The following is a 70,964-nucleotide window of genomic DNA, read 5'->3' as shown; positions in this document are numbered from 1 at the left end:
CGGAGCACTGTGCGGGGACTTTGATTCCCGCACTTGTCCTGCTTTACGACGACTTTCAAAGAAGTCGTCGATCGCTTTTACTTGATCTCGCGGCAGTGGCCACTGCCGCGTGACACAGTACTTCGTGCCCGGCACGAGATCAATCTCGTGCTGAATGCCCTTATCCTGCGAAAGCTCCGCAGGAATCTCTTCCGGGAGTACGTCTTTGTACTCCCTCAACAATTCGTAATAGGGACTCGACTTCAGCGAGTCCCAACCTTGTTCCTCGAAGCGCTCTCGCTTCGTCTTCGCACTGAGAGTGCCTTCACTCTCAGTGGTACTCCCCATGAGGAGCTGCCTCAGCTCTTCGCTCTCGCTCTCCGTTCTTTCGCTGTCCGAAAGAACGCAGACTTGCTCGATGCGTCCATCGTGCAAGTCGCGCGTGAAGCGCTGCCAGCTCATGGCTGGAAGCGAAGTCAACTCCGACGCCGTCGTCGGAGGATTAGCGAGTTCCATCTCACGATACTGGAATCCAGTATCGGTGCGCGTCAAGACGCTTAACGTCTCGACGTCCGGCGTCACCGTCCCAGTCTGCCCAGCAGACTGTTCTTGTTGCGTCTCGGTCACGGACCGAGACTTGCGCAGCGTTCTCCGCTTGCGCCGTCTTCTTGTTGTGCGGAGCCCGGCTCCGCACAGTTGTTCTTCTGGTCCAGGCCCGGCCGTGGACAGTTGTTCGCCGGCGGACCCTGTCCGCGGGCGCGCGGTATCAAGCCCGGCTTGACCGCATTTTCCTTCGTGCAGCCCGGCTGCACGGTAACGTGTCTCTTCGCCGGCAGACCCTGTCTGCGGGCGCGCGATATCAAGCCCGGCTTGATCGCATGGCGCTTCGTCGTGCAGCCCGGCTGCACGACAGTATGCAAATTGCGTCAGTGCGGTACGTTTGCAACCGTCCGCACTGTTTGCAGCGTCAACTCCCGGAGTTGACACGCCTTGGTCACCTCGACGCCATTCATTGGCGGAGCCCCTCATGACCGAGGGTGCGTCGGCTCCCGGAGCCGACGCGTCGTTGTCGACCTGACCTCTTCGGGTCAGGGACTGTCCCTTACACGCTTGAATGTGGGTGTTGGTTCCCGGAACCAACACATCTTTTTCTTCCGACGTCGGCAGCATTGCCGACGTGGGTTTCACTTGTGCGCGCCCTCGCGCACTCCTTGGGCACTCCGGGACAGCAGCGTTAAGCGCTGTCTCGACTGGTGAGCCGCGCGCACCTGTTGGTGCGTGCGCTGCGGTAACAGGGCCATCGATCTCTGATCCGCTGTCGCGGCCGAAGCGTACGAGCGTGCGCTTCTTCCAGTCTATCCCCGCATCATGCCGTGCAAGCCACGGCATGCCCATTACCACGTCGAACTTATCGTCCAGGTCCAGGACGATAAAGTGTTCGACAAACACTCGTTGTTTGTACGAGAAGCGCACGTTCACGACGCGCTTCTCGGTCTTCACGATGGCACCTGTTGCCAGTCGTACCTCTAGAAGACTTCGAGGTGTATCTACCTCCTCGAAGTCAAGACTCGGCAGGCTTCGTAGTCGAACAAAGTTGTTCGACGCGCCTGAATCTACGAAAGCTCGAAGAGAGTCACTCGCTCTCTTCGAGTAAACCTTCAAGATGACTAGGTTTGGCCTGTCATCTTGTTTCTTGTAGTGAGAGCTGGTCTCACTGGGGGCTGCAGTCCTTAGTGTCGCGTGCCCGATGTCGGCACGCGCGACTGCATTACCAGTAGGGCGCCCCGCGTCTACTGGATGTTCGCGTTTCTTGTTGGTCCGCGGCGATGCCTAGCATCGCCACGACGGCCACCTCCAGGGGGCATGGGAGCTGTGCACTCCCGTGCAAAGTGACCGATCCTTCCGCAACGGAAGCATCGCACGTTGCCTCCCTGCTGCTGGTAACCAGCAGTTGTTGCGCTCGAGAGGTCCATTGGCTCCGGACCTCCCGTCCTCGCTACCGGGCGCGGTTGCGACCTCGGCACGTTCACATGGAGTTTAGCCTGCCGCAGGCTAAACTCTTCTTGCATGGCAAGAGTGATTGCAGCTTCGAGAGTACTCGGGTACTCTCGGAAGCGATAGGTCTTCACGGGCCCATTTCTAAGTCCCTTCATGAACGTGACGACCTTGGTCGCCTCGTCAATCGGGTTTGTCACGATATTTAATACCAAGTATCGTGCGCGCTGCGCGTAAGCATGGACGTTATGCCTACCCTGCTAAAGGTCGAGGAACTCCGCCCTCGACCGGAAATCGTTTTGCGGGGGCTCAAACGCTTGTTTGGGCTCCTCTTTGAACACCTCGTACGTGCTGAAGCACGTAGGATCGGAGAGTCGGCGTCCATACGCCCAACTCCTCGCTCGTCCGCCAAGGCAGGACATGGCGAACGCGACCTTCGACAGCGGGTCGACGATGCGCCGAGCCGCTATGGCTGTGTCGAGCTCGACAAACCATCGGAGGAGAGGCTCGCCCTCTCTCCCCACGTAATTGCTTACGCTCAACTTTAATGGTTGAGCGCGCGGTGTCGTCCCTGACGACGCCGTCACTGAGGAAGCAGCATCACGCTGCTCCTTCATGATGAATCCCAGAGCAACACCATGTTGCTCCGTCGGCGATAGCGTACGCAACAACATAGTAGCTATCGCCGCTTTTCCAATGACTGTTGACAGTCGTTGGAGGGCCTCCCACTCTGGGTCAGACAGGTGGGGGCAGTCAGCGCGTGCAACATGCGTTGCACGCGTGTTGGAGCTCTCGATGGGTACCTCCGTGCTCATGTGGTTCTCGGCTCCGCGTTCGTACACCGCGTACGAACGTCAAGCGGTCTGTCGTTGGACGGACTACAAAGTGCTACCAGGTGGAGTGGTTCTAACTTGACTCACTACTTTAGCTTACACGTAGCGCTACGTGTATGAGGAAGCGTAAGTACTTAGTAATTACTTCGGTTAATTATATTTGAATACACAAATATAATTTAAATCAGATAAGACTCCAAGTAGCTAGTTTAAGGTAAAATGAGAACTGTATTGTTTGTAAATTGATCTTCCTCTAAAATCTGCTAAAAATTGTTTATCATCTATGAAAGGGTTGACAGCGGCTGGCTGTCAGAGCCCCGCTAATATGCATGTCTCTGATTGGTAGAAAGATGCTGCTTTCTACCAATAGGATCTTTGGGTATGTGTGGACCACTCACTGTGGTGGCCCACTTCAATATATCCATTGGTGTGTCTTACACCAAGGTGAGGAAGTATCCAAAACTTTTAACAGATAACCTTATCTGTTAAATTCACAAGTGGCTTGCAGCCACTTGTACGTGTAACCCCGTTACACCATTTCCGTTGCCTCAGTCGTCATGCCATATATGGAAGCATGTATTTTGTCTTCCTTCGCGCACAACATTGCATATATATTTACTGTAGCATTAGGAGCAGCAGTATCGCAAAACTATCAGTTACACGGACCGTCAACATTTGAACAGGAAGCGGCACGTACCGACGATTCCCGATGGTGCATTCCGGGCAAAAGTACTTGGTATACTTTCTGGGGTTGACCTTGAAGAGCGCGCACACCTTGAACGAACGCTGACGTTGTTTGGCACCTTGCTGGTTGTCGACGGTGCCTGGATTCGCCTCCAGGCAATGCCCGCCTGTGGCAGCCGATTCAGGGCCAGAATTATCGTGACGTGAATCCGGGCGAGTTATGCTGCTGTTCGATCCCTTGCCAATGGCGCCTTCTGCAATCAAAATACAACATTAGTACTTCTTATGTTGGATGATCACGTTGTTCCCAATATGCTTGTGCTGACAGAGCAACAAACGGCATACCCCGATGTCGGTGAAGTTTCAGCAGCGTCGGCGCGCGGTCAGGCGTAGTAAGATTCTCAATGGTTTCCACTGAAGCCACCATGTCTGCACCAATTTCCTTCTGCTGCGCCCGGTTAATACGACGAGCGTGGCGGTCACTCAGCAGTGCCGCAACGCACATACGTCGCTCTTGCTCTGATAGCTGGTGCCGCGGGGCCTTTCCAGCTGGCGCAACCATGTTAGCCTTACATTGACTTTTGGAGAATGAGCTTTGGATGCTGTTGTGTCATTCGTTTATGGTGGGTGCAGTGTTCCCTCTCTGCCACATTCAACCGATCCCCCTCCCACAAAATCCTAAACCTGTGAATGTATTTCTTTTATGAAATAAAAACATATTAACTTGAGTATGTCATCAACTGTGATTTGTACAATACAAAAGCGAGTATAATCTTTGCTTATGTTGGAGGACCAACATACCAGAGATGTTGCGAACTAAGTGAATTAGGGTATACACCTCTTATGTTGTACCGTACAACATATGGGAACTAAGGGTTAACGCTGGCCTTCGACACCTGCTTCTCATACACAATGATATTCCGCGATTTTGAAATGACCCCAGCTCAGCGACTACTTACTCCTTTTGCTCGTGGTACAACGGATAGACATCTCCGTCCCTTCGTCTTCCACTCCAGCCCGTTTCCGACATTTTTTGATTCTCTAGAATTCGTTAGCGTCTGACTTCCTTTTTGTATGAAACCATTGCGCTTCTTGTGCGTTTCTGCGCACACGAATTCGATTTTACCCCTGGCGACATTTCGATACAACCACTGGTATACTGGGAGAACAGCTTTAGCTGGCTGAACAGCCTAACCTATATTATTTCATTGCCCCCCCCCCCCCAGCATTTAATTCGAGAATATCGCTTGAATCCATATGTCACAGATTGCAGCAACCGTAACACATACATACGTGTGCGTGTGGTGGCCGATGGTTTCCTGAATATTACCCGTCTGCACACTTCGAAATTGTCGACCAGCTGTTCGGAGCTCCACCGTCATGCTGTCAGGAAGGACTTATCAAGTAGCCTACGTTCTTCAAGCAGCAGGCCAAGAAGCGGCGGAATAGCCACATTTTAGAGAGAAAGGGCGACGCATCACCATACCTCATGTATCCGCTCCATAGGTGTAGTGTGCCAAGCCGCTTGAGTCCTACGAATCGAATTGAGAACTGATTGATTGAATGAAGTTACCCCTGGCATCGCCTAACAGCTAGACTACTCATACAGCGCCTTGAAGGCACGATGTGTGCCCACGGCGTGGGTTCTGTTGAACCCAGAACGAAACTTAAATGATGTTAACCCATGCGCCAGGGAGGACAGGCGCTGTTGTCGATAGGGTGCAGAAGGAGTTGTCATTATCCATCATGCCAGGATGTCAGTGATGTTAAATCAACACGGAAAGATGCGCCTGATGTTGACTCGGTACGCACTCGACCCAGTGTCGAGGAACACATTTTCATTGTCGTAGACTTGCTTTACGACGAAGGGGCCGTTTGAGACTGGGTTGGTTTTCTTTCGTTCTCGTGCAGGGGCCCGGAGCATGACATGATCACCAACACAAATAGAAGTGTTGTGGCCGCCAACTGGAACTTCTCGTCGGAGCAACGATTCATGGCGATCCTGCAGGAGAACGACCGTGAAAATATGCGGCGCTAAATGCAACTCCCGCGTGATCATGTCTTCACCAAACATTAATTGAGCTGGTGAGGCTCGAAGTGCAGAGTGATAGATGGCTCGAATCGCGTAGGCAGCGTAGTCGAGAGCGACTTCGAGCTGGTCATTTAAGTCGGGACGTACGCGGAGGATGTTCATAATCTCCAAGTGTACACGCTCACAGATAGCATTCGCCTGCGGGTTCTTTGCCGTGATAGGCTTGTCCTTAATCACCAACGAGGCCAATAGTAGCTGAAACGCATCGCCTGTGAACTCGGGTCCTTGGTCGTGGACGACAAATTTTCGGCAAGGATAACGACACAGCCACACACATTCGAAGCTGATTGCTGTTGTACTAGAGGTCTTACCACGCTGTATAATTACTTCGAGCCATCGAAATTGCTGTTCAATAACAGTCAGGTAGTAGAAGTCCCCAGCAAACGGCCCTAACCAATCCGTGTAAACAACATCAAATGGGCGATCTGTGTTTGAGGCAGGAGTTGGAGGAAGGTGGCCGTGCTGCTGTTTTCCGCCATGAAGCTTTGCTTTCTTGCACTCCACACATGCGTTGGCGTACTTGGCCACCTCTACTTGCATTCCAGGCCACCAGAACGTGCTCATCGACTGGCACGGCCTGACAGCCCCTGGGTGCAGCAAATAATCGTGGAACAGCTCCACGAGACTGTGGCGCAGCGACTCTGGCACCACAACACGTTTCCGACGGTGCAACAATACAACGCCGAATGCTGGGCGGAGACTGTAGTCAGCACCCGCTTGATTTTTCTCCAGTCTGGAAATAATGTACATACAGGTAGTGTCTTGTCGTTGATGCTTCTTCATGACAGCACCATCAATTGCAATTTTTTCTTCTTCTACTGCGAAAAGTTCCTCTTCGGCGATCTGCTTGACAAAATCATAGCGAAGGCGAGAAAATGCATTAGCTCCAACATTTTGATGACCAGGAACATACTCCACTTGCAAACGGTATTCTTCAAGTAGCAGCTTCCAGCGCCTGCCACGCAGCGAATTCTCGCGAGGGAAAAGTAGATTCTTGTGATTTGTGTGCACGATCACAGGAAATCCCAGCGGTATGGTGCGGTATTCCTTAAAAATTTCTACGAGTGATAGCAACTCCCACTCCTTCGTGGAGTACTTCCGTTGGGCGTCCGTCATTGATCGCGAGAAGCAGGCGATAATTCGTTTTCCCTGGAGGATGACACCTCCGACCTGTCGACCGCTAGAGTCCGCGAATACGTGAAAGGGACGGTTGTAATCAGGAAATGCTAACCAAACATTGCGAGCGAGTGCAGACTTGATCTCGCGGAACGCCGCACCATCCTCGGGTGTCCACGTGAAAATAATATTTGTCGCCGTTAGGCGTTTGAGTCTGGCTGTCATTGCGGATTTATTATGGACCATATCTCTGTAATAAACTATCATTCCCAAGAAGCAGCGGAGCTCCTTCTTGTTGCGGGGCTCTGCTATCTGTTGAATGACGTCCACTTTCTTCATTTGAGGCTGAATGCCATTGGCGGTCAGGGTGAAGCCCAGGTAATCAACGTGGTCGCGAAGGATGTTGCACTTCCTTGCGATTAGAGTCACATCGTACTGCCGAAGACGGTCAAACACGATTCGTAAATGATCCAAGTGAACTTCTGCATTCTCGGAAAAGCTGATAATATCATCTAGGTAAATGATAGCGAAAGGAAGGTCACCTAGTATGCGCTCCATGCACGCTTGATATTCATCCGGGGCGGTCGAAATGCCCATAGGGAGCCGCTTGAACTGAAATTTTCCAAATGGCAGACAAAATGCCGTGGTTGGGCGGCTCTGTCTCGCCAGGCGTCTAGCCAAGTAACCCGTGTTTGCATCCAAAGTGCTCACGCACTTGGCGTTACCCAGCCTGAGCAGTATTTCGCGGATTTTTGGCACATTGTAAGGAGACCTGCGCAGGAACTTGTTCAGTTGGTGAAAGTCGACTGACAAACGAAGAGATCCGCCATGTTTCATCATAAAGAACGCTGGCGCAGAAGCCTCCGCGCCGTAGATTTGTTCGATCACATCAAGCTCAATTAGCCGCTGGGTTTCACGGCGGGCAGCATCTACTTGGCTGTGGGGCACACTGTAAGGCCGTGCGTGTTCTGGCGTGTCGTCCGCTCGCAATGGGAGTACGTAGTCGTTCAGGCGAATACGCCCAAGGCATCCGCTGTACAAGTCGGCGAATTGTTCAAGTACTTTCAGGTAGCAGTGCTGTAAAGCTTCATCCAAGTGATACGGCAGTAAATCTAAAGGGGAGGCGCTCCCGACTTCGCTCGCGAAATGCTCCAAGGCTTCATCTAGAGTTAGTTCAGTGTCAGAGCTGATTGGTTGATCGAGCTTCTTGCCAGTAGTGTTGACTACTAGTTCGCTACCATCCCATTGGACAACACATTTCTTGAAGTCGATCACTAAGCCAAGAGCCGTCATTAAGTCACGCCCAATAGCCATATCATCGTACAAAGAATACAATACCTCGACGTGGTAAATGGTTATCGAATTGCGCTTCAGCTGTGGAATTCGAAAGCGCACCTCCATTGTACTATCACTTTGTGCAGTTCCTTTGACAAATTCAAACGTCGTTGCTGAGTTCTGCAGCTGAGTCCCGTTCTTCCTCAGGGTGTTCATGTATAGAGTATAGATCTAGCCGCTCGCATCGTACTTGTGCTGCCACTCATACGGGAGACTGCGCTTGTAGAGACGACAGAGTGCATCTTCTCATATCGACGAGTTCTCGTTCAGCAACGCGAGAGTATGCTCTATGCGCACCAAGACCCGAAAGCGCTTGCTGTACTCTTAGAGTGTCTCGTTGCGGGATTTCTCGATCTCCCACAGCTCTTCTTGCAACTTCTCGCTGTAGTCTGTCGGCAGCACGACGACCGATGCCTTGCGCAGCGCGCGTGTGAACTCCTCGTCCATGCGCACGTCATCGTCGGTAACTGACGCGTCGTCAAAGGCCTCGTGGAGGTCGCCCTCGTTGTGTTGAGGAATTTGTCGTCTGCATTCCAGTGTTTTAACATCGCCAGCTGGTTGAAGTGGTATGTCCACTCGAGGAAGTCTTTGGGGCCGCCGTCTATGAACTTGGCCATCTTCTTGGTCACGACTTCCTCCTCGATGCCCTTCTCTTTGTTGGCAGCACGCCCTGTAATTGAGTACGTGCTATAGCGCTCCTTGTGATCCTTCTTAGCGGAGCCGCTCATGGTTGATCGATTGGCCGACGGGTGAATCAGGTCGCTCTTATTTGAAACGTTTCAAAATACCAAGCCACTTGAGTCCTACGAGTCGAATTGAGAACTGATTGATTGAATGAAGTTACCCCTGGCATCATCTAGCAACTAGACTACTCATACAACGCCTTGAAGGCACGATGTGTACCCACGGCGTGGGTTCTGCTGAACCCAGAACGAAACTTAGATGATGTTAACCCATGCGCCAGGGAGGACAGGCGCTGTTGTCGATAGGGTGCAGAAGGAGTTGTCAAGTGCATACCACGAATACTACTACAAGGAAACCAGACACATCCTATTTTCAGAAATTACACTACACACAATCCTCCCAGACTAAAAGTTCCCTCTAGTTCTGAGCGATCTTCCAGAGTTCTCGCGAAGTTGTTGGCGACAGATAGTGATCGTAATACATGAAACTCAATACCACCACGTATTACAGACGCAGCACAAGCGATGCGGGCGCGAGCACTGCTCTGATGCTGCTCGTCATCAGATTAAGCGCTACTGAATTGAGTAAGTCGTGCTCGTTGCGGAAGGTAATCAAGGACGGACATCGACATCCTTGGGCATGGCCACCGGGATAACCCCAACGAGGTTAAGGCGTCGACAATCCGCGCTGATAGAAATGCATATACGGCGTGTTACACAACCACCGAGGAAAATGGTCTCGACAGGTAAGCCGAATTCAATTCATGAATACCGGTCTACATATTGAGCAAAGCTGTTGCTAAACTATGGGTCGCGACTTGATCTGCGACGATGTTGACGGATTTCATTCAGGGCACTAGACCATTTGAGCTGATCCTTGCGCACTTGACGTTTTTTTTGTGTGACATCGCTGATCGGAAGCTCTGCCATCACACCCTGAAGCATCTCGCGCGCCTGTTGACCGCTAGGTGTTGCTATCCAGGAACTTCTAAGTGTTTTGGCTTGTACTCCAAGCATTATACAGCTCTAGTTTGATAAAGGTTTTCGCCTACTGATGGTGAGGTCCTGCCATTGCAAAACGCAGTAGCACCAGTGCTCCCAAGTGCACATCAAAGACATGCTAAGAATATCAAATTTGGACCGTGTCCGTGTAAATCTTGCGTTGACTAGAGATAGATTTGTTGTAACAGTGTGACATCCATCGCTAAATTCACTGACGGGTCGGTCGTGAGATTCATCAGGTTCTACACTGCGTTCTAACTGACAGGGTAGATGGTTTCGAACGGTCAGCAAGCTCGAACATTCCGCAATCCGAAAGCTCCCGCGATACATTTGCGTTGAGCTCTCGGGTTGACAGAGTTTTGACCTGCTCCACCTCCGTTTCGGTTCTTTTAAGTGACAGCAAGAATTACTTGAAGCCGTCGGTGTGATGTAGATCATAATTAAGAGGGCATAGATCATGGCGCTAAGCCATGATGCGAGCAGTGCTGTCATGCTTTAGCGACACAATACCAGAGTCGTCATTCTCCAAATCATCAGCGTGCAAAGCACAAATAACCCATCGCACAGGACACTTATCTGGTTCTCGTAAAGCCACGCCACGTAGCGACATACGGCGTTGAGTAGCAAAATGGTTTAGCAAATTCGTGTTGCCGGACTTCTTTTCGATTGTTTGACGAAGGTGTTGCAGGCGTTCGGCCGGTGGTGCAGGGTTCCCTAAACACGAGGGAAACAACAACCTTCGACTCCAACTTTGTGTTGGGAGCCCGGTGCCAAGGTCGGATTTCGATACGGGGCAGTGGAACCAAGAAAGCTGACGCTTGACGTGGATGATTCCGAAATGGAACGGCGACATGCAACGCCGTCTCGCATTCGGACCAACCTGGAGAGCTCTCCCGTGAAATGGCCATTTCTACCAGAGGCACGGAATAAGACCGCGAAGACTACTTCAACGTATATTAGACCTGCGTATTGCAATTGATTGAACCAGGCATAGGTATTGCTACAATATTGATTGTACAGCCCACAATCCATATTCAATATATATTGGGAGATCCCTGCTGGCTGAGCATGTGCATCGGTTTCCACGCTACGTCCTGTGCCATTTCGCGATGGAAAACCTCTAGCTCTTGGAGCTGTGTCTGCAAGAACTGCACGGCGTGTGCGTGACGCAGCTGGCGCCTTTTCTCCTCTTCATTGATCTTTTCTTCCAAACACTACAAAAAAGCAAGAACGTTGTTAAGAAGACTACTTGCTGTCGTACTACATAGTATCACAAACAACCATCGTACTTTACACTCTTACCATGATATTTTGATCAGGCTGCTTCTTTTTGGCCTCAAGTGGATCTCGCTCGGCTTGAAGTCGAGAGATTTGATTATCCAGCTCCCCAACGCCGGCCTCTGCTTGCACGGCCTTTTGCCTTCCGTAAGCTATGCTGTTGTGATAGAGTGTCTGGTGTGCCTCAATCGTTAGTCGGAGCTCATCTCGCACTCGTAAGAGCATCAAGCCTCGCTCTGGGCACTCGCATTCCACTTCTCGTATCAGTTCTTCTGCATGAACAACAACAATTGTCTCCGTGAGCTGTCATCCCGTCAAGACCATCCAAGTGTACCGACGCACCAAACACCTGCAAGAAAAACTTTTCGCGCACGGGGCAGATCGCATGCACTCGAGCTTGATACTGCTCTAAAAGCTGGTCAAAGGTTTCTTGGAGCTTTTCAGTATCCGTTCGCGTGGCAGGCATGATACTCACCATGCGCTGCCATTTTCCTTGAGTATCCTGCCATGTTCTGAAGCAACAATTAGCGACAAACTTCAAAAGCCCTACAGTACTTCACGTCCATACTTCGGTGGCAATACAGCATCCATTATCTCCCGGCTCAAAGCTCGCAAGTCTGCCACCAGTACGAAAGTCGAGGCCGTTTGACCACTACACTAAAGCTGATTGCCTCATAATGAGCTTGAAATCTGGACGTCGATTCGGGCGAGTCGAAAGTTACCGCATCACTTATCTTGCTAGAGGGATCGTGTTCGGAGGACCGATTGGACAAAGTATCGTTCAGTGTCCTAAAGTATTATTTCTCTAAAAAGTATCGGCCAAACGCTCAGTCAGTTTAGAGCTAGGTGGGCTTCGTATGTATTATAGTTCCCACCATAATCCGCTTGGACGCCATTATCTTATGTCATCAACAAAGCGAGGGTAGTACGGTGGGAATACCATTCTGTCGTCGTAACCCAGCTTGCCACAAGTTTCAACAGCTCTCGAATCCACAGTAGATACTGGGTGTGACAACGGTAACTCGCAGATCCATCTCGCAGTACTGCTCCACCCAGACGAGGTATAACTAGCTGCAAATGGCAGCGACGTGGAGCTGCTAGTGCATTTTGTTGTTGCAATCCGCTTCTGCCGATCGACGCTGCGTACATTTAAAGTGGAATTCGCGGAGAACTTCGACTTGGTCGACTTTCGCTTCACGGTGGCGGTAGACAAGAACTGTCTTCCGTGTGTTCTGCAGTAACTTTGCGCCTGGACGAATTTCTTGCAGCCGGGAACTTTGCACCGGCAACCACCTCCGTGTGCGCTACAGAACCCAGCACACTGCCCAAGCTTGAAGCAACCGTCGAACGCGCAGCGACGTCCGCCTCCATGTGCAACACACAAACCTTTGGTTTGGGCAGATTTGTGGCAAAGCGGATAGGAGCAACGCCTGCCACCACCATGCGCCTTGCAGGCGTTGCCTTGGAGGGCCAGCTTCTTGCACTCCGGCACGCTGCAAAGGGCTGTCTTGTGGGTTCTCGACATGTTAGCGATGCGGTGGCGACTTGGTGTCTCTCAGGTTGATCCGGAAATGATAATGCACAGGGCGAAAGCTTTGTCCCATCTATATATTGGTAATCACAAAGCACGGCGTAATCCCAATGTCTAACGTTGACATACCGCATCGCCTCTGTCGTAAGCGACGTTTTGTCCTGAGCGAATTTTTATTTTAGCCAATGAAAACAATGCATTGACACCGCATATCTGTAGTTAAAATTCCATGTTGACCACCAGCTAATTATAGGCTGCCACCAGCCATTCGGTCTCAGTGTTCAAAGTCCTATGGGTAGACCACGCACCACAGGAACCGGCAAAAAGCCAAAGCGCTACACCTGCATTGCAGTCGACTATACGCACAAGCACCTCCTTCTCGAATTCCTGGCTGCTGGCTATTCTGTAAACAAAGATATTCCACACTTCTACCCAAATTGCAGCGAGTCCGATACTCTGCGGAAACAGAAGCAGATTTCAAAATGGAAAAAGCAACAGGGTCACATTGTAGCGGTCTGTGATGAAGGAAAGGGTCACCACAAGAATCTACGCTACAGTGGACAGGGCACCGTCCTCTCTAGTGACGCTGAAGGTGATATTGTTCTGTGGATCAACTCTATCCGTAAGGATGGCTGTCCTGTTTCGTGTCAGATGCTTAAATACAAGGCGCTGGAAGTTGCAGCCGACGAAGAACTTTCCCTCGCAATTTTCAAGGCGTCTCATTCATGGCGCTGTCGGTTCATGCGCAGACACAAGCTGTCTATTCGAGCACCGCAATTTTATGCGGGTTCAATTCCCGCCGTGTCCATACTTTTTGATTGGCCCAAAATACCAATAATTATTCTAACTTTTACTTTCTATCATTTAATTCTGAGACTTGGCAACAGATGGACCGTAAACTGTATACATTGCAGTTCGCTTAGGACAGGGGCGATGCGGTACACAGCACAAAAAGCTTCGCCTTTGTATGCCATTTGCTTTGAAGTATTTTATGTGAGTTTACATAAGTTTTATATATGAAATTGCATAGGTTTTTTAAACCATTGGCGTGTTTTACTGTATGCCATTTATCTGCCGTGATTGCTTGCTCTTTTATTAGGAGGATGGCATTCATGATGCCGGCTTTGTGTGTCGCTGCCTGTATCTCCAGGTGACGCATAATGTAATGGATTACACGTCCCCGAAAAAGGAGCATAACTTCGAAAGTATTGGTTGTCCTTATTTGTGTCATCGACAAAATGAAAGAGAGGTCGTGGTATACCAATAGATTGCATTCACACGTCCATTTCTATTGTAGTTTGGAAATTATGACTGATTAAAGTCGGGGCTCGATCGAGAGTCACTGCATACCGTCGAAATCAGCCCAAAACGAAATACGGCACCATTGTAGAGCGATTCCCGCAGCATTTATTCCAGACCTAACTACCCAGAAAGTGCGGGAATAAAATTTGGCGATTTCCACAGCGTTTTGAACACATCAAATCCCAAATTTGGTTAGAAATCGCCAGAAAAGAATCATCCATCGGATTGGTAGTAATATCAATTTCACCTCTTAAGTAATACCAATAGTTCGGGAGACGATTTTGCTTTACTAACCGTATTACTATTATTAATTTGGTGCGTAAATATATGTAATATTACTAAAATTTGTTTCTAATAGAAAAATCAAGCTACTAAAACGGCCTTACCACAGATTCTGCTCGCATTTCCTCATCCGCTCTTCGTCGTTGTGATGAAGAACTAGCTGGAGCTGGACTTGTTTATTGCTCGTACGTGTGCGGAGTGGGCTCATTACAAACGAACCATCTAAAAGACTATCCCTTGACAAGCTGTGAGGAACAACGGTCGTCTCAATCTCAGGAGGGTTTGGAATCCCAACACTAGGTTTACGACTTGCTGTCGCTTGCGTACAGTTGGCAGATTCCGCGAGAACAGCTTCATCCACCTCCGTAGCCAGACTCGACACAGATATTCCTTGACTGCTTGCTGGGGAGGGCTCTGTTGAAACTGGCAAAGCAGAAGCCAGCCGGTCTCGCAGAAACAGCCGCCAGAAGCCTGCCGTGTTGATGAGACGCGCGGTGAGGAGATGATTAGACGCCACTCGACGACGGAATCGCGTGGCGTCGACACTGGATCGATGCCAAGATAAGTGATGACTGACAGTAGGAGAAAACTGTGACGTAGAGCAACTCGCGTGTGTGTCGGTGATCGCCAGCTGAGCAAGCGAACGAAGCGAACAAGATCAAGGAGCTGGGCGGCATCCGCGGAACGAAGCTCGACTGCATGAAGCTACATGGAACGGTTACGACCTGGGGGAGTGCTGGTCGTGTCGGCACTGGATGTGTGGTGACGTCGTTGAGAAGGCTAACTCGTAAGTGCAGTGTGAGAGCGAGAGCTGTAGGACTAGTGAGCGAATTCGACGGAGCTAACTTTTTCAATTTCACTTTCGGATTTACCATCTGACCAACAAACGGGTCTTCAACAAGGCGGCGAACTCCCCTGCGGCTCCCGGAAGTGCAACAAGTCATAGAGCCCAAGTCGCATTCTACCATCAGAAGGTCGCGCCGATGTCGGTCACCGGGCGCCTCAACTTCACGGACTTGGACAGTCCTCACGCCATGCCGCCTGCCGCGAGGGTAGAGCGGGCCCACCGCGCGGCTCTACGCAGTGTCCACGGCAAACTACGGAGCCACCCCTACGTCTACGTGACCCCCGAGCGACGACCACGACGTGCGACATTTGAGAGCGACCTCGGGCCGATTTCCCCTGATGTGTGTACGAGATCGAGTCCATTAACCCACAGCACGCGCTTGTCTGATGAGGACATAATCGCGGTGCGGAAGGCCTGGCTGGAAGACGCCATGGAGCTGATCGAGATCCAGCAGAAGCTGATCCGAGAGGGCAAGGTCTCCGCCGCGATCAAGGAAGTTCGGGGACGTCGTCGCGACGAGATGCGTCGCTCCATGGACGAGGAGGAATAAATCAAACACGAAGATGATGGCGCGGAACCGCCGCGGGGGGCTGCCGACGGCGTCGTGCAGGCGGACCGCGCCCTCAGCGAGCCCGTGACGCACAGCGAGCCGCAAGTCGCTGCTGGTACACACGGACAACTCGCGGACTCGGGACAGGCAGATCCGATTCCAACCCCCGCAGGCACGGAAAAGCTGGTCGCGGAGCCAGTCGCCGCTGGCCAACACACACTTCCCTTCAGTCCTGTAAAACCGGCTAAGCCACTCCAGCCATCTGGTGATGAGGAGAAGCTGCAGACGGCAGTGCAAGAGGCGGTGACGTCCACAGTAAAGAACACGCCCAAGCTTAAGGACATCCAGTGCCGTCGGTTCGATGGGATGGAAGTGTACCCGGGTCTAGGCGGCGGTGCTGAAGACTTCTTGAACGGGTTTGAGAGCTCCGTCCGCATGGAGAGACTTCTGAACAACTCGCCCTGGTCGACGGAGCTTAAGGCTTCCATGTTTGGCACCTTCTTGGAAGGGCAAGCAAGCCGAGCGTACCACGACTTCACTGGCAACCGAGACATCAGCTATGAAGAGCGGACCGCTCACCTGAAGAAGGCGTTTGGCTGTAACTTTAGCCAGTGTGGGCTAGGTAAGCGGTTCGACATGCACAAGCGCGCTGGTAACACCTGTAAGCAGTACGTGACGTATAGAGCGTCTAGTGGTTGTGGACCGCTCGTAGCTACTGCTAGAAATTGTCTGCAACAACGCATGCCCGGAGCTCAAGTAAACCCTCCTCAGCATGGTCAATGACGCGAGCACAAACTACATGACGGAGCTGGACAGGGTGATCGGTTTCCTAATTCGCTCCCAAGGTGATGGTCGACGAGTCGGTCAGTGGAAGCAGGGTGGCCGAGGACACCCCGGTCAAGCTGTCCAGCAGCGAGGTTAGCAGACAAACCGCAGCAACGGCAACAAGAAGCAGATGGGTCATTCACAAAGTGACAGTCAACACAAGCCGAAGAAGAACCAGCAGAACATTAACGGTCTTCGTCTGAATCAGCAGTGGAATAGCAACGCACAAGCCCACGCAACCGAGACGACGATAACTTGCTGGAACTGCGATGGTACGGGGCACAAGCAAGCGCAGTGCGGTAAGCCCAAGAAGGTCCCGCAGCAAGCCTCTGCAAACCAAGCGCAACAGCAGAATCAAACCGCTGTATCAGAATCTGAGGACGAAACCTCGGAGCTGTGGATGGCCACGAGTCAATTCAAGGGACAACCACCAAAGACAACAGCCTGGCTCATCGACTAGGGAGCCTCGCACCACTTGTGCTCTGACGGCACCATACTCTTCGGTACTTCCCCCTCCAGTCTGGTCGTCAGGTGGCGAATGGGGGACTGCTTCAAGCGAGCATCACGGGTAGTTGCATGCTTCTGGTGGAGAACGGCACTACGACCAAGACGGTTCTTCTACACGAAGTGCGCCACGTTCCGGGTCTGAGCAGAAACCTGTTGTCTGTGGCGGAGCTGAGTTAACACGGTATCAGCACGACATTTGCGCGAGGGAGTGTAGTTTGAAGAACTAACGTGGGGACGTAGTCGCTGTCGCGGAGCGGCAATGCAAGATGTGGGTCTTACGGTGGTGAAACCGCGGACGCTAATGCCGATGCTGCGGCCATGTTCGTGCAGATGCCCAAGGCCACATTACACCACTGGCACGAACGCCTAGGGCATGTCAATTCCCAGGACTTGTTAAGGATGTACTCTAAGAGACTGGTGGACGGCATGGAAGTCGTTGCGAAGCGGCTCCGCTTCTGTCTGCCGTGCGCTGAAGCCAAACAGACCAAGTCCAAGCAGCCAACAGTAGATACGTCAGACCCGGCATCGACAGACGAAATTGGCGCTGTGCTCGGAGTCGACCTGAAGACCGACATAAAACCTCCAGACAGGAACGGACACAAGCACTTACTTGCCATCGCAGATCATGGTTCCTGCTTCATCAGAGTGTATCTGTTGCAGAAGAAGGACGAAGCTGCAAGACGAATCTTGGAGTTCCTGCCCGAGTTCGAGCGCCAGTACAGCGTGGCCGTGCAAGCGATCCGGTCGGACGGCAGGGCGGGTTTCTAGGCCGCGACTTCAAGGCCTATTGCAAGCGTCACGGCATCCACCACCAGGCGTCCCTACCCGACAATTCTGCCTCGAACGGCAAGGCAGAGCGCATGCATCGCACGCTGATGAACTCGTGTCGTGCTATGCTCTGGGCGTCAGGTCTACCCGAGCGGTACTGGGGCGAGTCTGTCAAGTATGCATCGTACATCCGAAACCGGTAGCCTACGCGAACGAACGCAGACAACAAGTCCCCGCTGGAAGTAGGCGGGTCATATCCTGAGGTTCGGATTTACGTGCACCACGCACATCGCTCACAAGAAAGCTGCGTCAGTGAAGCGTCGGGCAGAGAAAGCTGTTATCATCGGAATCAACGAGGCCCAGAAGGGCTACCGCTTGTTGCTTCCCGGACGAGGAAGATCGTGACAAGTGCGGACGTGCCGAACGTTGACAAGCTCGACGTTCACGAGAAGGAGACGCAGGACGCGTTGAACGAGCTGCTTGGCGAGAACAAGCTGCCGCACACTGGACCAGAACAGGGGCAACAAGCCTCGAATGTCGAGCAGGTGGGTGACGAATCGGCAGTGTAGGTGACTTGCTACATCAGCCTGCATATGTAGCCCAGCGGCACTCAAGTGTAGGCGGAACCAAAAAGCGCACCCGAGTGGTCGGCTGCCCTGACAGTTCAAGCGAGAACGGCGAAGACGAGTACGCAGGGAACCCTATCAGTGCTGGTACACTCCGCCGTGTGTTTGGATCACGCAAGAAGACCAAGCGGCAGAGCGACTTCTCGTTGTCGCAAGCCTTGATGGAGGAGGTTGTCGGCTCTGCATTTCTCATCATGTCCGAGGTGATGGCTGCTATCATAACCCCGCGCAACATCGACGAAGCCCAGCAAACCCCCGAGTGGTCCCAGTGGAAAGCTGCTATCGAGAAAGAAATGCGGGATCTGAAAGCTAACGGAACGTTGGAGGTGGTGACAGTGCCGACTGGAGCGAACATGGTGTCGTCCAAGTGGGTGTTCAAGATGAAGTTCATTTCACGTGGAGAACTCGAGCGATTCGAGGCTCGGTTGGTGGCTCGCGCCTTCTCGCAGCGGTAAGGTGTTGACTACGAGGTTACGTGCTCGCCCGTGCTGAAAACAACAAGCGTACGTTTCCTGGTAGCGTTGGCCGCACAGTGGAGACGTCGGCTCCGCCAAGGCGATGTGCCCAACGCCTACGTGGAGGCAAGTCTCGATCGTCCTATCCTGATGAAGCCTCCGAAGGGAACCCCGTGCTCGGACGAGACAGCGTGGCTGCTGGAAAAGGCGCTATATGGACTGAAGCAAAGCGGTCTGCTCTGGAACAAGGAAATAAATGCTTTCCTGCTGTCCCTGGAGTTCAGCAGAAGCAAGTTGGATCCATGCCTATATACCCGCCGCCGCGACGGCCGCCTCACCATGGTCGGTCTGTATGTCGACGATGTGGTTATCGTCAGCGAGGACGACGTTGTTAGCGACTGGTTGATCCATCAGCTGCAAGAAAGGTTCAAAATCAAGGCCATGGGCGATGCAGCCAAGGTGCTGGGGATTTGCATCGAGCACACGGACGATAGCTACATCCTCCACCAGCGAGACACCATCGAAGAACGATTGATCGACATGGACATGGCAACATGCAGGCCCGCCAGTACGCCAATTGATTCCTGGACTTTCGGTGACGACGTACTGATGGAGCAAACTGGTCTCATGCGAAAATCAATCGGCTCGCTGATGTGGCTTTCGAACTGTACCCGTCCCGATATTACAGCAGCTGTGAATTACCTGGCGAGATTTGTAGCGCGTCCACGCGAAAGTCACTGGTGTGGTGTCAAGCGTTTCCTGCGCTACCTCCGTGGTACCTCGTGGTGCGGGCGCCTGTTTAAGCACGGCCAAGGTGTTGGTTGCAAGTGGTATGCTACGATCTACACGGATATGGATTGGGCTGGAGACACTGCCGACGCCAAGTGCGTATCTGGTGCTGTACTGATGTTGAACGACATTGTCATAGCCGGAGCCTCCAAGAAGCAGACGTTGGTCGCATTGTCTACCATGGAAGGCGAGTATGTAGTCGCAGCGATGGCCGTCAAGGATGCAGTTTGGATAAAACAGCTACTGGTCGAAATTAGTCTGTGGTCTAAGGGCCAGGCGATCAAGCTGCAGGTCGACAACCAATCTGCAATCAAGTCTATGCATAACCACATGACGAGCACACACAGCAAACCCATCAAAGTGCGCTATCACTTCATCCGTGACGTGATTCAGCGCGGGGACGTGACCGTTCACTACTGTCCCACTCAGAAACAGCTAGCGGACATCTTCACCAAGCCGCTTCAGCGTGTGGTGTTCGAACGGCTACGTGAGCGACTCCGCGTTGCCCGGCTAGGCTATGCTTTGAGGGAGGCTGTTGGAACTGGCAAAGCAGAAGCCAGCCGGTCTCGCAGAAACAGCCGCCAGATGCCTGCCGTGTTGATGAGACGCGCGGTGAGGAGATGATTAGACGCCACTCGACGACGGAATCGCGTGGCGTCGACACTGGATCGATGCCAAGATAAGTGATGACTGACAGTAGGAGAAAACTGTGACGTAGAGCAACTCGCGTGTGTGTCGGTGATCGCCAGCTGAGCAAGCGAACGAAGCGAACAAGATCAAGGAGCTGGGCGGCATCCGCGGAACGAAGCTCGACTGCATGAAGCTACATGGAACGGTTACGACCTGGGGGAGTGCTGGTCGTGTCGGCACTGGATGTGTGGTGACGTCGTTGAGAAGGCTAACTCGTAAGTGCAGTGTGAGAGCGAGAGCTGTAGGACTAGTGAGCGAATTCGACGGAGCTAACTTTTTCAATTTCACTTTCGGATTTACCATCTGACCAACAAACGGGTCTTCAACAAGGCGGCGAACTCCCCTGCGGCTCCCGGAAGTGCAACAAGTCATAGAGCCCAAGTCGCATTCTACCATCAGAAGGTCGCGCCGATGTCGGTCACCGGGCGCCTCAACTTCACGGACTTGGACAGTCCTCACGCCATGCCGCCTGCCGCGAGGGTAGAGCGGGCCCACCGCGCGGCTCTACGCAGTGTCCACGGCAAACTACGGAGCCACCCCTACGTCTACGTGACCCCCGAGCGACGACCACGACGTGCGACATTTGAGAGCGACCTCGGGCCGATTTCCCCTGATGTGTGTACGAGATCGAGTCCATTAACCCACAGCACGCGCTTGTCTGATGAGGACATAATCGCGGTGCGGAAGGCCTGGCTGGAAGACGCCATGGAGCTGATCGAGATCCAGCAGAAGCTGATCCGAGAGGGCAAGGTCTCCGCCGCGATCAAGGAAGTTCGGGGACGTCGTCGCGACGAGATGCGTCGCTCCATGGACGAGGAGGAATAAATCAAACACGAAGAAGATGGCGCGGAACCGCCGCGGGGGCTGCCGACGGCGTCGTGCAGGCGGACCGCGCCCTCAGCGAGCCCGTGACGCACAGCGAGCCGCAAGTCGCTGCTGGTACACACGGACAACTCGCGGACTCGGGACAGGCAGATCCGATTCCAACCCCCGCAGGCACGGAAAAGCTGGTCGCGGAGCCAGTCGCCGCTGGCCAACACACACTTCCCTTCAGTCCTGTAAAACCGGCTAAGCCACTCCAGCCATCTGGTGATGAGGAGAAGCTGCAGACGGCAGTGCAAGAGGCGGTGACGTCCACAGTAAAGAACACGCCCAAGCTTAAGGACATCCAGTGCCGTCGGTTCGATGGGATGGAAGTGTACCCGGGTCTAGGCGGCGGTGCTGAAGACTTCTTGAACGGGTTTGAGAGCTCCGTCCGCATGGAGAGACTTCTGAACAACTCGCCCTGGTCGACGGAGCTTAAGGCTTCCATGTTTGGCACCTTCTTGGAAGGGCAAGCAAGCCGAGCGTACCACGACTTCACTGGCAACCGAGACATCAGCTATGAAGAGCGGACCGCTCACCTGAAGAAGGCGTTTGGCTGTAACTTTAGCCAGTGTGGGCTAGGTAAGCGGTTCGACATGCACAAGCGCGCTGGTAACACCTGTAAGCAGTACGTGACGTATAGAGCGTCTAGTGGTTGTGGACCGCTCGTAGCTACTGCTAGAAATTGTCTGCAACAACGCATGCCCGGAGCTCAAGTAAACCCTCCTCAGCATGGTCAATGACGCGAGCACAAACTACATGACGGAGCTGGACAGGGTGATCGGTTTCCTAATTCGCTCCCAAGGTGATGGTCGACGAGTCGGTCAGTGGAAGCAGGGTGGCCGAGGACACCCCGGTCAAGCTGTCCAGCAGCGAGGTTAGCAGACAAACCGCAGCAACGGCAACAAGAAGCAGACGGGTCATTCACAAAGTGACAGTCAACACAAGCCGAAGAAGAACCAGCAGAACATTAACGGTCTTCGTCTGAATCAGCAGCGGAATAGCAACGCACAAGCCCACGCAACCGAGACGACGATAACTTGCTGGAACTGCGATGGTACGGGGCACAAGCAAGCGCAGTGCGGTAAGCCCAAGAAGGTCCCGCAGCAAGCCTCTGCAAACCAAGCGCAACAGCAGAATCAAACCGCTGTATCAGAATCTGAGGACGAAACCTCGGAGCTGTGGATGGCCACGAGTCAATTCAAGGGACAACCACCAAAGACAACAGCCTGGCTCATCGACTAGGGAGCCTCGCACCACTTGTGCTCTGACGGCACCATACTCTTCGGTACTTCCCCCTCCAGTCTGGTCGTCAGGTGGCGAATGGGGGACTGCTTCAAGCGAGCATCACGGGTAGTTGCATGCTTCTGGTGGAGAACGGCACTACGACCAAGACGGTTCTTCTACACGAAGTGCGCCACGTTCCGGGTCTGAGCAGAAACCTGTTGTCTGTGGCGGAGCTGAGTTAACACGGTATCAGCACGACATTTGCGCGAGGGAGTGTAGTTTGAAGAACTAATGTGGGGACGTAGTCGCTGTCGCGGAGCGGCAATGCAAGATGTACACAAGCACTTACTTGCCATCGCAGATCATGGTTCCTGCTTCATCAGAGTGTATCTGTTGCAGAAGAAGGACGAAGCTGCAAGACGAATCTTGGAGTTCCTGCCCGAGTTCGAGCGCCAGTACAGCGTGGCCGTGCAAGCGATCCGGTCGGACGGCAGGGCGGGTTTCTAGGCCGCGACTTCAAGGCCTATTGCAAGCGTCACGGCATCCACCACCAGGCGTCCCTACCCGACAATTCTGCCTCGAACGGCAAGGCAGAGCGCATGCATCGCACGCTGATGAACTCGTGTCGTGCTATGCTCTGGGCGTCAGGTCTACCCGAGCGGTACTGGGGCGAGTCTGTCAAGTATGCATCGTACATCCGAAACCGGTAGCCTACGCGAACGAACGCAGACAACAAGTCCCCGCTGGAAGTAGGCGGGTCATATCCTGAGGTTCGGATTTACGTGCACCACGCACATCGCTCACAAGAAAGCTGCGTCAGTGAAGCGTCGGGCAGAGAAAGCTGTTATCATCGGAATCAACGAGGCCCAGAAGGGCTACCGCTTGTTGCTTCCCGGACGAGGAAGATCGTGACAAGTGCGGACGTGCCGAACGTTGACAAGCTCGACGTTCACGAGAAGGAGACGCAGGACGCGTTGAACGAGCTGCTTGGCGAGAACAAGCTGCCGCACACTGGACCAGAACAGGGGCAACAAGCCTCGAATGTCGAGCAGGTGGGTGACGAATCGGCAGTGTAGGTGACTTGCTACATCAGCCTGCATATGTAGCCCAGCGGCACTCAAGTGTAGGCGGAACCAAAAAGCGCACCCGAGTGGTCGGCTGCCCTGACAGTTCAAGCGAGAACGGCGAAGACGAGTACGCAGGGAACCCTATCAGTGCTGGTACACTCCGCCGTGTGTTTGGATCACGCAAGAAGACCAAGCGGCAGAGCGACTTCTCGTTGTCGCAAGCCTTGATGGAGGAGGTTGTCGGCTCTGCATTTCTCATCATGTCCGAGGTGATGGCTGCTATCATAACCCCGCGCAACATCGACGAAGCCCAGCAAACCCCCGAGTGGTCCCAGTGGAAAGCTGCTATCGAGAAAGAAATGCGGGATCTGAAAGCTAACGGAACGTTGGAGGTGGTGACAGTGCCGACTGGAGCGAACATGGTGTCGTCCAAGTGGGTGTTCAAGATGAAGTTCATTTCACGTGGAGAACTCGAGCGATTCGAGGCTCGGTTGGTGGCTCGCGCCTTCTCGCAGCGGTAAGGTGTTGACTACGAGGTTACGTGCTCGCCCGTGCTGAAAACAACAAGCGTACGTTTCCTGGTAGCGTTGGCCGCACAGTGGAGACGTCGGCTCCGCCAAGGCGATGTGCCCAACGCCTACGTGGAGGCAAGTCTCGATCGTCCTATCCTGATGAAGCCTCCGAAGGGAACCCCGTGCTCGGACGAGACAGCGTGGCTGCTGGAAAAGGCGCTATATGGACTGAAGCAAAGCGGTCTGCTCTGGAACAAGGAAATAAATGCTTTCCTGCTGTCCCTGGAGTTCAGCAGAAGCAAGTTGGATCCATGCCTATATACCCGCCGCCGCGACGGCCGCCTCACCATGGTCGGTCTGTATGTCGACGATGTGGTTATCGTCAGCGAGGACGACGTTGTTAGCGACTGGTTGATCCATCAGCTGCAAGAAAGGTTCAAAATCAAGGCCATGGGCGATGCAGCCAAGGTGCTGGGGATTTGCATCGAGCACACGGACGATAGCTACATCCTCCACCAGCGAGACACCATCGAAGAACGATTGATCGACATGGACATGGCAACATGCAGGCCCGCCAGTACGCCAATTGATTCCTGGACTTTCGGTGACGACGTACTGATGGAGCAAACTGGTCTCATGCGAAAATCAATCGGCTCGCTGATGTGGCTTTCGAACTGTACCCGTCCCGATATTACAGCAGCTGTGAATTACCTGGCGAGATTTGTAGCGCGTCCACGCGAAAGTCACTGGTGTGGTGTCAAGCGTTTCCTGCGCTACCTCCGTGGTACCTCGTGGTGCGGGCGCCTGTTTAAGCACGGCCAAGGTGTTGGTTGCAAGTGGTATGCTACGATCTACACGGATATGGATTGGGCTGGAGACACTGCCGACGCCAAGTGCGTATCTGGTGCTGTACTGATGTTGAACGACATTGTCATAGCCGGAGCCTCCAAGAAGCAGACGTTGGTCGCATTGTCTACCATGGAAGGCGAGTATGTAGTCGCAGCGATGGCCGTCAAGGATGCAGTTTGGATAAAACAGCTACTGGTCGAAATTAGTCTGTGGTCTAAGGGCCAGGCGATCAAGCTGCAGGTCGACAACCAATCTGCAATCAAGTCTATGCATAACCACATGACGAGCACACGCAGCAAACCCATCAAAGTGCGCTATCACTTCATCCGTGACGTGATTCAGCGCGGGGACGTGACCGTTCACTACTGTCCCACTCAGAAACAGCTAGCGGACATCTTCACCAAGCCGCTTCAGCGTGTGGTGTTCGAACGGCTACGTGAGCGACTCCGCGTTGCCCGGCTAGGCTATGCTTTGAGGGAGGCTGTTGGAACTGGCAAAGCAGAAGCCAGCCGGTCTCGCAGAAACAGCCGCCAGATGCCTGCCGTGTTGATGAGACGCGCGGTGAGGAGATGATTAGACGCCACTCGACGACGGAATCGCGTGGCGTCGACACTGGATCGATGCCAAGATAAGTGATGACTGACAGTAGGAGAAAACTGTGACGTAGAGCAACTCGCGTGTGTGTCGGTGATCGCCAGCTGAGCAAGCGAACGAAGCGAACAAGATCAAGGAGCTGGGCGGCATCCGCGGAACGAAGCTCGACTGCATGAAGCTACATGGAACGGTTACGACCTGGGGGAGTGCTGGTCGTGTCGGCACTGGATGTGTGGTGACGTCGTTGAGAAGGCTAACTCGTAAGTGCAGTGTGAGAGCGAGAGCTGTAGGACTAGTGAGCGAATTCGACGGAGCTAACTTTTTCAATTTCACTTTCGGATTTACCATCTGACCAACAAACGGGTCTTTAACATGGCGGCGAACTCCCCTGCGGCTCCCGGAAGTGCAACAGGCTCACCGTCAGGTTGATGGTTATTCCTGAAGGTTAGAACGCACGCGGGAGTGCAAAATCTACGCATAGAGATGGCCGCGTTAGATGCTAGCAAACTATGGACCCTAGTAGTAGTAGCCCTACCGTTTGGAAAGATAAGCCTCGCCCCAGAGTCCATTGCTGCAGACGTGATACCAGGATGACAGTAGATGCAATACGGCGCCGTTTCCGTCACATCAGGCAAACCGCAATCGGCCTTGGAGCACCTCACCGCACCCGGTTGCGATCTTCAAGGAGGAAAACGCAAAATGGGCGGTAGTAACCAGACAGAGCAGGTCGGCAACCACCCATCTGCCACCCTTTACGCGCGTCCTTGGAGATATTGATCTTTAACTTCATCCTGGAATTTAGTAGAATTTTTAGTAGTTTATTCAGTACTTATATCGTGATTTATCCTGCTAAGTATATGTTAGTACTAACGGATATACTTAGAATTTGTAATAATAATATTAGTATTATTACTATATTAGTAATAGTTTGTAGTGCTAATCTTGGTTTTACTACCGATCCCCAACCGAAAACTCAGGCTGAGACAGGGGGTAGTCAAACCTACCGTACGTCACAAATGAAATATTGAGTAGCTAAGTTGCTATTTTGCCACATCGGCCCAATTCTTTCTGAAAAATGCTATTTCATAACATCAACAAAGCGGTTTGAAACCAAGTCTAGCAATAGGTGTTGTACGCCGCTACAAGCTTACTTCCTCATTTCGCGGCCACGGTGAAGACATTCCTGCTGCAAGATGGCCCGAACGCGCTCAGCGCCCCACGAGCTTCCGACCTCGTTCCCGTTCGCAACCACACCAGCGCACTCGAGTTCAACCACGCGCTGGAGCGCAGTCTCGTCGACGGGCAAGCGTCTGATACTTATCTCATACTGGAGCAACCTGATGCTCTTCTGAGCTATGCTTTGGCCCCTTCGGTTGTGTGCCCAAAAAGGGAGTCGACCTGGCCCAAGAAGCACGACGCATTCACGATCTCTCGCATCCAGGAGACTCGTCAACCAACGCGCGATGAGCACATACTGCTTTCCAGAGATTGAGTGTGAGTCGGTGCACAGACTGGCGGAACGTATCGAGGCCCTGAAACATCAACACCCTGACAAGAGCATCAAACTAGTCAAAGGAGATGTGAAAAGTGCCTTTCGGCTCATCCCTGTGCCCCAGGGCTGGCAGCACATTTTGCCGACTCGAGTAGAGAATTCGCGATTATTGACATGGCCCTGCCATTTAGGTGGACTGGGCTTGGTCATCTGTATTTTACGGTACATTCGAGGGGGGGGGGGCGATTACGTTTCATGTCGTACGTAAGATTTCCCATTCGCTAGACCCTCATGAGGAAGATGCCGAGACGTTTTCGCTTTCGCGTGGGTTCACGATCATATCTTGATCGAAGCCGGTACGGAAAACAGACTGGCTTTCGCCGAAGCTGCACTTCGCATGAGCATGATGGCAGTTCTGGGCCCGAATGCAATAAATGAGAGGCAATTTCATCTTGGGCTACACGTTTGGATGCACTTGGCCTCACATGGGATACGGAGCAACGCTTGCTCTCAATGCCGGCGGTCGAACTAGCGAAAGCACGCCACCTCAACGCAGCAGTCGTCGAGCGAACGGCGGCGACCGGACATCAGCTTGAAGAATTGCTCGGCTCATCCCGTTACATGACCATGTGCTGCAGACCAACCCACGCATTTGTGGTGAAGTGAATTTCAAGTTTTGGAGAGAAGGAAATGGTAGATCCAGACTGTGTCACAAATCCGCAAGACTGACGGACCTGGATCCCGACCTGGGAAGTGGAGGCAGATTATTACTGGTGATGGATTATTACTAGCGGTGGATCTGGGCTATGGAGAGCTTTGCGAGATGCATGGAGTGAGTGGAAATAATAATCAAGGGGCCCCGAAGACGATGCAGGGCACGAGGATACTGGATCCAATGGTTGGAGGGATCTGATTCCCGGATCCAACCTGTTTTTCTTGGATCTGGAGATATGATTTGGATCTGAGCCTGTGGCCTGGCGGAGGTAATCAAGGGACACGCAAGGAAGATAAACAGGCCACATAGATTCAGTAGACAGTGATCGGAAGGTAGGATCTACAGGGACGATAGCACTTTGGGATAGGACCCGACTTAACGGTAAATCATAGCCGAATTTGCCTGGAAGAGCTCAAGTGGCCTGGACTCGCGGCGGGGAAACGCATTTTAGCCCCGCTCGACGTACGCTGTGGAAATTAGACTTGGATGCACACGTACCCCAAGACTACCAAGCACCAAAAGTGGCTCTCACCCCCCAAAGAACCGAATTTGCTTTGGACACCACAAGACCTCCCTCCCTCGTCTGGATCCGGGAACTACATTGGCCCTACATGGCGTAGAAAGGTTAGCGGTAGGATGGTTATTAATTCTGGATAATATATTGGACAGATCCAACCTCCTAGTGATCCATCCTAAACCTAATCCCCAGATCCACCGGAGTTCTCGACTTGGCCGGTAGATCCCTTCTGCTCTCGCAACCCAAGCTCCCGTCATAGGAGACATCAAGTACGACCAAAGAAGACCTACGAATGCAAGAAAGGTGCCGCAACACCTACAAGGCACCTCTGCGGCCGGATCTAGATCCAGGCCGCCAGATCCAAGTACACGGGTATTGGATCTGCAGTATATACCGCGAGCAGAGTGAGGATATCTACACTTCTCCACCCGGATCCCCGCGTCTCACCATGACATTCCTTCTCCATCACTTGGACTCTTCGGAAGACACCAGAGGAGCAAGATCCAGCCCTACCGACGGGTACACAAGGTGAGAAGTTCAGCACAGATCACAGATCATCGGGGGACCCCCTCCGTTAGTCAGTGTCCGGGCGCTGTTGGGATGTTGGATCTAGCGATCTCCCAGACTTCGCGGATCCCGCTACACCACACATTTGCCCAACGCCTACGTCAATGGTGGCACCGTTCATCTCGTTTTTGCCAATTCAAGGACCAGCAACAGTCCTCGGCCATCTCAACTGGATCGACGCTGTACTGTAAAACGGTGTAGCAAACGATGTGTCAACTAGGATCTTGGTGAGCACAATTCAACTCGATATGGTTTGTTTATGGATGCTAGTGACGAAGGTCTTGCTATAATCTACCAGCAACCCGGGAATACATCCGCCTTCGCATCAACAACGAGGAACATTAAGGCATAAAAGAGCGGGAACCGTGCGAGAAAGCGCTCATCATCGATGTACGGGAAGCACTCAGCGCTGTATTGGCGATCTTGGTATGGGGCCCTCGATGGCGAAAAGCCCGCGCCCAAGCAATGCGCCACTTCACGTAAGCTGCAGGATCGATAATCAGTCATCAGTGGCCTGGATTGGCGGCCATTCCGCCAGCATCAGCATTGACCAAAAATTGACACGAATACTCTCGTGTGCCGAATTGTTGTTTGGCCTTCACGTCACAACGGCTCATTTGAAAGGCTCGTCAAATTTTCTAGCGGATTTGGGATCCCGGCATGGTCGGGTTTTGCACTGAAAACTTGGACTAAACGTGTAAGGTTGAGACATCAACAGGACGTACCGCCCAAGCACCACTAGATCTACATGCAACAATCCGTTATCTCCAGTGCCAAGCCATCCCGACAGGGCTACCTGTCCACATGGCAGAAATGGTGCCGATTCTGCGCAAACCACAATTTCTCCTGGTGGCTGTCCGAACAAGACTTCAACCGGCAATCCCTACAGCTCATTCTGCTAGCAGTTGATGGATGGAAATCAAACGATGGACCCAAACATAAACGTCTCGATACCGTACGGGCTCGAATCAGCCACGTCCGAGGTGTCATCGTATCGTCGCTGGGTTCCGATCTGTCCTGCAGCATCCACACGAACTCGAGCTCCGAGGAATTCGACGGATCGGGCCGCCACGCCAGCAACGAGCCGCCGTTATGTGCAGAAACTCGTCGCCTAACAGTCGCCCTGCACCGCGTCCTTTGTGGGGCTGCGGTACTGGGGTTCTACTGGATACTTTCGTTTGAGAGGCTCCGAATATTTATCGTCTCGTGGAAAACGACACGCATATTGCGTTGAAGTTCGTGACGTTATCGTCTTCGACGTGAATGGAATGGCTACACGCAGTTTCAACAAAGCTATTACAGTGGCGATTACACTAAGAGGAAGTAAGACTGATTAAACTGGATACTCGACTAAGCGGAGTTTGCTAAAAACAAAAATCGGGAAAGCCCGTGTGTGCACTGCTTTCTCTGCTCCGCTTCTTCCACAGAACACCGTTAGACTCCAGTTAACACCGACGTCACCACTGCGCTCAATCTGCCGCCAGTAAGTGCTGTCCACACAGTCGATGTCGAAGATACTACGAGCTATAGCCAGACAGTGTGGTGAGGACTCAAGGAAGATCTCCACACACTCGGGGGGGGGGGGGCGTCAGCACTACATGCCACTGGGGTCACAGCAGACTCCATCAGATTGCACGGCCGATGGACTCTGATGCGTACCGCGCATACATCCGAGAGGCACCAGCAGCAGTCCTTCAACTAGCCACACGCATGGTAGCACGGAAACATTAGCCAATCAGACACGACCAACACCATCGGGCAGCACGAGCACAAATGGTCATGCGGTCGGGCTGATAATCAACATCCCAATCACTGTTGCTATCACCAAACACAATCCGGTGCATTGAAGGAAACAATGTAGACGACACAAAGTAAGTTGCAAAGGCAAGCCGCTAGGCAACTATTAGCGCTGAGCTGCGTCCGGAAGGTTTGCGCCGCTAGTCAACGTGAGCTCGTGCCTAGATCCAGAGAGCGTTGAGAGCGTTGAGAGTGATAGCTGTGTGTGGCCGTCACCACAGTCTTGACCGCAAAACCAGCGGATGATCTTTCCTCATGGATTTATTCAAGGCCTTTTCCGTGAGCGAACTTGCTCAAATCCGCAGCCCGAGTAGTTTTTTTCTTCTTCTTTTGAGCAAATCTCTCGCACTTGACTGAAACCGGTGGAGCTCACAAACTAAAGTTATCGCTATACTTGGTAGTAAAAAAAGAATTTTAGTTTGACTCACGACCGGTAGAGATGTTCCGAATTCTAAATTCATACCCATTCACCTTCCAAAATACCAAAATCATCGAACTGCGAATCAAGTGGGCCTCTAAAGCCCGGAGCAATCCTGTATCACACGGCGTTGATTGTCAGACAGTTTCTGCATTCTACGTGTAGAATGAGCACTCTGTTTACATTTTAACAGCGCTCAATTAGTCCGCGCGCAATGTCTGGTGTATACGGAGGCACGACAGCGTCCCAGGCGTCCTGAAACGTAGTTGCTTAGCAAACCGCTCATCGCTCGACGAAAATGCGAATTGCAATAGCCGCCGGGTACATGATAAACTCGGGTAGCGGGGTTTAATGCCCGAGTGCAATCGTCGTTGACTGCAAGATATAAAACCTAGGAAGTAAAGAGACAGCGAGAAACTTGGCGCGTTCTGCTTCCTCACGGTCTTGCCATTGCCTTCAGTTCGCGTTGGTCAACGTGGGAGCACCCTTGCGAGTTGTTCACTTATGCCAATCTGCCCTCGAGTTTATACAAGTTGCTCGTCGAGTTGGACGTCTCATAGCTGTCACAGCATGGATCCACTCAGGTTATAAATCCTGTTCTATCAGTCGACACGAGAGTAGAACAGTATAGATTTTGTTGTTATTGTGGGGCGAACATCGCTGATTGAATACCCTATTGTCTTTGACTTAATCCCCGAGAAACACTGCCGTACCATCACCATATTTCAAACCTCGCTGTTGTCTATGTCTGTTATTTATCGCAGTACACTATCTGAATCAATCCACTGTGAATTTCCGCTTGTAATAGTGTTCGCATCTCGTACGTGTTTTAACGCAACGCATTTCACGGAGACAAGCGCAGCAGTAATTTGGCACGCAAACATATAAATCGTAGCATAGCATTGCATTTCACACCTAAGTTTGTAGCATGCTTGTGCGTGTTCCACATAAAACTTGCGTAAGTTGCAGATTGAATTGACTTGAGAAATCGTAAGTGGGTGAACCTATGACGATTGAAGAGGGTCTGATTTGACAAAAAAAATTGGCTATGATTTGTTTTGCTTCAGAGGTCGACACGCCGGACGCCACCCTGCTGTTGGAATCGCAGCCGATCACCGGCCGCTATGCAGGTTCAAGGTCGCCGCCGGCCCCGGTAGTGGGCAACGAGGGGCTCAAGATGAAGGACAAGGATCTCCAGCTGCCGATGGCGCTCAAGACGACGGTGAGAAGGTACGAGAACCCGACAGGGCGGGCAGGAGGCTGTCATTTTCTAATCATGTTCTGTACTATTATCAATGTTTCCGAGAGAGCTGCTATGGAAGACCAGAAATGATGATCTGACGCAGACGCTGGCACAATTGTGTGTGTGCTTTACTAATTCCGAGCAAATTTACACACAATAGATTATTGCGGTGCAGACCCACCTCATCAAGCTAGGATTTGATTTTCTCTTGAAGATATTGTCTGGTGGGAGCGAGGTTTTATGGGTCAACCGCTGCGCACGTCAAAATTAGGTCAACACTTTTCTTTGGTCAACTTTGGATCAACTTTGACCATATTTGATCATGTGATTGTATAACAGTGATACCTCTTATAATGTATAATATATATTATGCGTTAAAGAATATGAATTAGTAGCACTTGTTTTGTCATGAAAATTTCGGTATGCTAATAGGGCGTGCGCCTAGATAGACAGGTGTCTATCAGGTGGCGTGTGTTCAAATCCCACCCCTGTAGTGGAGCTCGATGCTTGGAGTAAGTGTCGTGTGGAAATCTCTGAGACATAACCAAGGATTTGGGTCGTCCGGCATGCTCTTCTTAGGAGGAGTGAGTCTCCTATAGATCAGGCTGATTAAAGGATCACGAGTAATAACCCACCTTGATAATTTGGTCGTTAAGCCGTTTGGCGGGTGGTAAATGGGATCATTCCCTGGCCACAAATGTTCTCGCTTGGCAAGAGCACTCTACTCTTTCCTTTTTGATTGCAAGCTACTACTATACATTGATCAAATCACTTTTTGGTGCGGTACAAAACAGTTAGTCCTCCACCTTTTTATGAGGTATTTTTTGTGAATTGACTAAATCAGAAAAAAATGTAAGTCTACCAAAATTAAAGAAATGTTTTTTATGCTAACTACTTAGCAAGTTCGGGTCCTAATATTCAGGAGACATGAACGTGGTTGAATCACCACCTGAGTCAGATTCATCAAAGTCAGCGTCATTGACTTCCAAATCAGTCAGAATCACTTTCAAACTCCGAGTCAGATTCAAACCCTGGTGCACGCTGGGAGTCGGCATGGACTGGGGCACGGGCTCTATGGTTGGAACTGTCTCCCAGTAGACGAACATTCTCGCGACTTTGCTGCTCGATCACATTGATGAATTGGGTGTCGGGATGAGCTCCGGAGAAAGCTGAATTAAGGGTACGGTTGCAGCGTTCGAGTGGAATGTTAGACCGATTTACGATATCCTCGCTCACGCCGTTAATGTTCCACCACTCTGGAACAAACTTGTGGATCCACACTTTCTTGAAATATTTCCAAAACTTCTTCCAGTTGGCCCTGGAGTAACTGATTCCCCTGTCGCGGCAGTCGCGTTTAGTCATTGACCGGATATCATGGACGCCTCGAAGGGTGATATCCATGCAGCCTTCCTGCATAGCCAAATCAACTTCAGGTTCTGAAATTTCCAACTTTAGCATCTTCCGACGAAGGGCTTGCTTGAAGTGAAACAAACATCCAATGATTGTTGATTCTGGAAATTGTTCTGAACGGCTTTAGTCAAGGCGAACTCAAAATCGCACACAACATGTGGAGGGCCATCTTTTTTCTTGACGAGATATAAATATTGTGAAGCGACCGATCGTAGACTTGATCCGTTTTTCCAGTCGTGAGGATGTACCAAACTGGTAAATAGAGCTCCGATATAGAGTCGCAAAGCATCACGATAACCCATTAGTAGAAGGGCGCCGGCACACACCGATATGTTAAGTCGACAAAAATTGAACTCTGGCGCTGCTTCATGCGATCCATAAGCTGCGGGCGAGCCCAGCCTACCAGTCGATGCTGTACTTCGTTTTCGTAATATGTCACATGGAAGTGGAAGAACTTCAATCTAGCACTATCTTTTACGTCGCAAAGTGGTTCCCGCTCCAACCGACCAAAAATTTCTCGGCCAACGAGTTTCGCACGGGTCCGATATAGTTTACCCAAAACTTGCTTTTTTTATCGCTCTACGCACTATTTTATTTACAGTCCCGTAAAATTGGTCACGAACGATACGCCAGACTTCCGTCGGAGTCAAAGTGTCGTCTCGGACACAAATTATATCCGCAACCAGCAACATCTCCTCCTTGTGATCGCTGATAGGTGGTGCCGGTCCAGTCGGGGTTCGCCGAAAGCCAGGGACACAATCGGGCATGTGCTCACCGGCCTGACTGGTGCCAAGAGACCCCACAGAGAGCTTCTCCTTGCACTTGGTGCGTCGGTAGCCGCTGAGGCGATCGTGGTTGATGTCCGTTCGATAGTTGAAATGGTACCGAGAGTAGGAATAGCCTCCAAAATGGACACTCCCCGTTCAATCCGGCGGGGGGGGGGCAGTTGAATTAGCGCGATTAGCAGATGGGTATCTTCGGATGACGTCGGCGCTTCGACTTGGTTACCGTCAATTTCTTCGACTCCCGAACTTGATGATTGGCCCAGGAGTATAATCGATTCCGTGTCGCTGAACTCAGGTCCTTAGTACAGGAGCGAGTTGGACATCGATTCATCGGAGGCGTATCGTGCGTTCATGGGGCTTGGGGTGGTGGTGGTGGTGGTGGTGGTGGTATTATGAACTTAGTAGAATTCAATATGGCCGCTTAGATACTGTACGCATAACACCAAGATTTCAGACCACCCACATTACTACAAAACGACTTAGCGAGCGACCAGACTACTGGCAATCGCGATGGAGCAATGACGACAGAGCGGATGAAGTAACAATTACCTGCAAATCTACAATAGTGGGTAGACATTTAGTCACAACAACACACAAAAATCCAGCGAATTCACAACTGTCTAGTTATCCAACAACACTCTAACATATAGTTAACGGCCTCGCAAACGCCGGTCTCCCACTTTTTACAGCTTTTGGAATACCCTCTTCGTCGTGATAAATTTTGATCGAATTTTGACCATAACAAAAGGTTGCTCCCTTTTGACCAACTTTTGACCCAAGAAAAGTGTTGACCCAATTTTGACCTGCGCAGCGTTTGACCCATTAAAACGTTATCCTCTGGTGATGTGTCGAATAACTTTAGCCCTCAGAACTACTGTAGATAGCCAGATGCAAGAGCTCCTATCTGGAGCAGAAGAAGGCACGATGCCTAATACGGTTCGGCGAGATGGTATGGCGGCGTGTTCGTCATCGAAAGCGTGGCCGGTCTGAGTTCGAGTTGGAGTTATTTGTTTACATGAAGAAATCGGTTCCTCCAGCAACTATAAGACGTGCAACACAGCCACGTATCCAGGAGCAGATACCCCGTGTAGCTGAATTTCTGCGTGAAGGCAACTGTCGGCTGGGCCTGCTACGACATTCTACATGGCTACAACACAGGCTAGGCAACCACAGGGTGCTCCACTGTAGGTGCCGACAACTACGTCGTTGTCCAAACGACGTACCTACAGTGGAGCACCCTGTGGTGTGTTAGTGTATTGACGAACAGCAACGTATTATCGATAAGAATACGGCAGCTGCAGTCGAGATGCATAGCAATGAGTATTCGCTTATTAAGTCTTGGGAGTATGTCATTGTAAGCGAGAAACCCCCGAATGGCCGAGTGATTCGCGGCATTCAGACTTTCTCGTCCTCTAAGGACTGCTAACTTGCCTCTAAGCTGTGCTTTAACATTAGCACAGGTTATAGCAAATCCCACCATACTCCCTAGTCTCGTGTGTGTTATTCTCAGTTTAAGACATCTACTTGTGTGAAAGGCACAACAAGTAATATGTAATATTCTAGTATGCAATATTGTAGGTATTTGTGGATGTTGCTCTTGTGTGTTTCGTGACCATCATGGCGTTGGATTTGTATTGAGGCATAAGCAACATTCAAATATGGTTTGAAATGATTGCAATGGTTTAATGCAGATATAAATATGTTGTGGTGCTATCATTTCAAAATTGGGAGGGGTTTTGGGATCGCCCCAACAAAGCCGTGCTTTGCACGGGAAGCTCTGGATTTTGCAAGTCATTTCTCCAAATTTTATATTTAAATTTATGTGATGATTAATTAAAGTACGTCACAGACAGAACGTGCAACAAATAGAAAGCCAAAACCAACTTTTCGAGCATTTGGTTTCGTTTGGTAGCTATTTCTTAACACAAAAAGAGTTTCCAATCACTGGCTAACATAATATTTGATGCATTATCGTTTACCTACCTAGTGTTAGAAGCCCAAAATACCATTACATGTGGATTATCGGAACCAGACGGCGGCGACGAACCAGACCTCAATGCTGCTGCTGCTGCCGACGACGACGCCGGCAGCGCTACAACCCGACCGACAGCACACGAGGACCGCGTCAACACTACCTCTACATAATCGACGCCGCATCAACCGCAGCACTGCATAATCACCACCAATGGGGGTGCTGGAGAGCAGGAGAGCGCTGCTACAGAGCACGTCCTCCTTGTAAGGCAAGTAGCGCTAGTAGCTTTGTCGTAACTGCTAATGAACTCACTTCGCATTCTACTCCACAGCGCGCTACGCCATAAAGAATTATTTGGCTCAAGAGTAGCACGCACCGTCATGCCGTCAATGGGAATTGACTACCAGGTCGACGCTGAGGGCGATGTCGAGATGGTGGCGCCGCAGTCCATTTTTGAAGTGACAAGGGCCCCTAGTTTGAACGCATGGAGCCAGTCAGCTATCGTGTCTTTCCTTCGTGAAAGGAAGCAATACGAGGTCAAGGTGAAGGAGCAGTGTAGGGTCACGGGTGAAGTCGAGGCAGCCGTGACCCGAAGCATTCGTTCAACGATTGAACTGAAGGTGTTAGAGTATGTAGCTCACTAAATCGTGAAGCAAGAAGTCGTCGATGTGACCGACGACATGCTGATGCTCAAGATGAGCAAGAAGATTGCCGGATGGTCAATGACCGTGTGCCGGACGTGACCCAGCTGTTCGCAAGCGAGCTGAAGATGGACCTCTCCGAGGAGGATATTGAAGAGAGAGTGGCCAATTATTTCATAGCCACCGATCGCCTTGTTGAGGACAGTGGACTGTCTGGTACGTTGGGCCGTGGAAAGGTGACGGGTGATGACGAATGGCAGCGTATGAAGTTGTGCTGCAAGCTGTTGCTGGCCAATGTGACGTCGGAAATTTTGAAGGTTGATCTGTCGAGGCTGGTCGAGTTCAACCACCGCGATGCGAAAGGCAATGACCGTGCTCTGCACGACTTGATGATCGACCGGGCAGCAATATCATCTTATTCAAGATGAGATGAAACAAAACACGGCCTCTAAGGTCAAGGAGACCACCGCGAAGACTGGAAAGGTACCGCAACGGCTAGCCAAACAGCCCACCACGCGTCGTGAAGCAACGGCCAACAATCAGAACACCGGACAGCAACGTCAACCACCACGAGATGGGTGTCTGATCTGCAAGGGCGCACACTGGGCTCGAGAGTGTCCTACTGCCACTGCAGAGCAAAAGGCGGAGGTAGCAAAAACGTTGCGCGAGAAGCGTGACCGTCAACCGGGACGTGTTAAGCGCATAACTGCTGGTGGCGAACCGGCGTTTCGGAATGCAGTAATTAATGGGGTGCTAGACGTGCCGTTTTGTCCCGACACTGGGCCCGACGCCAACATCATCGGGCGACTCGTGTTTGATGAACTTCGAGACCTGATCCCGAGCCTACCTATCGATCGGGTGGGGCCTCCAGTCCAGGTGATTGCCGCCGGTGGCAATACGATGTTGTGCCGTGAGAAAATCCATATCGACCTGCAAATCGTGAGTGCTGCTGGTCCTCTGGCTTTAACCAACATTGAGTGTCTGGTGGTAGATGCACCAGAGGAGGAACTATTGCTGGGACGGGCTACGCTGCAGTCTGTCGGGGTCGATCTAGATGGTGTCTTCGAGCAGTTAGCTCAGCAGCACGCCGACGAGGCTGACGTAGAGGCGGATGACATCCCTGCCGACCATGTCGAAGTGGTGGGGGAGACCGCGGGCGACGTGCTGCGCCGTCTCGTGGACGAGGCCATGGAGGTAGGATTTGACGGGGCGTCCGCGGATCAACTACGCGACTTTGTGATGCGCTACGCCGATGTGTTTTGGCTGCGGTTGGGCCACGATGAACCTGCTGAGGTTGAGCCACTGGAGGTGCGGCTTGTGCCAGGCGCACAACCCTACCGTAGTGGTGTGCGCCGGTACCCTGAAGCGCAACGGCAATTTTTGCGAGGCTATGTACGCGAGTTGGGGGCTGCAGGCCTGGTCGAGCGGAACAATCGCAGTAGATGGTCTTGTCCTGCATTGCCTGTCGCTAAGCAAGGCACGAATGAGTTCCGGATTTCGATCGACTATCGGCCTGTCAACAAACTGACTGTACCGCTTGCTGGAGCCGCGCCAAACCTTACTGTAGTGATGGAGGCAGTGCGCGGCGTCTATGGCTTTGGGACCATTGACTTCCACAAGGGCTTCTGGCGGATGCCGTTGCACCCCAACAGCCTGAAATGTTCAGTTTTGTTATCGAGGACGGGGTGTTTACCCCCACGCGCGTGCCGCAAGGTGTTAGTGATTCGGCGGTCCATTTCCAGTCGCAAATGAACGACGTGCAGAAGGAGTTACTGTTCAAAAGCATCCTCGTGTGGATCGACGATGTCCTGCTTTTTGCGAGAACACCAGGAGCCTATTTTTTTTAGACAACCTCAAGCAGTTCTTTTCAATCCTGCGGTAACGCCGGTTGAAGTTGAACGCTAAGAAATACAGGCTGTTTGCACGACGTGCGAAGTGGTGTGGAAATGAATTGGCGGAGAAGGAGTGACGCATGATCCTGAGAGGCTAGCAGTGATAAGGCAAATGCCGTTGTCCCCAACAGGAGCTGCATTGCAATATTTCCTTTGCGCCAAGAACTGGTTATGTGACTCGATGATAGACTTCTCCAGGACGGTCGCCCCTCTGCAGGAGAACCTAGAACGCGTGATGCATGATCGTGGTAGACGCAAGTCACAGCTTCGTGGGACCACTCTGGTGCGGGCCGAAGACGAGCAAGAGGCCTTCAGGGCGACACTGGAAATGCTGGAGCGATCGTGTAAGCTCATTTTCCCGGACAAAGGAGCCACCGTCTGCATGTTCACGGACGCATCGCTCACTGGATGGGCCTTGGTAGTCACTCAAGTCTGCAACTGGCAAGACGGTGTTCCTGTTGAGCAACAGATTGACTTGTGGAGGTGGTCTATTCAAGAAGGCCCAGCTTAACTGGTCGATCGTGGAGAAGGAAGGTTACCCGATAGTGAAAGCCTGTGGAGACATAGACTACATGGTCAGACGGGAGAAAGGTTCCACATATACTGCGATCATTCAAATCTGATCAAGCTGTTCGCACCGGACACGGAGGTGAAGGCTCACGTAAAGGGAAAGCTGCAGCGGCGGGTACTAGTGGATTGCCGCTACGTGACCCACCACATCGCTGGTGAAAGCAATCTCTGGGCGGATATCATATCTCGGTGGGGGCAGGCTAAGTCGGTTGAGGCAAGCGCGTCTTTACCTGTCAAACGAGTGGCTGTGCGGTCCGTTCAGCCAGTCTCGGAGCTCCGCCCGCTGCAAGATTGACAGTTTAGGTGGCCCTCACGTAGCGAAATTGTTCAGGCGCAGCAACAGCACCACGATAAAGCACCTGACGGTGCCACGCAGAGGGATGGGGCAATCATGGTGGATGATAAGTTGTGGATAATTAGGAATTCCAAAAGTCTGACAAAGCGTCTGCTTGTGGTTGCACACTGCGGCAACCAGGGTCACCGTTGTATACACGTGATGGTGGAGCTTCTCAATCGCCACTTTGTTCTGGCGAACCTGCGCCAGACTGTCACTCGTTTTATCAGCTATTGCCTGCTGTGCAAGCATGTTAAGGGCGGACTGGTAGTGCAGCGTAACTGGACTGTTGACCAGCCCGTGGCCAAGCGGAATGAGTGTATGCACCTACACTATCTCTACCTTGGTGAGAGCTACGGCGATGCAAAATATGTGATTGTATTGAAGGACGAGCTCACGCACTTCTGTGAGCTCGTAGCGACCGACGCAGCAGATAGTGATACTGCAGTGGCAGCCATTCTCGATTGGAACAAGCGATTCGGTGTGCCAGATACTTGGGTTTCTGATAATGGCTCCCATTTTAAAAGCCAGGTAATGGCTTTGTTGGCCGAACGCCTCGGCACCCCTCAGCGGTTTGTAAAAGTGTACATCCCATGGATCAACGGGACTATTGAGCGGTTGTCCGCGACATTTTGCGTGTATTGCGGGTTATGCTATTGGAGTCACGCGCAACTGGCTGCACTTACTGTCAATTGTCCAAACCAACCTGAACCACACGCCAGTGCTTTCGCTATCTAACTGCGCCCCAGTGGTACTATTTACGGGACTCCCTGCCCAGTCCGCTCTCGATACCCTTGCAGCCCCTAGCGAACGGGTGTTCAGGAACTTACCGATGGAAAAGGCGGAGCTGCGCGAGGCGATTGCCAAACTTCGGCACAACCTCCATGGGATACACCGTGTGGTCCGAGACCGCCGTGAACGCCAGCGCCAGGCAGCAATGGCCCGCTCGAAGGGCACTGTGTGCAACTTTACCGAGGGAGACTATGTTCTCTGGTTGCGCGTCGACCAGCGTCTGCAGGGTAGCAAGTTGCTCGTGCGCTGGGTCGGGCCCTTCCAGGTGGTTAACCTTTACTACCCAGCTTGAAAGCCCACGCGTGGGATCGGCAAATATCCCACGGGTGGGCTTTAGCGGATTAGTTAAATGCAAAAAAAAATGTATTAGAGAGAGTGTTTAGAGGCTACTAGTTAGCCCAATGTAGTGTTTAAATGGAGCGAGTGGCAGTCCCGACCTGTCTTCAGGCCACAAACACCAAAGAAATTGTTCTGCTGTGGGTCCGAGCACCCAGAGCAGTAAAACGAGGCCTTCCACCCGCAAATACTGCAATTGCGCTGAGCACGCAAGATTGTTCCGCTAAGACGCTTGTACTGGGGGAGCGTGCTGAATGCATAGAGTGTGTGAGTTGGTGGCGCTACGTCGTCACGGAAATCAGCAGCAGTAGTGACCCTCGTCGAGCGGTGCATCACAAAGTCATTGAAGACCAGTTGATAGGCCAATTGAGAGATGAAGGTGTTGAAGTCGACAATAGCCGATTCTAAGAACCCAGATTCGGCTGCTTCATACTGATAGGCACGGAAAGCATCCACTACCACCATGCCAAACACAGTAGCGAGCAAACGGTGCTGCCACTGCATTGTGTGCCAAGTTCGTTCCATCTCGAGGCTACCCTGTCGAAGATGATCGTGAACATCAATCACCGAGAACTTCGAGAAAAAGAGCTCCACCATTTGCGGGCGCTGGATACGTCGATCGTACTGTATAGTTTTCAGCTGGTCGTTGTCTAGGATGAGCTTGTGTCGACGGCGAACGCTGTCATTGCCAGGAAGTGACGTTCCGCGGTTTGAGAATAGATTTCCATGGGTCATCTGACGGTACATCATCGGAAAAAGAGAGCGCGGCCGAAATATTTTCAGAGGCATGTCGGGTAATGCAGTAGCGCTCGCCAAAGTTAGCTGCCGTGCCAACCATGCCCTCAGGGACTGCTTTTTCCCAGTAGGTCCGCAAGGGACCGCGTCGAGGCTCGACTGTCATCGCAAGACGAACTCCTAGAAAGCGAAACAAGTCGCCTACAGCAATTGGGCGCTGCTTACGCTCCACCAACCTGGTATTTCTTGTGCTGTAGAGTTGTTTGTATAGTTGACCACGGGTACATCAAGTAGAAATATTTGGCGAAGGTTTTTTCTCCTAATGCTAGCGTCGATGGCCAACGAAAAAAAGTTTTGCGCTTGCGTTGCAGCGTTGCAGGGTCGACAAGAAGGTCGGAGCAAAATTCCCAGATGCGGTTGTGGGCAAGTACTTTTCCGTCGTTAGAAATACCAGAGATTATCGTAGACGTAACATCTACGCTTTCTTCTTCATCTTCCTCCTCCTCTGAAGACGATTCCGACTCAGAAGATGACCAGTCACCCGAGCCAAGCCCCGAATCAGCACCAGCTAACAGTAAAGCGGTCATCGACTCTAGAGACGCCGTAGGCTGGTTCCGCGTGGCTGCATCGCTATTGAGGGGCTGTAGTAGCTGTATTGCACGCGCCGACACTGCCTGTACTGATTCATCGCCCCACTGAACGCTGTACCATGGCTGGCGTTTGCTGTTGTCGATCGACAGAACGACACCCTCCTTGCCCAGTGTCCCTTTAGACTTTCCTTGAACACGATTTCCCACAGTGAGTTTTACCATGAAGACAGCTTCGTTTGTGACCGAAAAAAAAGCGCTAGATAGCTCAGACCTTCCTCTCTATTTTTAAACGAACTACGCACACTAGGTATTTGCAGAAGCTTCTAAACTAATATTTATAGGTGGGCCCACGCGTGGGCTGTGGAGCCCACGCGTGGGCTCTGTGGGGAGTAAAGGTTAAGGTCCTTCCCCACTCATTTCTAATCCGCCACCTACTCACTGGAGCCGAGTATGATGTGCATGGCTCTTGCTTGAAGTTCTACCACGACCCCGATCTCGATGAGACCATAGAGATCCGTGAGCACGTGTCACTGCAGGGCATTATGCTTGAGGTTCGACAGTTTGTTGATCACAGAGTGAATGCCACGACTGGCGAGCTCGAGTTGTTGGTAGCTTGGCGCGGGCTGGAAGGCATTAAGAATTCCTGGGAACGCGCTAGCTCAATCCAGCGTGACGTTCCGGTTCTCGTGGCCAAGTATGCTAAAGAGCATGCTGTTGCCATGTTACAATAAACATTAGGGGGGCCTACGCTGGCTGGCGGCAAAATTATGGTAAATTCCATAGGATGGATACAACTTGACCTTGTTGCAGTTGAAGTTGGGTGCACGGATAGGACATGGCTACAACACATATTGATGCGACCCGAAGGTGGTCTGAGTGTGGCTCGCCGTCTTGGGGGGCAGTGTGGAGTATCGGAACCAGACGACGGCGACGAACCAGACCTCAATGCTGCTGCTGCTGCTGCCGACGACGACGCCGGCAGCGCTGCAGCGCACACGAGGACCGCGTCAACCGCGGCACTGCATAGTCACCACCAATGGGTGGTGCTGGAGAGCAGGAGAGCGCTGCTGCAGAGCACGCCCTCCTTGTAAGGCAAGTAGCGCTAGGAACTTGTCATAACTGCTAATGAACTCACTTTGCATTCTACTCCACAGCGCGCAACGCCCTATTACTATAGCATTCGGCAAAAAGTATGTCGGCTTCCTGGTCAGTATTTTTCCAGGACAAAAGATTGGCCTCATATGGGATGCCGCCTCAGTCCACACGTGCTATGGTGAACGAGCAGCAGGACTCGACGCGCAAGATAGAATACATGTTCAGCCACCGCGGACAGGACCCACGACAGCCCAATAACCACCTTTTTTATGAGCACATGGGTCGCCTGCAAGACAACAAAGTTTACAATTCGCTCCTCCTGAATTAGACAGCTGAAACCATTGAGTAGGGAAGGTGCAGAACGCTTTCCAGCTTTTGAAATTTGCCAGCTAATTCTTAACATAAAGAATGCATCTTTTTCTTTTCAACTAATGGTAACAAGAGTGCCAAACAAGTTGCACCCAAAGCATTCTTTCTGTGAGGTACGCTAATTGGGATTGTCCCTCATTTTTAAATAAAACAAAACTGGCAGTCTTCATGGAAATAATCAGAAGATGGTTTGTCTTTGCTTTGAGCCTTCACGTGCTTCCATCGGAAGAAGCTTGGTTTGGGTCCGGGCGTGATGCATGCCTGAAACACGCGGAGAAGAGGCGAGCTACAGTAGTGGGGGCTAGGAAGGACCGTAAGCGCAAGCCTCCCGCTGCTACAAGGGCCGGTATTGATAGTGCACTCCACGCGCAAACAACGCTTTGCGGTAAAGACGTATCGTAGCTCGAACTGGAGTATGATTTCCCTCGACGGGATTTATCGCTTGAACTCGAAGCAGTTCAACAGTCGTGCAGTCAAGCGCTTGGCCCTCCTGCGCGCGAAGCTCTCGAATGCGTTGAAGCATCACCACAGCGGTGAGAGTAGGTCTTGTCCAGTGTGCTTTTTGCCGCAAAATCGAAAGTGAGCTAGTACCCGTTGGATGCTCCGCGTGCTATCGTTGCACCAAACTAACTTCAATACGACAGGACGGTGACCTTGAGCTAAGTAATAATATGTAATATTCTAGTATGCAATATTGTAGATATTTCTGGTTGTTGCTCTTGTGAGTGTGTTTCGTGACCATCATTGTGTTGGATGTGTATTGAGTTACAAGCAACACTCAGTTTTGGTGTGAAATGATTGCAACGTTTTAATGCAGATATAAATCTGTTGTGGCGTTATCATTTCAAAACTGGAAGGGGTTTTGGGATCGCCCCAACAACTCTGGATTAAAATCCAGAGAACAGGGTAGATAAAAACAGCTGTAACGCTTAAAAGGCGCGCTTTTCGCCCTTTAAGCGGTATTTTCCTACCGCGTTTTGTGAAATCACTAACAGGGCGAAAAATGCGCCCTCTCATCGCGAAAGGGCTGACAATCATCTGCTGACGGCACGGGCTAAAAAAGCACCAGTTGCAAGGACTTTGAAGTGGGTCCACAGTCAAAGCACCTCACTAAAAACACAGCAACTGGATATAGCCGTCGACAGACCTACCAACTATTTATTACTTGGTCTCTTCCGTCTTTGAACAGATTTGAGTGGAAGACTTCGTTGTTGGGATCTGTTTCTTCTCAGGGTTCCACGAAGGCATAAGTAAAGCTTGTTTCGCCAAGCTTGTTCTTTGTATTGTTGCTCAAAAGTTGCCAATACTAAGCCAACGCCTCGCTCGCTCGCTAAGCATGAGCGTCTATTTCCACGTTGCGTCCTGTGTCATTTCGCGATGGAAAACCTCTAGCTCTTGGAGCTGTGTCTGCAAGAACTGCACGGTGTGTGCGTGACGCAGCTGGCGCCTTTTCTCCTCTTCATTGATCTTTTCTTCCAAACACTACAAAAAAGCAAGAACGTTGTTAAGAAGACTACTTGCTGTAGTACTACATAGTATCACAAGCAACCATCGTACTTTACACTCTTACCATTATTTTTTGAGCAAGCTGCTTCTTTTTGGCCTCAAGTAGATCTCGCTCGGCTTGAAGTCGAGAGATTTGCTTATCCAGCTTCCCAACGCCGGCCTCTGCTTGCACAGCCTTTTGCCTTCCGTAAGCTATGCTGTTGTGATAGAGTGTCTGGTGTGCCTCAATCGTTAGTCGGAGCTCATCTCGCACTCGTAAGAGCATCAAGCCTCGCTCTGGGCACTCGCATGTCACTTCTCGTATCAGTTCTTCTGCATGAACAACAACAATTGTCTCCGTGAGCTGTCATCGATATCCCGTCAAGACCATCCAAGTGTACCGACGCACCAAACACCTGCAAGAAAAACTTTTCGCGCACGGGGCAGATCGCATGCACTCGAGCTTGATACTGCTCTAAAAGCTGGTCAAAGGTTTCTTGGAGCTTTTGAGTGTCTGTTCGCGTGGCAGGCATCATACTCACCATGCGCTGCCATTTTCCATGAGTATTCTGCCATGTTCTGAAGCAACAACTGCGTAAAAAAAAGCGACAAACTTCAAAAGGCCTACAGTACTTCACGTCCATACTTCGGCGGCAATACAGCATCCATTATCTCCCGGCTCAAAGCTGCAGCTGGGATCGAAACTTCTCTTGTTGATACTGGAACATTTGCAGCCGACGGTCCACTAGCTTGTTTCCTGAGTGCTTCGTGTGTCGGGGATGAGCCGCGCGTGGGGGAGCCAGTCGTGCCAGATTTGATCTTGCTTGGCGATTTCATCTTTGAAGGACTGGTTCCAGCCGGTCCCACAAGCACGGCCTTCTCGTACATGAACGCGTAGAACTCCTCCAGGAGGTCATACAGTTGCTCCGCGTCTTCATCGACCTCGACAGCAGCACCGTGAACCCCCGCTGGAGCTGCCGTCTTGTTCGCATCTTCCACTGTTGGCATCTCGTAGCAAAGTCGCTGCTTTTGGTGAAAAGTCGTGTAGGGGTATAGTTAGCTTGGTCGACTTTCCTGCCTTTATGGTGCCACGCGCAGTATTTATCAGCTTTACCTAGCAATTACCTAGCTGGTAGCACAACACAGTTGACAAGTTCATCTAGCGCCTTATTACATTCTATTCCAACGAAGATCTCAACTTTTTCTTCGTAGCCTTTTGCACAGGTACACAGGGTATCCCCCTCCCCTCCGATATTATAAATCGTATACGATAGTTCCAGCCTCCGGAGACAAACTCTTGAATACGACACGGGTACTTGTTGGCCTTGATACTGCTCCCAGCAGGCAAATTCGCAAAGAAAAAAAATATGTTGTCGGCATCGCGTCAGAATGAGATCCTCCTTGGGGCTCAGCCGGGCAGGGCTCGAAATGAACACGGCAACACTTGATGAAGTAATTTACTGGAGCGGTATAGTCCGAGTCAATGCTGTCGTCTCCAGCCTTATGTAACCCTGTGTCAATCAACCACGGCAACTTTCAAAACTGGGTTCCTCGGAAACAGCGCCTTGACATTGTCGCTCGAGCCTAGTTGTGAGCAGTGAACTGTCTCATTAGCAACGCCGCCGGTCTGCAGCGCCGTTCCATCGACCGGTTGTTACCGCAGCGCGTCCACGACGCTCGAGGAGCGGTCACCGGCACCGCGACGACAGCCGTCCACATACCTGGTACATACATGTATCATCATGGCGTCGTCGGTCTGGACGGTCGGCGAAAACGCGCAGCAACAACTAGCCGGTGCCCGGCCCTGTGGTCCTGACGCCGTGGCACGTTTGCCACTTGTCAACACTTCAACCGCGGTTCAAACTCGTCATATGGAGGAGGCTCGTTCGTGCACGCATCGCGCTTTAGAGGATGGACGCACGCAATTTGCGGAGACCAGCGACGAGCACACGAAAACGAAGTTCCGACCTTGCGGATCATGAAAAGGGGATCTCGAAAATATCCACCATATCTCGTCTATGATACGTATTCTAGCAACGGAGACCCAGGCTTTAACTATTCAACGACAAACCAGGGCAAACCTTGCAATAGCGCCCAGGTACAATGAGTTGTAAGTTGCCGCCATGGGATTCATAGTATGGATATCCGAAAAACAGCTTCCAACATACATATCCCTGGGATGCGACCGTCACTGCGGGAAATCGTCCGATATTGTACATCGTATAGTTCTAGAATAGTACTTTTCAGATGTATCGCGAATATATATAATGTGAGACACACATACCATCGACTCGAATGTACTGGTTTCATTTAAATACTTTAGTAAGGTTTTTCTCGTGGACTCGTCTTTTTACTCCATATAATGCAGTATGTATCGAGTTTGTCGACCTTCATTAAGTACTTGACATTCACCGTGATGTCCATGGAGGCCATCTTCTGACGCCCGATGGTCGCCTGTACGCATTACGATCACGCAATTAACTTATTGGGACCCCCCCCCCCTCATTCTTCGGGTGTTCCCGGCATAAAGGTATGTCATAACCAGCTTATGGCATTGATGAAGAAGCTTGGGATGCAAAAGGTGGATGATGCAATTCTACATTTACGATTTGTGAGCAATTTTCTTCTTTTAACAGTACCGGCTTGAAGTCGAGCGAATTATCAGCTTGAACCATGGCGAGATAAATGGCACGGTTTGTTGGGCACACCGCTTGCCAGTGGCAGATACGTGGTAACGCCCGAACTAACATCAGGTATATACCAAGAGAACTGTTCCTCACGGCTGCTCCTCGATAACCATAGAGGAAGATGCGAAGAAGACGCAGGTTCGCATGCATCCGCATGCACTTGATCAAGATGCTCCAAGAGCTGATTGAAGTTTTTGGAGACTTGGGGTGCCCCTACGCGACTCAAACTGTAATGCCCGAGTGGTAGTTTGTTCAATGGGCGACGTCGATACAGGCAAAGGCAGCATCACGCGTGCATTGCCAACCTTGTATTGGCCTTATCGTCGAGCATAGATCGGTTGACAACTTCGATGTCGATTTTTTAATACTTCGAAGAAACTAAGTACTCCCTTGCACTTGCTGTGTTGGCGCATGATTCATTGTCTCCATCTACACATTAGCATTGCAACACAAACACAAACACGAGCAAACGATATGACGAGTCTTGACGCTCAGACTGATTCATGCACACGGGCAACAAATAATAAAGAAAGCAAATTAATTAATGCCACGCGCGAAAGGAAATAACGAAATACCACCAGCAGCGTTTGCCGACAGGCGCCGCACGCGTGATGCCAATCACCTGGTCGGTCGAGACGACAGGAAGGCCGAACTCTATCTATTCTCTATCAGCTCCTCCTGTCGACACCCCCCCCCCCCCCCCCCCCCAATTCCAACTGGCATCCAGCGAAATAACCCAAGTCGTACCAAACACCCCTCGTCCACTCTCGCTAGCCCTCGCGCTTGCAGCCTCTATAATTGTTAGCGAGTTGCCAATAAAAAGCCCCGAAATCGTTGGAGCATTTGATCTTTAACTCAACCGAAAAAGCCGAAGCGGTCGGGTGCGAACTTGGTCATATCCAGCTGTGGTCGGGACCCACTGATCTCATCTGCAAGTAGAGCCCCTGCCCCAAACGATAGTGTCCACCCCTTGGAACCATGCCCCGCATTCACGTACAAATTACGGATCTTGGTACGGCCGATAAGTGGCACGTCGTCTGCCGTCACCGGACGCCAGCACGTGTGCTGCTGCATTTTCGCCACATCCAAATATCCGTCCGGGAACATGAGCTTTGCTTGTGCCAGCAGCCAGTCGTAGCGTTTCTTCTGTTCGCGTGGTGATACCTCTCCCGTCTTTTTCTGACTGACAAAATCCACGCCACCCGAGATTCGCAGCAGCGACTTGCCTAAAGGCGCAATTAGTGCGTGTCCGCCCGCGTAAATGTTGTGGATAGGTGCACGGAAGCCTTTAGCCACCGGGACCGAAAGCACGTACCCCTTCACCGGGTAAATGGCCAACTTGATCCCTGCTCGTTTGGCCACCGGCGCCGTAGAGTTGCCGAGTGCCAGCACGAACTCGTCTCCTTCAATAAGAGACCCTCTCCTGGTCTGCAACGCAATCACTGACGTCTTGTCCGTCAGAATGTGTTGCACCTCGGTGCTAAACCGGAACATCACCCCCTGCCGCATGCACAGGCGGTAAAGCGACTGGCACATTTTGTGCACGTCTCCGCTGGTGCCAAAAGCCGACAAAACTGCCCCCGGCTCGTACATCTCGGACCGCAGAGCCGGTTCCAAGTTGCGGGCCTGGGTCGCGTTGAGCGGCTGCAGGTCCATGCCTAGCTCGGTCAAGTGGGCGTTGCGGTCGCTCTCCAGCGTCACCTCAAGCTCGCTGTGGTCTCTAAAAATCTCGATCGTTCCTTGCGCCGTCTGGTCCATGACAACCTCGCCCTTCTTGGTCTGCGCCTGCAGCTCGCGCAGCTTGAGCATGCTGTAGAAGCCCAGTTCTCGGATGGTGCGGCTGTGCTCATTTGAGCGACCCTTTTTCGAGTTGTGCCAGAACTGCAGCCCCCACTTCCAGAACTTGGTGTCCCGCAGCGCCGACATCTCGATCTTCATGGGCTTCTCCCTGAGCGGCCACTTGGCGGCGGCGCCGCGTGACGGACGCACGGACACCGTGACATCTGTGGCCGAGCCGGACGCGGCAGCTGCCGGCGGACCGCCGTTGACGGTTACGCTGTTGCCATCTGCCGAGGTTGTTGCAGTTGCAGTTGCTGCAGTTGCTGCAGTTGTTGCATTTGTTGCACGTGTTGCACTAGTCGCGGCGTGACGAACTGCACCGCCTCGAAGCCCCTTTCGCAGATTTGCCACGTCCGACCAGCTCGCATACAGCGCCGGGTCCAGGAAGGCGCCGTTGCAGAAGCTCACCTGCGTGCCCACGCCGCGCTCCTTCTCGACGCAGAGCACCTCGTGGCCCTGCTTGGCCAGGTAGTAGCACGTGGTGAGCCCGATGATGCCGGCGCCGCACACGATGACGCGCTTGGTCTGGCGGCGCTGGTTGATGCCCGGCACGGGCTCCATCTTCATGTTCTCGGGCAGCAGCGGGATGCGCATGGGCGGCGGCCGCATGTGGTCGATGGGCGGCAGCAGCTCGCCCTCCAGCGACGTCACCGGCGGCAGGTTGCGGTGCGCTACGCTCACCAGGTGCTCGCGCAGGTGCGGCGGCAGCTCGAGCGCCGCGCCGATGGCGTCCCCGACCGACGACGCGTCCGAGTAGCCGGACGAGCTGATGGACGCGAGCCGGTCGCGGCGCAGGCCCTTGCTCTCTCCCAGCGGCCGCCGACTGGCGGCGGTCTCCACGTCCATGACTGGGTGCAACTCGTCCTCCATGGCGCTGTTGGAGCCCATTCGCCTCCGCTGTCTGTTGCCGTTGCTTCCGGGGGGTGGGGCTGGCGGTTAGCACCACCTATCTAAATCGCTCGCTCGCTGAGCCTTTTGCCCGCTGCGGTTGCCGTTGCCTCCCCCCTCTCGCAGGTTGCCTCGCTCCGTCGGAGGCCGCGCCGCTTTCTCTCGTCGCGGGATTCAGTTGTGCGAAGGGGTCTGGTTGGCCGCGAGCCGAGCCGAAATATTCGAAAAAGAAGGATCGACGCCTGTTTTGGGCGCGCGCCCGAACTAGCGCGGCCAATCGCCGATTTTTCACTTATCACGGACCAATCGCCGCGCGCCACCGCGGACATAAATCAGGCTTCAGCCAATTTTGGGTGCGCGGGAATAGTCTAATTTGGGCGCGGCCGCGAGCCGACAACAGGCGCCAGCCCAGCCCGCTTCAAGACTTGTCAACAGTGGGGCAGCGCGCCATGGCGCCAGTGCCGGAGCTCGCCGCGACAGCACGACTGTAGGAGCGACTCCGGCGAGAACCTGGCGCCGGCACCAGCGGGAGCGTGCACCGAATCGAAATCGCGCCCAGATGGGTCTTTATCCAACAAAAACAACGCTTTGGTCGGAAGAGGCGAGGTCTTGGGGCCGGAGCCGCCTTGCGACACCCAGGGTGCTGTATCCTGGCGGGCAAGATGCCTCCGATCGCCCGGCTCCGGCCCCGCTCCGGCATTTAACACGGCGCCGCAAGTCGCTGTATGTCGCGGCTCGCGACACATACAGCGGGCGTCTCGCTGCTCCGCGCTTGCGCTCCGACCGCGCACCTGCTCTGGCACCGGCCACTCCAAAACTACACTTGCGAACTCGTCGAGTGGGACGGCCCAAGTCGCGCATCGCGCCGGCAAGGCTAGCTTGCCTTTGAGGTTGCTGCCGCGGGGACATTTTCGCGCCTTGCTTGCGATAGGCTTCCAATAAGCGAACAACGGATCGCGCTCGACCAGTCAATGTCAATACTGGCCACAGGTCAAGGACGCTTTCCCGCAGTGACGGTCGCATCCCAGGGATATGTATGTTGGAAGCTGTTTTTCGGATATCCATACTATGAATCCCATGGCGGCAACTTACAACTCATTGTACCTGGGCGCTATTGCAAGGTTTGCCCTGGTTTGTCGTTGAATAGTTAAAGTCTGGGTCTCCGTTGCTAGAATACGTATCATAGACGAGATATGGTGGATATTTTCGAGATCCCCTTTTCATGATCCGCGAGGTCGGAACTTCGTTTTCGTGTGCTCGTCGCCAGTCTCCGCAAATTGCGTGCGTCCATCCTCTAAAGCGCGATGCGTGCACGAACGAGCCTCCTCCATATGACGAGTTTGAACCGCGGTTGAAGTGTTGACAAGTGGCAAACGTGCCACGGCCTCAGGACCACAGGGCCGGGCACCGGCTAGTTGTTGCTGCGCGTTTTCGCCGACCGTCCAGACCGACGACGCCATGATGATACATGTATGTACCAGGTATGTGGACGGCTGTCGTCGCGGTGCCGGTGACCGCTCCTCGAGCGTCGTGGACGCGCTGCGGTAACAACCGGTCGATGGAACGGCGCTGCAGACCGGCGGCGTTGCTAATGAGACAGTTCACTGCTCACAACTAGGCTCGAGCGACAATGTCAAGGCGCTGTTTCCGAGGAACCCAGTTTTGAAAGTTGCCGTGGTTGATTGACACAGGGTTACATAAGGCTGGAGACGACAGCATTGACTCGGACTATACCGCTCCAGTAAATTACTTCATCAAGTGTTGCCGTGTTCATTTCGAGCCCTGCCCGGCTGAGCCCCAAGGAGGATCTCATTCTGACGCGATGCCGACAACATATTTTTTTTCTTTGCGAATTTGCCTGCTGGGAGCAGTATCAAGGCCAACAAGTACCCGTGTCGTATTCAAGAATTTGTCTCCCGAGGCTGGAACTATCGTATACGATTTATAATATCGGAGGGGAGGGGGATACCCTGTGTACCTGTGCAAAAGGCTACGAAGAAAAAGTTGAGATCTTCGTTGGAATAGAATGTAATAAGGCGCTAGATGAACTTGTCAACTGTGTTGTGCTACCAGCTAGGTAATTGTTAGGTAAAGCTGATAAATACTGCGCGTGGCACCATAAAGGCAGGAAAGTCGACCAAGCTAACTATACCCCTACACGACTTTTCACCAAAAGCAGCGACTTTGCTACGAGATGCCAACAGTGGAAGATGCGAACAAGACGGCAGCTCCAGCGGGGGTTCACGGTGCTGCTGTCGAGGTCGATGAAGACGCGGAGCAACTGTATGACCTCCTGGAGGAGTTCTACGCGTTCATGTACGAGAAGGCCGTGCTTGTGGGACCGGCTGGAACCAGTCCTTCAAAGATGAAATCGCCAAGCAAGATCAAATCTGGCACGACTGGCTCCCCCACGCGCGGCTCATCCCCGACACACGAAGCACTCAGGAAACAAGCTAGTGGACCGTCGGCTGCAAATGTTCCAGTATCAACAAGAGAAGTTTCGATCCCAGCTGCAGCTTTGAGCCGGGAGATAATGGATGCTGTATTGCCGCCGAAGTATGGACGTGAAGTACTGTAGGGCTTTTGAAGTTTGTCGCTTTTTTTCACGCAGTTGTTGCTTCAGAACATGGCAGAATACTCATGGAAAATGGCAGCGCATGGTGAGTATGATGCCTGCCACGCGAACAGACACTCAAAAGCTCCAAGAAACCTTTGACCAGCTTTTAGAGCAGTATCAAGCTCGAGTGCATGCGATCTGCCCCGTGCGCGAAAAGTTTTTCTTGCAGGTGTTTGGTGCGTCGGTACACTTGGATGGTCTTGACGGGATATCGATGACAGCTCACGGAGACAATTGTTGTTGTTCATGCAGAAGAACTGATACGAGAAGTGACATGCGAGTGCCCAGAGCGAGGCTTGATGCTCTTACGAGTGCGAGATGAGCTCCGACTAACGATTGAGGCACACCAGACACTCTATCACAACAGCATAGCTTACGGAAGGCAAAAGGCCGTGCAAGCAGAGGCCGGCGTTGGGGAGCTGGATAATCAAATCTCTCGACTTCAAGCCGAGCGAGATCTACTTGAGGCCAAAAAGAAGCAGCTTGCTCAAAAAATAATGGTAAGAGTGTAAAGTACGATGGTTGCTTGTGATACTATGTAGTACTACAGCAAGTAGTCTTCTTAACAACGTTCTTGCTTTTTTGTAGTGTTTGGAAGAAAAGATCAATGAAGAGGAGAAAAGGCGCCAGCTGCGTCACGCACACACCGTGCAGTTCTTGCAGACACAGCTCCAAGAGCTAGAGGTTTTCCATCGCGAAATGACACAGGACGCAACGTGGAAATAGACGCTCATGCTTAGCGAGCGAGCGAGGCGTTGGCTTAGTATTGGCAACTTTTGAGCAACAATACAAAGAACAAGCTTGGCGAAACAAGCTTTACTTATGCCTTCGTGGAACCCTGAGAAGAAACAGATCCCAACAACGAAGTCTTCCACTCAAATCTGTTCAAAGACGGAAGAGACCAAGTAGTAATAGTTGGTAGGTCCGTCGAAGGCTACATCCGGTTGCTGTATTTTTAGTGAAGTGCTTTGACTGTGGACCCACTTCTGCATTACCCAGGAGACAGGTTGACTGGTTTTCACAGCAAAACTCCGTCAACACTTAGCTTTTTAGCCCGTGCTGTCAGCAGATGATTGTCGGTAGAACACCAGGAGGCTGCGATTACACCTATTATATTATGATAGGCGTAATCGGCTCTGATATTACGCTGTCATCTGACCTATATTGCACGAATAGAGCTTTGGTCGTTAGCACCAGGCAGTGCAGGCAGTTTTCGTGGTGTGCAGGCCTGAACACGATTCGTCGTCAGCGTGGTCACTACCGTACGAACGGAGTGACCAAGTCAACATAGCGTTCTTGCGATATTCACGTTTGTGGTGATTGGTTAGAAAAGCAAGACTAAGTGAAGACAATGTGCAGCACCTGCAAACTGAATGAATTCAATTTTGAATCTAATCCTGAAGAATACAGCGATTTCGAAGCACAGTCATCATAAAAGAGTTAGCAACAGCGTCGGCACATTCAATATCTGAGAGATACTACGGTGACACGACCAGTGCTGCACCATGAACACACCACACACTTTCCATCGACATGTATCCGACAACGGTCTACCAGGTAGTCGTGGTTTATCGACCAGCTCGGTACTTAAGATTCTTTTATTAAGGGTTATTTTTCGCGATGAGAGGGCGCATTCTTCGCCCTTTAAGGTGTTTTTGCAAAACAAGGCACGTACCACCATTAAAAGGGCGCATTTTTCGCCCGGGTTCGCATGTCTCATGGGACATGTCATCTACTACATGTATGATTTGGCAGTTACATAGTGTGAGAAATTTCATCTTGATATTTGTATTGATCATGGCTTACTCCAAGCACCTTTTCTGCTTTATCATAACATACGGTGGATTTCCAGTTGAAGTTAGGTAAAACAGTACTAGTACCGTGATGTCGTTAAAGAGCGAATTGTGCGATCTTTTACCTTTGAACGCCTTAGATTTGTATAATATAGTTATAAGTGGTCTGCGAAAGGGATAATAATACCTCATCGCATCTTCCATTGGCATCTACATCAGTGGTGAGTGCGGTGGCATGAGGTTTGCACCCATAAACAGAGTTTGTTTGGCTGCAGCAGCCAACACGGGGTTGGTGGGCTGCCCGCCGCCGTGTCGCATCGCGATCACCTATGTAAGTTCGCATTCAGTATTAGAGCAAACCTACCGTATTTCCTCCCAGCTCCCATTGCTATTGGCCAATCTGCTTTCTTACGATGTGATAGGGGTGCTCTATAATTCGGTAACGTGTACTGACCCAGTAGATTAAATCACGACACAAATGGGAGACAACTCAGTACTGTACATACCTACTGGATTATGGAGATTCCTCTCAACTGGCTTTCAAAGCAAATCTCCTTGCAACTGGTGCTTTTTTAGCCCTGCTGTCGCCAGATGATTGTCGGTAGAACACCATAAGGCTGAATTATACCTACAGTGTAACTGTATATTACCGATACACATAACGAATGTATTGGAATCTGGGATTACGTCGCGCATTGTGATTATGTAGCTTTCGCCGTTTGCACGTGACCAACCAGCTATCATTTCCGTATCAACCTGAGAGACACCAAGTCGCCACCGCATCGCTAACATGTCAAGAACCCACGAGACAACCCTATGCAGCGTGCCGGAGTGCAAGAAGCTGGCCCTCCAAGGCAACGTCTGCAAGACGCATGGTGGTGGCAGGCGTTGCTCCTATCCGCTTTGCCACAAGTTCGCCCAAACCAAAGGTTTGTGTGTTGCACATGGAGGCGGACGTCGCTGCGCATTCGACGGTTGCTTCAAGCTTAGCCAGTGTGCTGGGTTCTGTAGCGCACACGGAGGTGGTTGCCGGTGCAAAGTTCCCGGTTGCAAGAAATTCGTCCAGGCGCATGGTTACTGCAGAACACACGGAAGACAGTTCTTGTCTACTGCCACCATGAAGCGAAAGTCAACCAAGTCGAAGTTCTCCGCGAATTCCACTTTGAATGTACGCAGCGTCGATCGGCAGAAGCGGATTGCAACAAAATGCACTAGCAGCTCCACGTCGCTGCCATTTACAGCGAGTTCCACCTCGCCTGGGTGGAGCAGTACTGCGAGATGGATCTGTGAGTTGCCGTTGTCACACCCAGTATCTACTGAAACTTGTGGCGAACTGAGTTACGACGACAGAATGGTGTTCCCGCCGTACTACCCTCACTTTGTTGGTGACAAGAGAATGACGTCCAAGCGGATTATAGTGGGAACTACGTACGTACCCCACCTAGCTCTAAACTGACTGAGCGTTTGGCCGATACTTTTTAGAGAAATAATACGTTAGGACACTGAACGATACTTCGTCCAATTGGTCCTCCGAACACGCTCCCTCTAGCAACATAAGTGATGCGGTAACTTTCGACTCGTCCGACTAGGTGTCCAGATTTCAAGCTCACTACATGTATTACGTAGTAGGCAGTCAGCTTCAGTGAGTAGCCAACTTTGGTACTACCTCCGTTCGGAAATAGATGACCATTTGTTTTGTTTTTGCGCAGCGCTCCGCCTCGTTCATTTTCCTGATTATAAAATTGTGCGAGTGCTGGAGATCTAGAGTTGACACCATGCGAGGCACAGTCCAGAGGCGCAGGCGTTTAAAATGTGGGAGGGCTGGAGATCTAGAGTTGACACTAAGCAAGACAGTCCAGAGAGGCGCAGACGTTCTTGTTCCGCCGCACTACATACACAAAAATGGATCTAAGATCTCACTTCATCCTTGAGGGGCACATGATTTGGCTTCGGGTGCTACGAGGATCCCACTTGCTGAGAGATGTTGCATCGCATGGCAATGACGTTGGAAGACTGTCCGTTCGCATCAGTTTGTACTTAGCAAATGTTCGAGCCGGTAATCATTTCCACCATTAGAGCTCATGATATGCTCCATGGGCGCTGGCAGCGAGAAGCGCGAGCCCTCCGTCCAAGCGTCGCTCTCAGCCTTCCTCGCGCTCATCGTCAGCAACCGAGCCCTCCATCGTCGTCAGATCCCGCATCGCTTCCAGCACACGACGCGCGCCAAGTCGAGCGCGGGGCACGTAGCGCATGTACATGCGAGACACGGGGGGAATCGGTCCGGGCACGAAAGGTCGAATCCAGCGTTCCAGGCCTCGGCGCAGCAGCGTCAGCGCGTGGCGTCGGCGAGGTGGGGGACGAGAGTCGTCCGGGGGGCAGCGGGGCGGCGGTCCATCTTGCACTCTTTCTTGACTTGACCACAGCTGCTACTCGATCTCCCATCGAGTTGATTCCACGCTTCCAATGCGCTCGACAACTTGGCGGCTCACGTGGAAGTACATTGCAACCCGGACGATCTCCCCACGTGTAAGCACGCCTCCTACGCTGCGAAGCAGTAGGGTTTCCCAGACGGCCTGACGTTCACTATCCGTAATCTCCCCCATCGGCCAACTTTCGAAATGAATCCAGAAGCCAGTGTGCGGGGGCCAGCAGTGTGTGGCGGCCAGTGAGCGGGGAAAGCGCGGGAGATTCAGAATCCAAACTCGATTGGTTTGGAAGGGGAATTATGTTGGAGAGGCTGAAATATGATTGGAAATGGTCATCTATTTCCGAACGGAGGTACAGTAGTACTTGTGGTAGGCTTAGGTGTAGCCTGCGTCTTTGACAAGGGCGTCCTCCGCTTCGAGCGCATGGTACGGGTCAGGGCACTCGACTCCTTCCCAGTCAACGAGCGAGCCGATAAAATGACCACGCAGCGGTCCAAAAATGCATGCTCGCTGGCTGCGCGCAAGTCCATTAACGTGGCTGGGGCCTGCTCCAACATAAAGACTACCGACTTCCGCGTCACCTTAAGGACGACTGCAACGGGATAGCACGTCAGTTCACTTCCAAAGACAAAGCTAGGGTATTGAAGTATTGAAGACTGCTCGACCTCTTACCTCCAAATTCCATGTAGGTCGCATTCAGGCGATGCCAGATCGCGTGCATCTTGATAAACGCTGCGCCAAAAAGTGAACAACTAACCAGCGACAGTAAGTCAATCTCTCAACCTCTCTATCTACGCATCCCCCAAAACAACACTCACCCAGGAAGAAGAGTTCGTAGAACGCAGCCGGCTCTTCAAAAAGCTGCCAGGACGTCTCCTTCCTCTCGGCAATCGTCCATCTCCAAGCTGCAACAGCCCCGCCAGCAAGCACGTTAAGTTGATCCCGGCGACGCACACCGGGTACCATCTCTTCTTGTGCTTGTCGTCCATCGAGTCAGGTGTCTGCTCCATCTGAATAGCTCTCATCTCCGCCGGGTGGGCTTCAGAGGCGTACAGCAGACACTTCATCGCGAGCACTCCTCCCCCGCGGAAGTCCGTCTCAGACGACGCGTTCTGGAAGCCCAGTGCCACCCAGTCCACACTGCTTCTCTCATAAACCTGCTCGTTGCCCGCGTCCCCCACAGCCCTCCACAGTCTCTCGAGCGAGGCCTCGAACCACTCGTCGCCCGCCTGGATCTTGTGGTGCAGGTCCTTCTGCAGCTCCTCCTGGATGTCACGCCAGCGCCGCGAACACGCTCGGGTCGATGGAGTCCATTGCGGCGCTGGGCTTAAGTGTAAAATGAGGTGATGTGAATTATAAAAAATAGGAACAAACAATCCTCAAACACTCAAATACTCCGGCACTCAAATACCGGTAAAGCTGGAAAAAGCGTCAAGAGAAGGGACGTACACAAATCGGTCCGTTAAATTCTTCATGTGCAACTTGGGGCGTAATTTTGAAAGCATATCGTGTTGCTCTCGGAGTGAACAAGTAAAAACTAAATTGTGATAAAATATGAGAGCAGTACTAAAGCACGAATCTACCTCGACGGCATGCTAAGCGGTCTGCAAATTAAAATTCAGAGCTGTTCCGAGCGAAGCACGGTTTTGTTAACCTTTTGTCTCCAGGGGTAGGATAGTGACTCCCGCGCGAACGGGTAGGCTCAACTTTGAAAACTAAGTTTGAACGCTACAGAGCTCGAATAGACAAACAAAATAGATGAAGAGAAAGAAGAAAACCTGAAGAGTACTCAGCTTTTTCCTTGGCTCGATTCGAGTTACGCATCAACCCAACATTGCTGTCGGAAGTTGGACAAATCGATAAAAATCACCAAATTTTTGTTTTGAGAAAACTAGAGATGCAACGGAGAAACGGTTTAGTACAGTGGAAAGACGATCACTTAGAGAGCTAGACACAACTTAGAGATACCCGAAATGAGCAAGGATCGCACCTAAAATTGATAACCAAAATTTCCTCAAAATACCTCGAATACATAGGCTAACATCGTCAAATCTCGGATTTCGTATCCGCGTAGCGTTTTTGCTGTCCATATGTAAATTTATACAAACTTTCATATTAAACCGCGCGTATGGGTAGAATTGTACCCATGCTTTTCAGCCTGGAGACAAAAGGTTAAAATGCAACTTTACTTCGAGCAACCCTGCTTATAATACAAAAAGTCAATCTTGTCATAGCTTCGAGCGCTGCGATTCGTGCTATACTTCGCGATTTTACGACAGTTTCAGTACAAGACCAGAGGATGGTTGCTCTATATTAGTACTTTCAACTAGAAAACTCGTAAGCACACGAGTCATGCCTGCACTGTTTTGCCAAATAAAAGCAGTTTTATCTAGTTTTATCAAGTTTTATTTTTATAAAAATGTTTCCTTTTTTGCCACGATTCCAGTATGGAAGCCGCGGTGTCTATCGCCGCTGTAGCGCAACTTTCCGATCGGTTCCGCGACAGCCACTGCGCCATCTGCAAATCTGGGCGTGTCAGGTAAACTATAGCTGTAGCTCTGTAAATGGATACTTCTATTATATTATATTCCACTAAAACGGAAAAATATAATGCAGCGGTACGGAGGATAGAGAAAATCGGTAAATGTGAATTAGAGTGCACCCTGACCGCGAACGGCATTAACCGCGGGAAATAAAATGAAAATACGAGAATGCATGACATGATCAAATAAAATCGAGTGGATTGGACTAAACCTTGACTGTTTTTTTGTAGCAGGAAACATTACAACATCGGTGACATGAGGTCAATCTCTTAAGATTCATGGATTGCCAATATTTCTCAGACTTCGAAAGTGCAACGATTTGGGTGTTGAATAAAATTATCTGACGAATAACTCAATTTGGTTCATCGTACGGTCCGTGCGAGCCAACACGTCCGTATTATTGACATCGTTCCTTGTGCAGACACATATGCATGTCCAGTACTACAGTGTCAGTTTCAAGCAGTGCTATCTCGGAGTGTGACCGGTAAAAAGTGAAGGCGAGTGTCTAGACGCTGGGTATTCAAGTACATGTAGACTCAAGAAGTATGGGTCGTCTATCTTGCTCAGCTCGTCGTGCACACGTTCGTGCGCGAGGGTTATCCAGCAATTCCATCCGGTCGTGGCCGCGTAGAAAGCAGAGTCCGTGCAGACCTTCTACAGCACAAAGTCGGCAGTTGAAAGTGCAACCAACGTGACCTTCCACCCACTAGTGGCGACGACGCCAACGGCGCGAAATGTCTCGCGGCACGTGGCCGACAGTATTTTCTGCATCGCGCGCGACTGCAGCAGAAGGAATCCTTCGTCGACTACTGTACAGCCCGGGTTTTGACTGGCACAGAAACGGGAAACTTGAAGCTGATCTCCTAAGCCTTTTTACAAGGTTCAAGTTAAATCTTAGGAGATCAGTTTCGAGTGATTAATCGAAAGTGGGATTTAGATTAAAACCAGGTGGTCGAAACACAGATTTGACTTGATCGTACTGACTCCACGCGCGCAAATGTATTTCGACTCGATGAGAGATTCTCTTGACGCCGACCGCTGCACCAGCAAGAACTCGCCGCGATGTATCTTTTGAATACGAAGGCCGCAGCAGGGTTGCTAGCGGACCGAAAATTGGAGATGTGGATGCATGCACTTTGCCACGTGCCTTCCTATCGCGTGGCACCACGCGCTTCTTCTTTTCGAAGCTGTTCGGCGAACTTCGGTTGGGATTAGCAAAGGGCAACTGTTGGTGGGCTTCCACGACTAAAAAATCCAGCGGTACGCGTTGTGGGGCTGCAACATCGTGTCTGCCGCCCCCGCTTGTTGGCGAAAATGCAAGCTGTTGCGAGTTTGCTTGTCCAGCTGGGCTGCAGACTGGGGAAACGAGGCCTTGTGTTGTTGACCGTACTTTGCTCTGTACAGGCACTGTAAGCTCCAAATGGCAACTTTGAATGGTGTACAGTACTACAGTACACGCTTGCGCATCCCTGCCATGTCCAGCAGGGTTTCGGCAGCATTCAAAGTGTCGCGTTTAACAGCAACGGCTGAATCTGAAGTAGAGAGATCGCTCGCTCGAATTTTAATCATTCCACAATTCACCTCCTCGGGCTCAGCGTGCTGTCGGAGCACTTCCGATTCTTCCGACTCTGATGCAACTTCCACAGTACGGCGTACTATGGACCCTAGCGCTCTGGTGGACCGCCTCCGTCACCGCCAAAAACCACACAACATACCCCACCAAGTCGGGGATCAGGACCTGGGTCGACCTGGACACCCCGGAGGACAAATACGTATACACGAGCTCGCGTGGTCGGCGGTGGGACCTCGTCATGAGCGACGAGTTCAACGTCGCCAACCGTAGTTTTCGCGCTGGCGACGATCACATGTGGACTTCACTCGAGAAACCTGACGGTGTGAACGGTGCACTCGAGCTCTATTCGCACAACATGACTTCCACCAAGTGCGACGACGACGGAACCTGCTACTTCTACATCAAGACCGTTGACGAGTTGAACGTGCTTCGCGTCTACAACATCCTCCAAGCTTCCAGGATGCCTACTTTTTCTACCGTGGCGCAATGGTGCAGTCGTGGAACAAGTTCTGCTACCAGGGCGGCATGCTCGAGGTGCGGGCTCAACTGCCAGGCGCTACCGGCGCGGACTCCGGCAACCCGGACGTTGTGAAGGGAAACAATGGTAAGGTCGAGAACACGAGGTACTACCCGACGTGGCCTGGAATCTGGATGCTGGGCAATCTAGGACGCGCCATCTTCTCCGCGTCTACAAACCGCATGTGGCCGTTCTCCTACGATCGATGCGATGCGGATGTCTTCGACCCGAGCTTCCAGAGAATTAGTGCATGCGACGACAACCCTGGCTACGGCTTGAACCCGAACCAAGGTCGTGGAGCACCCGAGATTGACGTTCTGGAAGGTGGCGGTCTCACCATTTCATCGTCGCTTCAGATCGCGCCCGGTATGCCCGATGACTACCGCCTGTTCCATGTGGATACGTCGACCGGAGACTTCAGCTATTGCTTGTACCAATACAATTGCTTAACTCCCGGTTCCAACTACATCGATGTCCTGACGGCGTTCTACCAGAAGGAGCGAGGCCACAAGTCCTGGTATCAGGGTCTTCGATACGGCGCCAACAACTACTGCGCTCAGAATGGTGAAGAAAAACAGACTTATGCAATTGTCGCGGCTGCGCTGAAGGCTGGTATTACGGAGAACACGTGCTCGGTTGACACGTGTCCTGCTTCTGGAGATGTAAATGCTGATCTGGATCTCGTCGACGGCGCTGGAAAGAATCACTGGGGCATCAACACCAACGGCACGTGCTACCCACTTATCAACTCGTACATGGGCTCGTACCTGTGTGACCCTGACAACACCTACTCCAAGTGTGCCAGCCCTCGCAATGAAAGTACGACCCCCAAGTCGAACGCCATGAGCTCGTTCAACTACCAAATGGATGCAATCTCGTCCAATTGGCCCATTCACTTCGGTGCGTACACAGGCTTCCTTGACTACCAGGTGGAGTGGGTCACCGGCGAGAACGGATACGTGCGCTGGATGCTGCACGGCGAACCGCTGTTCGAAGTCACAACCGAGGCGATCGTCAATGTGCCACAAAACAAGAACAAGACCAACCCGCAGAAAATCATGATCGAGGAACCGTTGTACATTATTTTCAATGTCGCGCTTTCAAGCTCTTGGGGTGCCACACCCCCAAACCCAGGCAAGGAATGCCGCGGCGACGGCAAAGACGAGGCCACCAACAAAATCTGCGACGCATTCCCGATGTACATGAAGATCGACTACATCCGTCTGTACCAGGATCTGGCAGACGACCTCGAAGCAGACAACTACATGCAGGTTGGCTGTGACCCGGCGAGTCACCCGACGAAAGAGTGGATCGAAGGTCACATCGACGAGTACGAAGACGACGACAACAAGTGGGAAGAAGTCGCGGGTAAGGCGTTCTGCAAGACAAGCGATGATTGCACGATTGGTGGGAGTATCGGACGGACAACTTTAAAGACGGGTAAGTGCGTGAATCAGCGCTGCGAGTGTCTGTACCATTCGTGGGGAGGCCCTCGCTGTACGACCGCCATTTCTGGTTCGAGCTCAACCGAGACTGGGACGATGAGTCGAACGTATGGCCCGCCGATGGAGGCCTCGATTAGTCTCGCCGTAGCTGTGATCATTCTATCCGTCGGCTCGGTGTACATGGCGGCGGTCAAGTCTGCCAAGAAGACGAAGGTCGTGATGGCGGCGATGGCCGAAGAACGGAAGGTCGCTACGGCGGGTGAGACCGCAGTGTCCATTGACAGCAACCGTGGCTCACATCTTGCAGCTGTGTCCAATGACAACTACCGCCAAAATTTTGTGTAGAAATTGCTACAGTGTAAAGTATGTGAAGAAAGGAATGTTATTCCGCGCCTTACTTGTGGCAGTTGCAATCTTTGGATTAGCTTTCTTAGCGCACTGAAATCCCAGTGATCATCTACAATTCTGTACAAAGCAAAGCAAAATCCATGTGCCTGTCTTACTGTACGATTGTTTGCAAGCCCCGAGGGGGGCACAACAAAACGACCCAGAGTTTTAGCAGAAACGGTGCGACTGGCAAACAGGTACTTTGACCTGTTGTCGATCCCGATCAGCACCCCGCAACATCCACTATCAGATACTGTCATGCATTAAAGTTCCGTTTATGTTACTCATGCGCGTGCTTTCTTTGAGTCAAATTTCACAAATGTACGCGAGTGCTTGGTTTTGTCGTACGATCACCGCGGTAGGAGGTCTAGGCGTTTTAACCACTGAAACGCGCACCTCAGCAACGAAGTTCATCGGTTTTCAAACAATGGGCGCCACGTTAAAATGATAGTAGTACTATATAATAAGCCTCGGGTTCGCCAAACGGTTCGCGTGTAGGCTTGGCGAAACAAGCCAACTCGATTGTCCACGCACATGGTTCTCATGAAGAATGGCAAGCATAAACATATTAACACGGAAAGGTACTGTGACCGAGGCTGTGCCGCAGTGCTCGTTGCTCTCCTGATTTGAGCGTAAACACACTGATACAATCTTGAGATATAGTCGAAGCTTGGGCTCGTAGAAGGCAAAGAGAAAAGTGATATTGTAACTTGAAGTCGGTACTCTCTTGTACTCTAGACTAGCTACTGATTTTATGGCCACTCCTTGTTGAATGCAATTGTTAGTTGACGGGTCGCCCCGTACACTTCGTCCCGTAAGCCGTCCCGTAAGCTGTCCCGTAATACGTACCGCAACAAATATAAAGTGCGTGCTCCGTAATAAATTACGAAACCAGTAATATATAACGCAGTGCGTTACACGACCACGTTTTGAAAAGTGATGAACTTACTTCGCAGGACAGTTCGGCGCGATGTGGCCCACGATCTTGCAGCGGTGGCAAGTAGCCGTAGTTTGCCAGTCGTTGTCCAGCATGAGAGCACGTTTACCAGCGTGATCAAATCTCATCGCAACATGGATAGTCTCATCCAGGGTCGCCGGGTGATGCTCGCGCATGTGATTTGCGGTCGCCGGCCTTAACCCTTGCTGGAAGTAGAAACGAAGCTCCAGCTGGCTGATGGGCACCGTGCATTGGATGAGCAAATTTTGAAAATCTGCCACGTAATCGTGCAGTGACGATGTTTGGCTCAGCGCGCACAGCCGTTCGCGCAAGCGATACTCGCTGTCGGGCGGAAGGAACCGATGACGCATGGCCTCCTTAAAAACCGCCCATGTCTTCACGCGGCCGGAGCTATCGCGCTCCAGCGAGAACTGTCGGTACCAGTTCATGGGGGTGACTCCGAGGTGACACGACACCATAGTCACAAACTGAGAAGACTCTTCCATCATCTGCGGATGATAATCCGCGTAGAATTGCTCCACAGCGAAAAACCACAGCTCGAGATCTTCGTCGAGCTTCCCTTGGTAGGTTGGAGGTTGATGCTTGCGGGCCCCTGTTAGCCTTGCGGTGAGCGCGTCGATGCGGGCTTCACTAGCAGCGAACGGCTGCTGCATCATGGCTTAAAAATCAGCTGGTTGGCGGGCGAGAAGCTGCAGCACGTCTCCAAACGATTGCGGTGTGGTGGTCTGTTCCATCACGGTGGCGCAAATCTTCAAAACTTTCTCGGCGCGATGGTCGGGAACGGATAAGTCGATGCTTGGACTCTTCAAGTGCTACTATGTGATGCAGTCGAAGCTTGGGCTCGTAGAAGGCAAAAAGAAAAGTGATATTGTAACTTAAAGTCGGTACTCTCTTGTACTCTAGACTAGCTACTGATTTTATGGCCACTCCTTGTTGAATGCAATTGTTAGTTGACGGGTCGCCCCGTAAACTTCGTCCCGTAAGCCGTCCCGTAAGCTGTCCCGTAATACGTACCGCAACAAATATAAAGTGCGTGCTCCGTAATAAATTACGAAACCAGTAATATATAACGCAGTGCGTTACACGACCACGTTTTGAAAAGTGATGAACTTACTTCGCAGGACAGTTCGGCGCGATGTGGCCCACGATCTTGCAGCGGTGGCAAGTAGCCGTAGTTTGCCAGTCGTTGTCCAGCATGAGAGCACGTTTACCAGCGTGATCAAATCTCATCGCAACATGGATAGTCTCATCCAGGGTCGCCGGGTGATGCTCGCGCATGTGATTTGCGGTCGCCGGCCTTAACCCTTGCTGGAAGTAGAAACGAAGCTCCAGCTGGCTGATGGGCACCGTGCATTGGATGAGCAAATTTTGAAAATCTGCCACGTAATCGTGCAGTGACGATGTTTGGCTCAGCGCGCACAGCCGTTCGCGCAAGCGATACTCGCTGTCGGGCGGAAGGAACCGATGACGCATGGCCTCCTTAAAACCGCCCATGTCTTCACGCGGCCGGAGCTATCGCGCTCCAGCGAGAACTGTCGGTACCAGTTCATGGGGTGACTCCGAGGTGACACGACACCATAGTCACAAACTGAGAAGACTCTTCCATCATCTGCGGATGATAATCCGCGTAGAATTGCTCCACAGCGAAAACCACAGCTCGAGATCTTCGTCGAGCTTCCCTTGGTAGGTTGGAGGTTGATGCTTGCGGGCCCCTGTTAGCCTTGCGGTGAGCGCGTCGATGCGGGCTTCACTAGCAGCGAACGGCTGCTGCATCATGGCTTAAAAATCAGCTGGTTGGCGGGCGAGAAGCTGCAGCACGTCTCCAAACGATTGCGGTGTGGTGGTCTGTTCCATCACGGTGGCGCAAATCTTCAAAACTTTCTCGGCGCGATGGTCGGGAACGGATAAGTCGATGCTTGGACTCTTCAAGTGCTACTATGTGATGCAGTCGAAGCTTGGGCTCGTAGAAGGCAAAAAGAAAAGTGATATTGTAACTTAAAGTCGGTACTCTCTTGTACTCTAGACTAGCTACTGATTTTATGGCCATTCCTTGTTGAATGCAATTGTTAGTTGACGGGTCGCCCCGTAAACTTCGTCCCGTAAGCTGTCCCGTAATACGTACCGCAACAAATATAAAGTGCGTGCTCCGTAATAAATTACGAAACCAGTAATATATAACGCAGTGCGTTACACGACCACGTTTTGAAAAGTGATGAACTTACTTCGCAGGACAGTTCGGCGCGATGTGGCCCACGATCTTGCAGCGGTGGCAAGTAGCCGTAGTTTGCCAGTCGTTGTCCAGCATGAGAGCACGTTTACCAGCGTGATCAAATCTCATCGCAACATGGATAGTCTCATCCAGGGTCGCCGGGTGATGCTCGCGCATGTGATTTGCGGTCGCCGGCCTTAACCCTTGCTGGAAGTAGAAACGAAGCTCCAGCTGGCTGATGGGCACCGTGCATTGGATGAGCAAATTTTGAAAATCTGCCACGTAATCGTGCAGTGACGATGTTTGGCTCAGCGCGCACAGCCGTTCGCGCAAGCGATACTCGCTGTCGGGCGGAAGGAACCGATGACGCATGGCCTCCTTAAAAACCGCCCATGTCTTCACGCGGCCGGAGCTATCGCGCTCCAGCGAGAACTGTCGGTACCAGTTCATGGGGGTGACTCCGAGGTGACACGACACCATAGTCACAAACTGAGAAGACTCTTCCATCATCTGCGGATGATAATCCGCGTAGAATTGCTCCACAGCGAAAACCACAGCTCGAGATCTTCGTCGAGCTTCCCTTGGTAGGTTGGAGGTTGATGCTTGCGGGCCCCTGTTAGCCTTGCGGTGAGCGCGTCGATGCGGGCTTCACTAGCAGCGAACGGCTGCTGCATCATGGCTTAAAAATCAGCTGGTTGGCGGGCGAGAAGCTGCAGCACGTCTCCAAACGATTGCGGTGTGGTGGTCTGTTCCATCACGGTGGCGCAAATCTTCAAAACTTTCTCGGCGCGATGGTCGGGAACGGATAAGTCGATGCTTGGACTCTTCAAGTGCTACTATGTGATGCAGTCGAAGCTTGGGCTCGTAGAAGGCAAAAGAAAAGTGATATTGTAACTTAAAGTCGGTACTCTCTTGTACTCTAGACTAGCTACTGATTTTATGGCCACTCCTTGTTGAATGCAATTGTTAGTTGACGGGTCGCCCCGTAAACTTCGTCCCGTAAGCCGTCCCGTAAGCTGTCCCGTAATACGTACCGCAACAAATATAAAGTGCGTGCTCCGTAATAAATTACGAAACCAGTAATATATAACGCAGTGCGTTACACGACCACGTTTTGAAAAGTGATGAACTTACTTCGCAGGACAGTTCGGCGCGATGTGGCCCACGATCTTGCAGCGGTGGCAAGTAGCCGTAGTTTGCCAGTCGTTGTCCAGCATGAGAGCACGTTTACCAGCGTGATCAAATCTCATCGCAACATGGATAGTCTCATCCAGGGTCGCCGGGTGATGCTCGCGCATGTGATTTGCGGTCGCCGGGTGATGCTCGCGCATGTGATTTGCGGTCGCCGGCCTTAACCCTTGCTGGAAGTAGAAACGAAGCTCCAGCTGGCTGATGGGCACCGTGCATTGGATGAGCAAATTTTGAAAATCTGCCACGTAATCGTGCAGTGACGATGTTTGGCTCAGCGCGCACAGCCGTTCGCGCAAGCGATACTCGCTGTCGGGCGGAAGGAACCGATGACGCATGGCCTCCTTAAAAACCGCCCATGTCTTCACGCGGCCGGAGCTATCGCGCTCCAGCGAGAACTGTCGGTACCAGTTCATGGGGTGACTCCGAGGTGACACGACACCATAGTCACAAACTGAGAAGACTCTTCCATCATCTGCGGATGATAATCCGCGTAGAATTGCTCCACAGCGAAAAACCACAGCTCGAGATCTTCGTCGAGCTTCCCTTGGTAGGTTGGAGGTTGATGCTTGCGGGCCCCTGTTAGCCTTGCGGTGAGCGCGTCGATGCGGGCTTCACTAGCAGCGAACGGCTGCTGCATCATGGCTTAAAAATCAGCTGGTTGGCGGGCGAGAAGCTGCAGCACGTCTCCAAACGATTGCGGTGTGGTGGTCTGTTCCATCACGGTGGCGCAAATCTTCAAAACTTTCTCGGCGCGATGGTCGGGAACGGATAAGTCGATGCTTGGACTCTTCAAGTGCTACTATGTGATGCAGTCGAAGCTTGGGCTCGTAGAAGGCAAAAGAAAAGTGATATTGTAACTTAAAGTCGGTACTCTCTTGTACTCTAGACTAGCTACTGATTTTATGGCCACTCCTTGTTGAATGCAATTGTTAGTTGACGGGTCGCCCCGTAAACTTCGTCCCGTAAGCCGTCCCGTAAGCTGTCCCGTAATACGTACCGCAACAAATATAAAGTGCGTGCTCCGTAATAAATTACGAAACCAGTAATATATAACGCAGTGCGTTACACGACCACGTTTTGAAAAGTGATGAACTTACTTCGCAGGACAGTTCGGCGCGATGTGGCCCACGATCTTGCAGCGGTGGCAAGTAGCCGTAGTTTGCCAGTCGTTGTCCAGCATGAGAGCACGTTTACCAGCGTGATCAAATCTCATCGCAACATGGATAGTCTCATCCAGGGTCGCCGGGTGATGCTCGCGCATGTGATTTGCGGTCGCCGGGTGATGCTCGCGCATGTGATTTGCGGTCGCCGGCCTTAACCCTTGCTGGAAGTAGAAACGAAGCTCCAGCTGGCTGATGGGCACCGTGCATTGGATGAGCAAATTTTGAAAATCTGCCACGTAATCGTGCAGTGACGATGTTTGGCTCAGCGCGCACAGCCGTTCGCGCAAGCGATACTCGCTGTCGGGCGGAAGGAACCGATGACGCATGGCCTCCTTAAAACCGCCCATGTCTTCACGCGGCCGGAGCTATCGCGCTCCAGCGAGAACTGTCGGTACCAGTTCATGGGGTGACTCCGAGGTGACACGACACCATAGTCACAAACTGAGAAGACTCTTCCATCATCTGCGGATGATAATCCGCGTAGAATTGCTCCACAGCGAAAACCACAGCTCGAGATCTTCGTCGAGCTTCCCTTGGTAGGTTGGAGGTTGATGCTTGCGGGCCCCTGTTAGCCTTGCGGTGAGCGCGTCGATGCGGGCTTCACTAGCAGCGAACGGCTGCTGCATCATGGCTTAAAAATCAGCTGGTTGGCGGGCGAGAAGCTGCAGCACGTCTCCAAACGATTGCGGTGTGGTGGTCTGTTCCATCACGGTGGCGCAAATCTTCAAAACTTTCTCGGCGCGATGGTCGGGAACGGATAAGTCGATGCTTGGACTCTTCAAGTGCTACTATGTGATGCAGTCGAAGCTTGGGCTCGTAGAAGGCAAAAAAGAAAAGTGATATTGTAACTTAAAGTCGGTACTCTCTTGTACTCTAGACTAGCTACTGATTTTATGGCCACTCCTTGTTGAATGCAATTGTTAGTTGACGGGTCGCCCCGTAAACTTCGTCCCGTAAGCCGTCCCGTAAGCTGTCCCGTAATACGTACCGCAACAAATATAAAGTGCGTGCTCCGTAATAAATTACGAAACCAGTAATATATAACGCAGTGCGTTACACGACCACGTTTTGAAAAGTGATGAACTTACTTCGCAGGACAGTTCGGCGCGATGTGGCCCACGATCTTGCAGCGGTGGCAAGTAGCCGTAGTTTGCCAGTCGTTGTCCAGCATGAGAGCACGTTTACCAGCGTGATCAAATCTCATCGCAACATGGATAGTCTCATCCAGGGTCGCCGGGTGATGCTCGCGCATGTGATTTGCGGTCGCCGGCCTTAACCCTTGCTGGAAGTAGAAACGAAGCTCCAGCTGGCTGATGGGCACCGTGCATTGGATGAGCAAATTTTGAAAATCTGCCACGTAATCGTGCAGTGACGATGTTTGGCTCAGCGCGCACAGCCGTTCGCGCAAGCGATACTCGCTGTCGGGCGGAAGGAACCGATGACGCATGGCCTCCTTAAAACCGCCCATGTCTTCACGCGGCCGGAGCTATCGCGCTCCAGCGAGAACTGTCGGTACCAGTTCATGGGGTGACTCCGAGGTGACACGACACCATAGTCACAAACTGAGAAGACTCTTCCATCATCTGCGGATGATAATCCGCGTAGAATTGCTCCACAGCGAAAACCACAGCTCGAGATCTTCGTCGAGCTTCCCTTGGTAGGTTGGAGGTTGATGCTTGCGGGCCCCTGTT

General features: G+C 51.9%; 6 protein-coding genes across 7 annotated transcripts; 1 reads left to right on the top strand and 5 right to left on the bottom strand.

Annotated features, from left to right (window-relative positions):
- Positions 1–3,355: 3,355 nt before the first annotated feature.
- IUM83_16955 (uncharacterized protein) lies at positions 3,356–3,996 on the bottom strand (the record flags this gene model as incomplete). Its single annotated transcript, XM_067941876.1, has 3 exons — positions 3,356–3,425; positions 3,505–3,745; positions 3,837–3,996. 3 exons carry the CDS (start codon positions 3,994–3,996, stop codon positions 3,356–3,358), a joined length of 471 nt encoding a protein of 156 aa, XP_067792427.1.
- Positions 3,997–10,753: 6,757 nt separating this feature from the next.
- On the bottom strand, positions 10,754–11,475 carry IUM83_16954 (33 kDa inner dynein arm light chain, axonemal; the record flags this gene model as incomplete). The annotated part of the gene is made up of 3 exons (XM_067941875.1): positions 10,754–10,933; positions 11,022–11,269; positions 11,340–11,475. 3 exons carry the CDS (start codon positions 11,473–11,475, stop codon positions 10,754–10,756), a joined length of 564 nt encoding a protein of 187 aa, XP_067792390.1.
- Positions 11,476–44,896: 33,421 nt separating this feature from the next.
- IUM83_16953 (33 kDa inner dynein arm light chain, axonemal) lies at positions 44,897–46,045 on the bottom strand (the record flags this gene model as incomplete). The annotated part of the gene is made up of 4 exons (XM_067941874.1): positions 44,897–45,034; positions 45,123–45,370; positions 45,447–45,616; positions 45,684–46,045. 4 exons carry the CDS (start codon positions 46,043–46,045, stop codon positions 44,897–44,899), a joined length of 918 nt encoding a protein of 305 aa, XP_067792392.1.
- Positions 46,046–48,579: 2,534 nt separating this feature from the next.
- IUM83_16952 (D-amino acid dehydrogenase small subunit) lies at positions 48,580–50,451 on the bottom strand (the record flags this gene model as incomplete). Of its 2 annotated transcripts, XM_067941872.1 has the most annotated exons (2): positions 48,580–49,817; positions 49,875–50,451. In XM_067941872.1, 2 exons carry the CDS (start codon positions 50,449–50,451, stop codon positions 48,580–48,582), a joined length of 1,815 nt encoding a protein of 604 aa, XP_067792395.1. The 2 variants fall into 2 exon arrangements, with proteins under 2 accessions (XP_067792395.1, XP_067792394.1); XM_067941873.1 differs by having other exon boundaries at positions 48,580–50,451.
- Positions 50,452–52,645: 2,194 nt separating this feature from the next.
- On the top strand, positions 52,646–53,794 carry IUM83_16951 (33 kDa inner dynein arm light chain, axonemal; the record flags this gene model as incomplete). The annotated part of the gene is made up of 4 exons (XM_067941871.1): positions 52,646–53,007; positions 53,075–53,244; positions 53,321–53,568; positions 53,657–53,794. The coding sequence occupies 4 exons, from the start codon at positions 52,646–52,648 to the stop codon at positions 53,792–53,794; spliced, it is 918 nt and encodes a 305-aa protein (XP_067792443.1).
- A 4,346-nt stretch (positions 53,795–58,140) lies between these two features.
- Positions 58,141–58,762, bottom strand: IUM83_16950 (ELMO domain-containing protein B; the record flags this gene model as incomplete). Its single annotated transcript, XM_067941870.1, has 3 exons — positions 58,141–58,192; positions 58,251–58,613; positions 58,737–58,762. The coding sequence occupies 3 exons, from the start codon at positions 58,760–58,762 to the stop codon at positions 58,141–58,143; spliced, it is 441 nt and encodes a 146-aa protein (XP_067792444.1).
- Between the last annotated feature and the right edge of the window lie 12,202 nt (positions 58,763–70,964).

Source organism: Phytophthora cinnamomi, assembly GCF_018691715.1.
Source record: "Phytophthora cinnamomi strain GKB4 chromosome Unknown Contig35, whole genome shotgun sequence".
NCBI classification, from domain to species: Eukaryota; Oomycota; class Peronosporomycetes; order Peronosporales; family Peronosporaceae; genus Phytophthora; species Phytophthora cinnamomi.
This window is presented reverse-complemented; position numbering and strand designations above follow the sequence as displayed.